The 72,089-nt window shown below is 46.6% G+C and overlaps 2 protein-coding genes across 2 annotated transcripts; one reads left to right on the forward strand and one right to left on the reverse strand.

The window, feature by feature from the left end:
* The first annotated feature begins 10,218 nt into the window (after positions 1-10,218).
* Positions 10,219-30,673, forward strand: fbxo22 (F-box protein 22). The gene is made up of 7 exons (XM_033015038.1): positions 10,219-10,526; positions 11,942-12,086; positions 13,693-13,777; positions 15,015-15,128; positions 17,460-17,627; positions 25,257-25,422; positions 29,975-30,673. Exons 1-7 carry the CDS (start codon positions 10,309-10,311, stop codon positions 30,390-30,392), a joined length of 1,314 nt encoding a protein of 437 aa, XP_032870929.1. The 5' UTR covers positions 10,219-10,308; the 3' UTR covers positions 30,393-30,673.
* A 5,945-nt stretch (positions 30,674-36,618) lies between these two features.
* nrg4 (neuregulin 4) lies at positions 36,619-51,877 on the reverse strand. The gene is made up of 5 exons (XM_033015041.1): positions 51,809-51,877; positions 49,485-49,529; positions 44,371-44,458; positions 41,117-41,272; positions 36,619-37,623 (listed from the first exon to the last, which is right to left on the reverse strand). The coding sequence occupies exons 2-5, from the start codon at positions 49,495-49,497 to the stop codon at positions 37,539-37,541; spliced, it is 342 nt and encodes a 113-aa protein (XP_032870932.1). The 5' UTR covers positions 49,498-49,529; positions 51,809-51,877; the 3' UTR covers positions 36,619-37,538.
* Between the last annotated feature and the right edge of the window lie 20,212 nt (positions 51,878-72,089).

Consider the following 72,089-nt stretch of genomic DNA (forward strand, 5'->3'; position numbering starts at 1 on the left):
TGCCAACTGTTCCACTTCACGCTTGATTTGACTTCCTTGTATCTCCCTCTTTCTTCAAAAAAAAAAGCCCATCTCCCTGAAACTCTCGCCTTTTCCCTCCCCAAAACGGCAGAGAGAGAGAGTCCAACAAAAAAAATCAAAAGCAAGAGAGGGGTAAAAAAAAAGATCTCTTACTTTCATCCCGAAATGGGATTGGTCGAGTTTTTTTCTTTAGGGTTGTACAGATTGGGATCGGTTTCCATAGCGACTCTCAACATTTTTTGGCAGGCCACACGTCACATACTGATCAAATGTTTATGTATCAAACCCACGACGTGCGTGGTCTTGGAGGTTTTTTTTAAGGTTGAAAAAAACACACACACACACACAAAGTATAAAACACTAGGGGGAGCAGGATTCTGTGGAGAGTGGAGAGAAGTGATTATATCTAACATGTGAAATTCACATGAGATTCACACTTGAAAAATAACCCCCTTAAAACCACCTCCCCTCCGTCGTAGAAATGTAATTTCACATTCCTCCTCTCCAGAGATGTTGCCTGTCCCGCTGAGTTACTGCAGCGTTTTGTGTCTAAATTTTAAAACGGTTCCTTCCTTCACAATTTGTTTGTGAAGATTGTTGCAATTTTTAGCTCAGCTAAAACCTGGGAGACTGATAAACAGCAACATGTTTTCATTTGGCTCAGATTCTTCACCCCCCCCCCCCTCCTCACACCCTGCACCATCCCCCCTTCCTAAAACTCCCTGAATAGCATTTTCTGGCCCGTTTCATTCCCTTTGTGGCCGGCTCTCTCCCGCACTGAGTTTGTGCGTTCCTCGCCAGAGGGAATTGTTTACGCTTTGGAAGTCATGAATGGAGGCAGGCCGCGTGTGTTTTTCAAAGGGGGCCCCTTTTTAATCGTAGGCCGGCCTCCACCATTCAACCGCACTTGAGACTCGCGATTTGGAAAAGCGCTTACAGTAGATTTCTTTATTTCCTTCCATCGACCCCCTCCCCGACGTCTCTCTCTGGCCCATTGAGATGTAAAACAAACCGAATTCAGGAGTAAATCGCGCGCCACCATGACCGGTTTTGACAGCCGAGGTAGGGGTGGGAGGGAGAGAATATTTAATAAACTCTCTTCCCCTCTCCGCCGGTCATTTGTTGCGGGAAATGTGTTGTGTTTTTCTTGTTGACATAAGTTTTCAATCATTCTTGGAAGAAGGCGAGTTCACAGCCGGTTTGTCTCTAGACTTTCTAGATGGGGCAAAAGACTTAATAGGAATCTGAGGGGTAACGTCTTCACACACAGGGTGGTGGGTGTATGGAACAAGCTGCCAGAGGAGGTAGTTGAGGCTGGGGTTATGTGGCCCTTGTGGCTAAAGGGATCAGGGGGTATGAAGCGAAGGCAGGGATGGGATACTGAGTTGGATGATCAGCCATGGTCATATCGAATGGCGGTGCAGGCTCGAAGGGCCGAATGGCCTACTCCTGCACCTATTTTCTATGTTTTCTATGTTTCTATCCCAACCTTTGAGAAACAGTTAGACAGGTACATGGATAGGACAGGTTTGGAGGGATATGGACCAAACGAGGGCAGGCGGGTCTAGTATAGCTGGGAGGTAGACAAAAATGCTGGAGAAACTCAGCGGGTGCAGCAGCATCTATGGAGAGAAGAAAATGGGCACCGTTTCGGGCCGAACCCCTTCTTCAGACGAGTATAGCTGGGATATGTTCAAGAAGGAACTGCAGATGCTGGAAAATCGAAGGTAGACAAAAGTGCTGGAGAAACTCAGCGGGTGAGGCAGCATCTATGGAGCGAAGGAAATAGGCAACATTCCGGGCCGAAACCCTTTGTAGCTGGGGTATGTTGGCCGGTGTGGGCAAGTTGAGCTAAAGAGCCCGTTTCCACACTGTATAACTTACCACTGTGACTCCGAAGAAGGGTCTCAACCCGAAACGTCACCCATTCCTTCGCTCCATAGATGCTGCCTCACCCACTGAGTTTCTCCAGCATTTTTGTCCACCTACCACCGTGAGTCTATGACTTTTAAAATCTTTAACCAATTTCTCCTGTTTCAGCACTGCCACCAACAAATAATTATCCAACTTGAAATAAACAAATCAATTTTGAAAACACTCAGCAGGTCTAGTGTGAAGAGACACATAGAACTAGTGTGAATGGGTGATCGATGGTTGGCATGCACTTGGTGGGCCGAAGGGCCTGTTTCCATCCTGTATCTATGTAAGCTTTTAAAAATAGGTCAGGCAGCATCTGCGGAAAGAGCCAGAGTTAACATTTGGGATTGAAAACCCTTCATCGAAGCAATTGTCTAAGCTATTAAATTGAAATAATTAAGATGAATTAATGGAAATAAGATTAGTGTGAATTTGAAGTGTAGTTTTCAAGGATTAGAGGATTTCAATCAATCAATCAATCAATCAATCAATCAATCAATCAATCAATCAATCAATCAATCAATCAATCAATCAATCAACCTTTATTGTCATCTTGCAAAGCAACAGTTGTACAGTGCAAAATGAAAAGACGTTTCCCAGGGAATATCGGAGCATCGCACATGAAACTTAAAACATTTCACACATAATAACAGTAAAAACAATCCAGTCCCTGATGAAACAGTATAAATAGTTCAAAGCAGGTATAACAGCAACATTAAAATACAGTAAAAACAGTCATTAAAATGTCCAGGGCAGCTGATTTGAGTGGCCAGTGCCAGAGTTATTAAAATGTCAGTGCAAAGCCGCAGAATCAGGTGACTGTGAGTACAGAGTGACTGTTTAGCAGCCTCACAGCCTGTGGCAGGAAGCTGTTTAGCAGTCTTGTAGCCCGGGCTTTGATGCTGTGATATCTCTTGCCTGATGGCAGGAGATCATGGTGTATGTGGAGGGGGTGCAGTTTGTCCTCAGCTATTCTCAGAGCTATTTTCAGACAGCGGCTCTGGAACAGTTCTTGTACCGAGGGTAGGGAGACGCCAATGATCCTCTCTGCTCCCCTCACTACCCTCTGCAGAGCCTTCCTGTCGGAGCAGTTACAGGTGGAGTACCACGTGTTCATGCAGTACGTGAGTACAGACTCCACCGTGCCCCTGTAGAAAGTCCTGAGGATGTTGGTGGGGAGTGAGGCCTGTTTGAGTTTCCTCAGGAAGTGCAGGAGGGTTTGGGCTCAACTTGGATTGTTTTCTCTGGAACGCCGGAGGTTGAAGGGAGACCTTATAGAAGTAGATAAAACCATGAGAGACACAGATAGGGTAGACAATCAGAACCTTTTTCCCCCCAGCACGGAAATGTCAAAGACTAGAGGGCATAGTTTTGAGGTGAGAGGGACAAAGTTTAGAGGGGAAATTGAGGGGTGAAGTTCTTTACACAGAGGGTTGTGGGTATCTGGGTGGTGGTGGAGGGGATAAATGTGAAAATTGGGTTTAAGATGCTTTTAGACAGGTACATGGATATGCAGGGAATGGAGTGTTATGGATCATGGGCATGCAGATGAGATTAGTTTATCCAGGCATCATATTCAGCACAGACATTGTGGGCCAAAGGGTCTATGGAATGCTGTATCTTTACAATTTTTTAAATCAAATTAGAGGAACCACATCTCATATTTCGCTTGGGCAGTTTACAACCCAGCGTTATGAGTATCGGTTTCTCTAATTTCAAGTAACCCTTGCATTCCCCCTCTCTCTCCGCCCTTCCCCCACCCACCCGAGTCATCCTGCTAGTCCCACTGTTTGTACCCCTTTGTCATCACCTCCACAGACGACAATGGACCATTGTGGGCTCCTGGGCCATCGGTGCTGGGTCTGGTTTGTTCTGCATCTTTTCGTACCTCTAGTTTCCCTCTCCCCTGACTCTCAGTCCGAAGAAGGGTCTCGATCTGAAATATCACCTATTCCTTTTCTCCAGAGATACTGCCTGACCCGCTGAGTTACTCCAGCATTTTGGATCTCTCGTAAGAATCTTTGGTGTAAACCAGCATCCGCATATCCTTCCTACACACTGTATCTTTCTATGTTTTACAATATAAAATAAAGGATTAATCTGGCTATTTGAATTAAGAAGTATTGAAATAATATCTAGATTATTTATTTGTTGCTCAAGTTAAACACATATTTCCTGAAGTTGGAGGGCTGTTTATATAAAGGTGTTTCACCGGTATGGTTAGGGTATTTAATGATCTAACTAATGGGGAAGTAACTACTTGAGGGGAGGTGCGATTTACATAGAAACATAGAAAATAGGTGCAGGAGTAGGCCATTCGGCCCTTCGAGCCTGCACCACCATTCGATATGATCATGGCTGATCATCCAACTCAGTATCCCATCCCTGCCTTCTCTCCATACCCCCTGGTCCCTTTAGCCACAAGGGCCACATCTAACTCCCTCTTAAATATAGCCAATGAACTGGCCTCAACTACCTTCTGTGGCAGAGAATTCCACAGATTCACCACTCTCTTGTGTAAAAAATGATGTTCTCATCTCGGTCCTAAAAGACTTCCCTCTTATCCTTAAACTGTGATCCCTAGTTCTGGACTTCCCCAACATCGGGAATAATCTTCCTGCATCTAGCCTGTCCAACGGCATTGGGGGTTCAGTATTGATGTGGATAGAGAACTGGCTGGCAAACAGGAAGCAAAGAGTAGGAGTAAACGGGTCCTTTTCACAATGGCAGGCAGTGACTAGTGGGGTACCGCAAGGCTCAGTGCTGGGACCCCAGCTATTTACAATATATATTAATGATCTGGATGAGGGAATTGAAGGCAATATCTCCAGGTTTGCGGATGACACTAAGCTGGGGGGCAGTGTTAGCTGTGAGGAGGATGCTAGGAGACTGCAAGGTGACTTGGATAGGCTGGGTGAGTGGGCAAATGTTTGGCAGATGCAGTATAATGTGGATAAATGTGAGGTTATCCATTTTGGTGGCAAAAACAGGAAAGCAGACTATTATCTAAATGGTGGCCGACTAGGAAAAGGGGAGATGCAGAGAGACCTGGGTGTCATGGTACACCAGTCATTGAAAGTAGGCATGCAGGTGCAGCAGGCAGTGAAGAAAGCGAATGGTATGTTAGCTTTCATAGCAAAAGGATTTGAGTATAGGAGCAGGGAGGTTCTACTGCAGTTGTACAGGGTCTTGGTGAGACCACAACTGGAGTATTGCGTGCAGTTTTGGTCTCCAAATCTGAGGAAGGACATTATTGCCCTAGAGGGAGTGCAGAGAAGGTTCACCAGACTGATTCCTGGGATGTCAGGACTGTCTTATGAAGAAAGACTGGATAGACTTGGTTTATACTCTCTAGAATTTAGGAGATTGAGAGGGGATCTTATAGAAACTTATAGAATTCTTAAGGGGTTGGACAGGCTAGATGCAGGAAGATTGCTCCCAATGTTGGGGAAGTCCAGGACAAGGGGTCACAGCTTAAGGATAAGGGGGAAATCCTATAAACCGAGATGAGAAGAACTTTTTTCACACAGAGAGTGGTGAATCTCTGGAACTCTCTGCCACAGAGGGTAGTCGAGGCCAGTTCATTGGCTATATTTAAGAGGGAGTTAGATGTGGCCCTTGTGGCTAAGGGGATCAGAGGGTATGGAGAGAAGGCAGGTATGGGATACTGAGTTGGATGATCAGCCATGATCATATTGAATGGCGGTGCAGGCTCGAAGGGCCGAATGGCCTATTCCTGCACCTAATTTCTATGTTTCTATGTTTCTATGTTAACCCCTTAAGAATGTTGTAAGTATCTATAAGATCCCCCCTCAATTTTCTGAATTCTAGCGTGTACATGCAAGTTAAACACATATTTCCTGAAGTTGGTGGGCTGTCTATATACAGGTGTGTTTACCGGTATGGTTAGGGTATTTAATGATCTAACTAATGGGGAAGTAACTACTTGAGGGGTGGTGCGATTTAGATGGTGTGCCCATGATTATTCTTCACTGGTATAATTGACTCTTCAGAGGTGATCTGCCCTGGATTTAGATCAGTTCATCATGAATTTTCATTGTGGGACCAGCATTGGCCTGTAGCATCTTTTGCCGAGTTAATGTAAATAACTTCGAACTTATTTATAACTGTACGTCCTAAACTATTTGTGGAATTTTCCAGCGGGGGACCTTTTGGTAAACAAGCTGATGCTCAAATTGCAGTAAATTGAGCAGGGAAGAGGCCATTCGGGCCTTTGAACCCATTCCATCTTTCGGTGAGATTATGGCTGAACTGTGACCTAATTCTGTATACCCGCCTGTTCCCCAGTCCTTTCACACATTCATAGTCATACAGCATGGAAACAGACCCTTCAGCCCAATCCGTACATGCTGATCCAGATGTCCCATCCAATCTAGTCCCATTTCATAAATTCATAAGTGATAGGAGCAGAATTAGGCCATTCGGCCCATCAAGTCCATTTTGCCATTCAATCATGGCGGATCTATCTTTTCCCTCTTACACTGCCTTCTCCCCATAATGTACTAATCAAGAACCTATCCAAGGTACACAAAATTGCTGGAGAAACTCAGCGGGTGCAGCAGCATCTATGGAGCGAAGGAAATAGGCGACGTTTCGGGCCGAAACCCTTCTTCAGACTGATGGGGGGTGGGGGGGGGGAGAAGGAAGGAAAAGGGGAAGAGGAGGAGCCCGAGGGCGGGCGGATGGGAGGGTGGGAGGAGACAGCTAGAGGGTTGAGGAAGGGGAGGAGACAGCAAGGACTAGCAAAATTGGGAGAATTCAATGTTAATGCCATCCGGACGCAAGGTCCCCAGACGGAATATGAGGTGCTGTTCCTCCAATTTCCGCTGTTGCTCACTCTGGCAATGGAGGAGACCCTGGACAGAGAGGTCGGATTGGGAATGGGAGGGGGAGTTGAAGTGCTGAGCCACCGGGAGGTCAGGTTGGTTATTGCGGACTGAGCGGAGGTGTTCGAACCTATCCAACTGTGCCTTAGAAATATGCATTGACTTGCCCTCCACAGCCTTCTGTGGCAATGAATTCCACAGATTCACCAGCCTCAGACACTAAAGAAATTCCTCCTCATCTCCTTCCTAAAGGAACGTCCTTTATTCTGAGGCTATGACCTCTGGTCCTAGATTCTTCCACTGGTGGAAACATCCTCTCCACATCCACTCTATCCAGGCATTTCACTATTCTGTAAGTTTCACTGAGGTCACCCCTCATCCTTCTAAACTCCAGCGAGTACAGGCCCTGCCTGTACATGTACATGCTGTGAATCACTCATTAAATGTTAAGGGCCTGTCACGACCTAATTCACAACCTTTTTTACTCGTGGACATTTTTCATCAGACTAGAAAAAACGCCCCGACCTACTTGATGCCACGAGTACCTACGACTAGCATCACGGCCTGCTACGACCTACCTACGACCTCATGGCGACCAAGCTGCGAGTATGAGTCAAGGGCAAACTCGGCAGAGGTCGTGAAAGTGGGACAGGCCCTTTAATCTAATAATTCCTGGGTTCAGTCACTTTTCGGTAAGTAATGCCAGGAAATAACAATGGGGCAAAAGTAAAATAGGTACTTTACCTTGGGGAGTTAGTAATTCACTCTCTCTAGCCTTTTAAATAAGATCAAGGCTCATTCATAAGGTCTAGGTAGCCAATAAAATGGATGAGGAACAGCCCAAAGTGCAGTATTGACTGAACGGTTAATCTAGTATGAATTTTAATTTTTCATTTGCATATTAGCAGTCACGATTTCAAATGATGTGATGGTAATTAGATCAATTTAAATGTATTACGAGTGGAAATTATATACGAGAACAATTTTCTCAACAGGAACCGTGTGGCTGATTTTTTCTAATTAGTTCTCCAGGGTTCATTTTAATCGCTACTTTCTGCAGATTGATGAGGACGGAGATTAGACATGAAATAATTGTGTATGAACTTTTCGTAAGAAATCATTGCGTGGGCAAGGTTATCTAAAAATTCGTCATATCCATATGTAATAACAAGGATAAAACCTATCCATCTGACGAAGGGTCTCGACCTGAAACGTCACCTATTCCTCTTCTCCAGAGATGATGTCTGACCCACTGAGTTATGCCCCTGTCCCACTTAGGAAACCTGAACGGAAACCTCTGGAGACTTTGCGCCCCACCCAAGGTTTCCGTGCGGTTCCCGGAGGTTGCAGGTGGTTGCCGGAGGTTGCAGGTAGGGAGACTGACAAAAACCTCCGGGAACAGCACGGAAACCTTGGGTGGGGCGCAAAGTCTCCAGAGGTTTCCGTTCAGGTTTCCTAAGTGGGACAGGGGCTTTACTCCAGCTTTTTGTGTCTATCTTCGGTTTAGACCAGCATCTGCAGTTCCTTCCTAAACTATAACTTATCCATGTTCTCCAGAGATGCTGCCTGACCCGCTGAGTTACTCCAGCTTTGTGTCTTTTTTTAGTTTTGTAAACCAGAATCTGCAGTTCCTTGTATCTGTCTTCGGAGGCAGTGATAGACATGGAACCCTTTGCAGTACAACTACTTCTGCTGATTCATGTGTAGCTGATCTCTTCTCAACCAGGCTCAAACAGGCACAAAGTGCTGGAGTAACTCAGCGGGTCAGGCAGCATCTCTGGAGAAAAGGAATAGGTGATGTTTCGGGTTGAGAGCCTTCTTCAGACAGAGTCGGGGGAGTGAGAAACTAAAGACATTGATATGAGTTTAGATCCTGAGCGTTGATGGGCTGTTTTTCACTGGGGACCAGAATATTGGGGCATATCCTGATCTTGCTGATTTTTCAGTTATTCCAGCACTTTTGTGTTTAACTCAAGAATTTCATTGACCCTCGTGCATATGACAATTAGATTCTCTTCACTTATTGACCAGTCCCAAAACTGTACGCTGACTCCACTTCCCAAATCCCAGGTCTACCAAGGAGGACAAGAGGTGCATGTTGATGGAAGCCATCCCAAGCCCATGAGGTCTAAAGCAAGGACAGGAGGAGCTGGTAGTTGGAAGCCACCAAGTCTAGAAGGTCTAACATCAAGGACAAATGGTACAGATGGATGGATGGATGGATGCACCCCAGGCCCATGAGGTCAAAAGCAAGGTCAGATGGTGCAGGGGGAGGGAAGCCATCCCAGGCCGAAGGGGTCTAACTACAAGGACATGTGGAGGGTAGCCACCCCGAGTCGGTCTAACACCAAGATCAAGACGTCACAGGTGGAGGAAAGCCACTCCAAGCCTGGTAATGGAGGGAAGCTCAAGCCCATGAAGTCTAACATCAAGTCCATGAGGTCTAAAACCTAGGACATGACACAAAGACTAAGAGGTCTAACAGCGTGCCCATGAGGTCAAATACCAAGCCCAGGAGATCTAACACCAAGCCAGGAGGTCTAACAGTCAACCCAGGAAGTCCAACAGCGTGCCCATGAGGTCTAAAACCAACCTCTGGAAGTTTCACATCAGGTCCAGGAGGTTTAACATCATGAGGTCTAACACCAAGTCCATGAAATCTAACACTGAAGAAGGGTCTCGACTCGAAACGTCACCTGTTCCTTCTATCCAGAGACGCTGCCTGTCCCGCTGAGTTACTCTAGCTTTTTGTGTCTATCTTCGACTATGCCCATGAGGTCTAACATCAACCTCTGGCTGTTTAACACCATGTCCATGAGGTCTAAGCCCAAGAGGTCTATGATTGGGGATGATCAGCCATGATCACATTGAATGGCGGTGCTGGCTTGAAGGGCCCAATGGCCTACTCCTGCACCTACTGTCTATTGTCTATGAGGTCCAAGCCCATGAGGTCCATGCCCATGAGGTCCAAGCCCAAGAGGTCTAAGCCCATGAGGTCCAAGCCCATGAGGTCCAAGCCCATGAGGTCTAAGCCCATGAGGTCTAACACCAAAGATCTATTAGCTCCTCTAGTATCTTTGTCTAACACCATGTCCATGAGGTCCAAGCCCATGAGGTCTAAGCCCATGAGGTCTAAGCCCATGAGGTCTAACACCAAAGATCCTATAGCTCCTCTAGTATATTTGTCTAACACCATGTCCATGAGATCCAAGCCCATGAGGTCCAAGCCCATGAGGTCCAAGCCCACGAGGTCCAAGCCCGCGAGGTCCAAGCCCGCGAGGTCCAAGCCCGCGAGGTCCAAGCCCGCGAGGTCCAAGCCCGCGAGGACCAAGCCCGCGAGGTCCAAGCCCGCGAGGTCCAAGCCCGCGAGGTCCAAGCCCGCGAGGTCCAAGCCCGCGAGGTCCAAGCCCGCGAGGTCCAAGCCCGCGAGGTCCAAGCCCATGAGGTCCAAGTCCATGTCCAGGAGGTGGAGGGAGGAGCCAACACGTGGGGATCCACAACATCAGGCGCCCCGCAGCTGCACATGCGCACACGTACCACCGCTGCCACTTCCGCCCCGCTGGTGACGCACCGCGCGGCCCGGGAACCATCTGACTTCCGCCCGCCGCCCGGAAGTGGAGCTTCCCGGGCCATGGACGTCGCCGAGCTGCGGAGCGGCGGCTCAGTGCTGAGCACCGTGGCCGAGGTGGTGGAGCAGATCCTCTTCTGCCTGCCCACCAAGTCGCTGCAGAGAAGCGCCAGGTAACTCCAGGGGCTCCGGGCGCTTCTGGCGCTTCTGGCCCGGCTCCCCGACACAGGCCTCATCCCTTAGCAACCGCTCCTCCAAATCCCCCTGGCAACTGGTCTCCATCCCCTAGCAACCGGTCCCTCATCCCTTAGCAACCGCTCCTCCAAATCCCCCTGGCAACTGGTCCCCCATCCCCTTAGCAACCAGTCCCCCAAATCCCCCCATCACCCTGACAACCGCTCCCTTTCCTCTAACAACCGCTCCCCCAAATCCCCCTGGCAACTGCTCCCCATCCCTTAGCAACCGGTCCCCATCCCCCTAGCGACCGCTTGCCCCCATCTCCCTGGCAACCACTCCCCCAATACCCTGGCAACTGCTCCCCCAAATCCCCCCATCTCCCTGACAACCGGTCTCCATCCCCTAGCAACCGGTCTCCCCCATCCCTTAGCAACCGCTCCCCCAAATCCCCCTGGCAACTGCTCCCCCTCATCCCTTAGCAACCGCTCCCCCTCCCCTTAGCAACCAGTCCCCATCCCCTAGCAACCACTCCCCCAAATCCCCCTAGCAACCGGTCCCCCATTTCCTAGCAACCGGTCCCCCATTCCCTAGCAACCGGTCCCCCATCATCCTGGCAACTGCTCACCCATTCCCTAGCAACCGGTCCCCCATTCCCTAGCAACCGGTGTCCCATCATCCTGGCAACTGCTCCCCCATCCCCTGGCAACCGGTCCCCCATCCCCTAGCAACCGGTCCCCCATCCCCTAGCAACCGGTCCCCATCCTCTAGCAACTGGTCCCCCCCCCATCCATTAGCAACTGCTTCTATCCCCCTTGCAACCAGTGCCCATCCCCTAGCAACCGCTCCCCCAAATCCCCCTAGCAACCGCTCCCCCAAATCCCCCTAGCAACCGGTCCCCCATTTCCTAGCAACCGGTCCCCCATCATCCTGGCAACTGCTCCCCCATCCCCTAGCAACCAGTCCCCATCCCCTAGCAACCGCTCCCCCAAATCCCCCTAGCAACCGGTCCCCCATTCCCTAGCAACTGGTCCCCCATCCCCTAGCAACCGGTCCCCCATCCCCTAGCAACCGGTCCCCATCCCCTAGCAACCGGTCCCCCCCCCATCCATTAGCAACTGCTTCTATCCCCCTTGCAACCAGTCTCCATTCCCTTAGCAACCAATGTTCCCATCCCACTGGCACACAGTCCCCCCCCCACCCCCTGTCAACAGATCCATCGTTCCCCAGCAACCAGTGCCCCCGTCCCCCCCCACCCATACCCTTGAAAACCACCCCCCCTCCTCCCATCCCTGAGTAACTGGTCACCATGCCCCTCACATACAATCCGTCATTACCCAACAAGCAGTCCTCCCCACCTGCTAGTAAACCACGCCATCACATCTTGTTCTGTGTTTGCCGCATTGTGTCTCAGTGTGTGCAGGCTGTGGAGTGACTGTGCGCGAAGGGTCTTGAGGAGGCACCGAAGACTGTCGTGGATCACGACCAAAGGCCATGCCTACGCAGACGGGGAACATGGACAACACTTTCTGGTGAATAAAATGATCGAGGAACTGGAGGTAAATGTTGCAACAAAAAAAACTGATGGTGCTGGGAATCGGAAATTAAGAGAGAAAACACCGAAAACACTCAGCGGGTTGGGCTGAAGTAGAGGAAAGGGAAACAGAGTTAATGTTTCTGGTCGCACATCTTTTGTCAGAATATGGAAAGTGAAACAAGTTAACTCAAGTTGCGGAGTGAATATTCGGGGCAGAGGAAAAAGGTGATCATTGAGGCCAGGATTTGTCCAGGAGGTCTGGATGTTTATATATAACATAATCTGTTTAATAGATTAACCAGACAGTTTGGTGAAAGTTAAAAAGATAACAAATTAAAACACATGTTGAAGCAATTAATTGTCAATTAGATCTGTCCCTGAATCTAAAAGCAGAACGGTCAATTGGCCAGTGTGTGTGGAGAGCAAAACCCTGAGTTAATATTGCAGATGGATAATAGACAATAGACAATAGGTGCGGGAGTAGGCCATTTGGCCCTTCGAGCCAGCACCGCCATTCAATGTGATCAAGGCTGATCATCCCCAATCAGTATCCCGTTCCTGCTTTCTCCCCATATCCCCTGACTCTGCTATTTTTAAGAGCCCTATCTAGCTCTCGCTTGAAAGCATCAGAATCTTGCATCAGAACTGGCCAGATCTGATTTAAAGAGAAATCTGATTTCTGCAGGGATCCTGATTGACCTGCTGAGTTACTCCAGCACTTTGTGTCTTTCCTTGGTAAAGCAGTATCTGCAGTTCTGCACCCTGGCCTCACGATATCAGCAACATTCCATTCTTTATTCTCCATTTTCTCTTTAATTCTCTCAGTTTAGTTTTAGTTTAGAGATGTAACGAGGAAACAGGCCCTTCGGCCCACTGAGTCCACACCGACCAGCAATCCCCGTACACTAGCACTATCCTACACACGAGGGACAATTTACATTTTTCTTAATACCAAATCCATTTAACCTACAAGTCTGTACATCTTTGGAATGTGGGAGGAAACTGGAGCATCCGTGGAAAACCCACATGGTCACAATGAGAAGGTACAATCTCCGAACCGACAGCATCCGTAGTCAGGATTCAACCCAGGTCTCTGGCGCTGTAAGGCAGCAACTCTCCCTGCTGCCCCAACCACAACTGTTAACTCTGTTTCTCATTCACAGTTGCTGCTTGACTTTGTGTTGTTAACATTTGTTTTTATTGGAGATGTCCAGCATCTGTAGTTTTTTTTTTTGATTTTCTTTTTTTTAAATTCTTTATAAAAAAATTAGAAGTAAGTACAGTAATGTGGCACTAAGGTGCCTAAAATATATTGGCATGTTACATTTTATATACAGCTTCATTTTTAAAAAATTTTATAATAAAAGAGAGAAAGAGGGAATAGATAATAAAAAAATAGAAAAGCGCGTGATGTATGGTGTGTGAATAGAAAAAGGGAGGAAAGAGAGAGAGGAAAAGAAAGGGAAAGAGTAGAAAGTAGGAGATTATAGGAGAGGTATTTATATTCTTGACCATCCTTCATCCAGTCCTGAAACAGTTGGTTTTTACGATTTTTAAAATTTTTCAATGTAAAAAATAATATTCTGGTTTGAGACCAATTCTGTAAACATTATCTTTCTTTTGCACAGGAGGTATATGTACTGCCCGAGACAGTACTCTACATGGCTGGCACTGATACTTTCTGCGTACAGAGTTCCAGTAGATGGAGGAAAGGTAGAAACATTTTTTTTTAATATCAACAGGACATCGCTATGAGGAGTTTATTGTCTTTCTGCCTGGGAAAATAAGCTTGAATACAGTTAAGCAGTACCAGTAGATGTTCATTTTACATTATGTGTGGATTTGATATAAATATCTTTTGAGTTCAGTGATTTTAGTTTCAGATACAGCGTGGAAACAGGCCCTTCAGCCCACTGAGTCCATGTTGACCATTGGTCACCTGTTCACACTAGCTCTATGTTACCTCAATTTCACATCCTCTCCCTACACACGAGGAGCGATTTACAGAGACCAATTAACCTACAAACCTGCATGTCTTTGGGATGTGGGAGGAAACTGAGCACCCAGAGGAAACCCACGAGGTTACAGCGAGAACGTGAAAACTCCATGCGGACAGCAACCCAAGGTCAGGACCGACCCCGGGTCTCTGGTGCTGTGAGGCAGCAGCTCTTCCAGCTTTGCCACCTTTCATTTCGTTATAAGTTACTTCTGTATTGTGAAGTACACAGCTGGGATGTGTATGTTTTCAATGTACTTTAATTCTTGAGTCAATGTTCGCTTTCGATTCGGACTTTACTACAAAACATATGACTGTTACAGAAATTCTTTCATATTTAACCACATTTTCAGTTAGCGGCAGGAAGATATAGCCATTGATTCTGAAATAACTTGGACTTGTTTAATGCTTGTTACGGTCCTGTTAAGACATGTGTTTTAATGGGAGTTTTTACACAGAGTGCCTGGAATGTGCTGCCAGGGATGGTTGTGGAGGCAGATACAATAGTGGCATTTAGGAGGCTTTTTGGTCGGCACATGGACACATGAAGGGAATGGAGGGATATGGATTATATGAAGGTAGATAAGAATTGGTCTAGGCATCATGCTTGGCACAGATATTGTGGACCTTGAGCCTGTTTTTGTGCTATGCTGTTATATCCCGGTGCTGTGTTCAGCTAGGCAGCAGTTTTGAGATCATTTTACAACTCTCCCCTCTTAAATTAAGATTTATTAAATTAAAATTGGTTTAGATTGAAACCATTTTCATGACGTTATATCTTTATTGTTGCTTATTTGATGAAAGTTTGTTTGCGGCAGCAGCCCAATATAAAACAGTCTAGCGGCCAATTGCTTTGTTGCCATGCCACATGGTTATATATCATTTACTTATATGGATGTATATGTTTGGCCATTGTTAATCATTTTCTTTCTTTTTGTGATTTGACTTCCACAGAGCGAAGAGATGAGTCTGCAATGAAAAGTAAAGATGCAGAAGTGGCCACAAAGTTTGAGAAACTTCTGCCAATGAATTGTAAATTATTAGGAATCAGTTGCCCTGGGATTGTCTGTAAGTGGCTTCTCTTAGGAGTTCCTTGCAGCTTATGCAGTTGTTTGTAATATTAAATTGTGTTTAGGTTTAGGTTCTGTCATTGTCACATGTACCGAGGTACAGTGAAAAACATTTTTCATGCTATCCAGTCAAGTCAGATAATAGACACTAAATACTGGGGTAACTCAGCGGGGGGACAGGCAGCATCTCTGGAGAGAAGGAATGGGTGCCGTTTCGGGTTGAGACCCTTCTTCAGACAGTCAGATAATAAATACTCTCCTTAGCTAGAGTACGGTCCTGACCTCCCATCTACCTCATTGAAAACTTTTGAATTCTATTTAATCAGAATGTATTGGACCTCAACGTTATGAATACAATACGGTTTTATTCCTCACATAAAGTGCAAGTGAAATGAATTTGAAATGAATAGTTTATAGATTACCATAACTCTGGATGTAATGGGAAAATAAAATTTTGAACTCTTGCGTAAATGTTGTTTGATTAATGAGGAATTAATTTTAAATCTGAGCAACAAACTTTTGTTAACCGAAGTTTAAGAGGTATGGTGTATATGTGGATCCATCATTTTAGGACACACTTGGATCATGATGTTAATGAATAGTGTAAAAGCCAATATGACCTCAGACTCTTCATATATTCCGGATGTGCATAGAAAGGTCACCTGTTCATTTGAAAGGTACCGAGTTCTCAATGTTTCTTATTACAATCACACTTAATGCAATGACAAATTCTTTGTATAAATGTCACAGTTTAATGTATGGACACAAAAAGTTGGAGTAACTCAGCGGGTCAGACACTATCTCTGGAGAAAAGGAATAGGTGACATTTCGGGTTGAGACCCTACTGCAGACTCCTACACTCATGTGACGACTTGACAGGTTGTTCTTAACAGTTGTCTAACTGGCTCAGTTACTATACTTGTGGAGGCATCGCAACAAAAGTCCCCAGTTTTTGCATTTCATGGCAAATATTCCCCACCATTATCCCCCCCCCCCCTCTGCTCTCCCCACAACACCTGCAACATGCAACATCTGTCAAACAAAAAAGGAAGATATCACTTCGGCCTTTTCACCCTAACATTTTGCTAAACAAGACCATAAATGTAATGATTTGCATTCAGAAAGACCTTGTACTTTGGAACCTAATTCACTTGATTCTCGGATCCATAAAACTGTGACTGAACAAAATGGAGGCAGGCTTATTCAGTTGTTGAGATTGTTTAGAAATCCCATCGTACATGGTTTGATTCCTTGTGCAATCTTTGTGTTTTCAGCCTGGATGTGAATTTCCCAAAGCTATTCTTAAGGAGAAAATTACTTGTGGAAAAAGAGGCCTCTGTGGTCTCAAAATGCTGCCAGGGCCCTAATGTTTTGAAAAGAGATTGCAGTTAGAATAGAGAGGTGTATATATCTTCAGAGAGTACCTGATTGTATTCCTGGGATTGGTAACATTTAACTTTACAGTCTGTTTCTCTGACACGCTATCTTTCAGTAAATATAACCCGTCAGATCTGCCCTGCAATCTGAGGGGTTACATTTACTATCTTTTTGTCAAGTCGTTCAATTGAGTAACATTTCCCAAAAGAAGGAAAAAGTGAAGCAGTAATAAACCATCTTGTAGCATTTCTCCTAAGATATCTTCGAAAATTAACTTTTCAATCATGAAATTTGAGATGGAGTATTCTTGTATTTACCATATCACATCAAATTTTACAAACACAATCACTTATGCAACTGTTAAGAACAACTTGTTATGCCATTATATTAAACTGTGGCATTTATGTAAAATAATTGTTTTTGTGTAAAGTATGCATATAATTAGAAATATTTTATTAAGTTCCAGGAACGTGAAGGAATTTTGCAGAATTTGAGTTATTTCAGCGGATCGGTTGTTCCCATTAGTTATGAGAACTTCATTAAATATCGGTAACATTTTGCTAATAAATTCTTCACTTTTTTGTTGCTCAGTTCTTCTTCTTGCGTATGGCGTGCACAGCCTAAAGTTGTCGGACAACTTGTTCTATTTGATCTTAATTGATTGTGCACGCCAGGTTGATTGCATTAGTCGAAACAGGGCGGACCACATGAAGGTTGCAATCTCCCACCCCCGCTGCTCAGTTGATTAATACTTTAGCTAGGTCGAAATTTAGCAGAGGGCTTCAAACCCCACTGTAAAGAACAATCTTTTGCCCAGAATTTCTATATCATTGTAGCCCATGTTATTGAAAGGGTTTTCATTCTAAACCTTTTTAAGTAATTTTGTTTATATCAAATCGATATTTGTTGTTGTGTGATATCAAACCTATTGCTGGGGTATCTTGCCTTTCAGATACTCCTATGGGCAATGGCAAGCAGAGACCTCTCGAGGTGGAAGATGGAATTGCAGGATTTGCTCTGCTCCTGCCCAAAATTGAAGGGGTGACGATTAGATGCTTTCACCTGTCAAACAAAGATTTGAAGAATAACACTTTCGATCAAAGAAAACTCCAAGCAGCAGGTAAAGTACTCCTTCCCTTCATCCGTGCTAATTGAGACAATATGAAACTGTGTTGAAGAATCAGGAGTAAATTCCAAGCACAAAATAACTATGCAGTTTTCGAAACCAGGAACTGCTGATGTTGGTTTACACAAAAGGACTCAAAGTTGGTCTGGGTCAAGCAGCATTTCTGGAGAACATGGATATGTGATGTTGCAGTTTGTCACCCTTCTTCAGACAATGCATTTCTAGAAGATAGACACAAAAAGCTGGAGTAACTCAGCGGGACAGTCTCTCCAGTGATGCTGCCTGTGCCGCTGAGCTACTCCAGCTTTTTGTGTCTATCTTCGGTTTAAATCAGCATCTGCAGTTCCTTCTTACACAGTGCGTTTCTAGAGTCTGATGAAGGGTCCCAACCCGAAACGTTATCTGTCAATTCCCTCCACAGATGCCGGCTGACCAGCTGAGTTCCTCCAGCACTTTGTGTTTTGCACAATTCCAGCATCTGCAGTTTCTTGTGTCGCCATCAACATTCCTTTTATTTTCCAAGGATTGCTGTTGTTTAGCTACTGAGACTGAAGTTCACCAGGGAATTGTTAAATGAATCAAATTAGTGAGAGAGAAAACTCAATTATTGAAAGTGCTGGGGTCGTTTTCCAGGGATTACTTGTACCTCGGTCAAGAGACTTGAGCACCAAAATCTAATATGCAGGGTGTGGATTAGAAAGTGGAATAACTTAGAACCAGCTTGAATGGGTGATCGGTGGTTGTTTTCAACTCAGTGGGCTGAAGGGCCTGTTTCCACACTGTATCTTTTCTTTGAGATACAGCGTGGGAACAAGCCCATTGGCCCACCGCGTCCGCGCTGACCAGCGATCATGCGTGCAATAGTTCTAGTCCTGTACATTACACAATTTACTGTAGCCAATTAACCTGCAAACCGGAAACCGGAGCACCCAGAGAAAACTCAAGGGGTCACAGGAAGAACGTACAAACAGATAGTACCCTTGGTCAAAAGATTGAACCTGGGTCTCTCTCTCACTGTGTCACTGTGCTGCCCTTTTTTTCAATGTTTTAATAAACGTACTGTGATATTTGTACTGCTGTCACATTTTAAGTACAGTGTACTGAGGCTTGTTTGCTCCCATGGTGGGTGGTTAGAAGGGAAAAGACTAACAGTGGAATGTGTAGGAAGGAACTGCAGATGCTGGTTTAAACCAAAGATAGGGCAAGGGGTCACAGCTTAAGGATAAGGGGGAAATCCTTTAGGACCGAGATGAGAAGAAACTTTTTCACACAGAGAGTGGTGAATCTCTGGAACTCTCTGCCACAGAGGGTAGTTGAGGCCAGTTCATTGGCTATATTTAAGAGGGAGTTAGATGTGGCCCTTGTGGCTAAAGGGATCAGGGGGTATGGAGAGAAGGCAGGTACGGGATACTGAGTTGGATGATCAGCCATGATCATATTGAATGGCGGTGCAGGCTCGAAGGGCCGAATGGCCTACTCCTGCACCTATTTTCTATGTATCTATGTATCTATAGACACAAAAAGCTGGAGTAACGCAGTGGGTGAGGCAGCGTCTCTGGTGAAAAGGAATAGGTGACGTTTCGGGTTGAGACCCTTCTTCAGACAGAGAGTCAGGGGAAAGGGAAACTAGACGGAGATGTAGATATAGAACAAATGAATGAAAGATATGCAAAAAGGAACGACGATCAAGGAAAGGTGGAGCCCACAATGGGCCATTGTTGGCTGTGGGGTCGGTGATAATGAGTCATACAGACAGTGAAACTCAACGGGACGACAGTGAAACTAGTACAACGACTATGGTGGGGGAGAGGCGATGCAAGGGTTACTGGAAGTTAGAGAAGTCAATATTCATACTGCTGGGTTGTAAGCAAACGAAACTGTGGAATATTGGGCTGCTTGGATGCACTGAGACTGCTGTAACTCATCTATTTCCTGGCGACGTGCTCTATGAAGCTCTCCGCAGGAACAGATATAGCACTGGTATTTCCAAATATTTAAGATGTTAAAGTTTAAACACAGGAGCAACACATCTTGAAACGGAAATTGGCCTCAGTAACGGATATAAAAGTGCGGGGAAATAAATTTGTTCTTTATATCTGCAAATATACACACTGTGCAGCTGTGCATTGTACTCTCCTTTGGAAACTTGGTCCCATTGACAGGGTATGGCAAACAGCCACTGCTATTTAAGTGTTTTTATGCAGATAATTGAAGAATAATTTTCTACTCCGCAACTTGCTGACCTTGCATCCACAGTCAGGCAGTGTGGAAGCATCTATACATTTTGACTGGATTCTTAACTGTGTGCAATTTGTTTGCAATCCATAATAATACTGAAATGAAGGAAGGAAATAAATCTAGACACACCAATTATTACCTCGATGTAAACTCTTTAAATAGCAACCTATCCTCCAACTTCCTGCCTTTTGGACTCAATACATTTCAGATACTCAGCATCTTAGGCAGTAATTTCAGATTTCCAGCAGTCTGTCTATATTTTCATTGGGGAATTTAGGTAATAATTGTGCATTTATGTCTGCCGTATTATCCTGAAGCATCATACGTTTAATTGTTTCAGTTTATTCTACCCGTTCATGTATCTGCCCTTTTCTGTTCTTCCTCTTCCTTGTTCCCCACCCATCAGCTTGCTTGAGCTCCAATTATTCTCAGTTGTGGCAAAAGATTCTCCATCTGATATTTTAGCTCTGTCTTTTCCCTCGCTCTCCACCGGCTCCTGAAAAACTGAGGATTTCCTGCATTTTCTGCTTCATTTCTGATTCCCGATTAGCAGGACTTTGTTTTAGTATTCTTCTGTTACCACTTCCTCAAAAACTACCGACTATCTCTTTGGATGTGCAATCTGTTGCTGTACCTTCGTGTTTAGAAGCGATATTGGTTTTGGATTGTAATTAGTTTTGCCTCTTGACTTCCAAAAGCCTTTCCACCTTCCTGGATGAATGCAGTTGCAACAACACTGAAAACTATCCGGTTCAAAGCAATCTGCTTGATTGGCATTCACTCCTTCATGGTGCTTTGTATCTACAGCACCCACCCTCTACAAAATGCACTGCAGATACTCTGGTTCCAACTCCCAGAAGCTGCACTCTCTACTTAGATGGACAATGGCAGCAGGGGCCATTTATCACTTTCACCCCTGCTCGTCTGACCTACCACAATTTTCACATCATCTGTCTTGTTAAGGGGCTGTCCCACTTGGGCGACCTAATTGACGTGTTTAGACCGCGTGGGTTTGGTCCGGGTGCTCCAGTTTCCTCCCACACTCCAAAGATGTTCAGGTTTGTATAACCAACCTGATCTCCCAGTGGCTCGGCACTTCAACTCCCCCTCCCATCCCGAAAACGACCTTTCTGTCCTGGGCCTCCTCCATGGCCAGAGTGAGTCCCACCGTAAATTGGGGGAGCAGCATCTCATATTTCGCTTGGGTAGTTTACACCCCAGCGGTATGAACATTGACTCTTCAATTTCAGATAGTCCTTGCTTTCCCCCTCTTTCCCCTCCCCTTCCCAGCTCTCCCACAGCCCACTGTCTCCGCCTGTTCCTTTCTTCTTCCCGCCCCCATCACTCCCACATCAGTCTGAAGAAGGGTCTCGACCCGAAACGTCACCTTTTCCTTCGCTCCATCACCCGCTGCGTTTCTCCAGCATTTTTATCTCCCTTCGATTTTTCCAGCATCTGCGGTTCCTTCTTAAACAGGTTTGTAGGTTAATTGGCTTCTGTAAATTATAAATTGTCCCAAGTGTGTGTAGGGTAGAGCTAGTGTACGGGGTGATCGCTGGTCAGCATGGACGTGGTAGACCGAAGGGCCTTTGTTCATGCTGTATCTCTAGAGCCTAAAGTCAGTGGTGTAAGGATGTCCCACCTGAGCAGAGAATAAGCAGGTTGAGGTTATACTCTCTGTTTAGTGATTAAGGCTGATATGGCCTTCTCCACCAAAAGTACACCTCCTCGCTGACCCTCAGGCTAACCCGATCTAAGTCTTGAGGCATTTGCCACTAGACCTGAGATGGAAGGTTAACTAATTTTCCAAATGAATCATTGGGAGAGCTGAAATTGTATTTTTTAACCATACAGATTTATGCATAAAAGAATGTAAGGATGCACTCACTAACTTTATACCAAATATGTTTAATAATCACTCCTTCCCATCCATTTGCAAAATGTAACCACTTATAACCCTGAAGAGCTAATTACAGCAAATCAACCATGATATCCCTGTTGTGAAAATTGTTGCTGTATCTGATTTCCATTCATAATACATTTAAATGGATCTAATTATATTTGTCTCTCCGAGAATGATAACCAGCAGTCTGCAAATACAGAACAAAATTTCACAAAAACTTTGGGTAATACGTGCTTGAGAGGCTTGCTGCTTTTTGTCAGACGTACTTTGGGGAAACTCCAATTTATTAACAAGGTCTTTTGCCTTTGCTTCTGGGCATTGTGCAATCTGGGTCAAGACCTTTATGGGGCCAGCACTGCTAAATCCAGTCTAGATGGGCAGGTTAAAAATGTCTTGTTTCAGCTTTCCTGACAGCTGTTAAATGCATCGTGGAAATATTTGGACAGTTTTAAATGAATCCCCGGGGACTGCTCTATCGGAGTTCCATCTGGTCTATAACTGACTTAGCTATCTTGCTTTGCAATGCAGAGCCACTAAAGTATTTTGACAAGGGAAGTAAAGTTCGGCTGCTTTTCTGAACGTTTTGTGAGTTGTTGAAAAGAAGCCAGCGTCTGGTGTGGGCGGAAGAATGTGTGACCAAAATACACACATGTGCGCACATCCATGCCCCTGATTGAAGGCTTACACACTCTCATTTTGTTACTACCATCGGGGTGAGAGAACAGGAGCTTAATCCCTTCGATGGTGGAGAAGTCGACCATGCAATATCCACCACCTTCTGAAGCCACCTTTGTTCTTGAGCGTTTAAATTACCAAAACAGGCCCTGATACAAATGGTCAAGTGTGCTTGCTGTCCACTGTACAGCTATAGAAATTCAATAGATTATTTGATGACATTCGGAATCTCCTCAAACCTCTTGAGGAAGTTGAGGCATTGGTAAACTTCCTTTGTAATTGCAACTTTCATGTTGGTTGGTAGCCTAAACTGGCTGCTGTGAATTGCACTTAGTGTATGTGGGTGGTTGAAGAATCATGAGTTAATTGACGTGAGAGAGAGAGAGAGAGAGAATAGGTTGATGGGAAATGGAGGTGGGAGAATGGAACAGCCCTGAAAGCTGACATAGATTTGATGGGTAGAATAGTCCGATCCTGTGTCGTAAGGAAATATGAGGAGGGTGGAAAGAGAAATGTTTGCTAGTTGGGAAAACACAAGAGACTGCAGTGGCTGGAATCTTGAATCAAATAACAAGGTGCTGGAGGAACTCAGCAGTCAGGCAGTAACTGGGGAGGGAATGGTCAGGTCGGGACCCTTCCACAGAGAGGTGACCCTCAACATCGACTGTCCTTTCCCTCCCCAGATGCTGCCTGACCCGCCGAGTCCCTCCAGAAGGTTTTGTTTCCCGGTTAGCTTGCTAATTAATTCTGCACTATTGTGACACTGTATTATCTGATCTCTTGCCACTGGATGGTGCTGCAGGAAAGCTTGCTTTACAGTATCCTGTACCACACTTGATTAGACTGCAAACTATGTTTCAACAGATTGACAGTGAAATTGGGACTGGAAGTGTGCAAAGTAACACTGGAGGTTACTTCAGAGTGGAAGGTTGCTACAGTGCGGCTCACAATCAGAATGTAGTTACCACTGCAAATTATAATCATCTGCGATTGATCCCGGATTTTCTCTTTGTAATAAAATTGGATCATTTAGAGCCACAAGAAAATTGCTCAGTAGTTTTCTCCTCTGTTCCCTGCTGGGGGGAAAAGAAGAATTGCATTTCTATAGTACCACATCTCTCAAGCTTTTCTATACTGTTGCATCTCTCATTCCTCTGCATACAGTGAACTTCTTTGAAGTGCGTGCTCTGTTATGTAATGTGGCAGTCGTCACGCATTCCCTGAGAAACATAATTCATAAAGAATAAGACAGGCATGTGACAATTGCTGTCTAGAGCAGGCAGTGAATAATGGAGGAAGGATGGTCTGAAACAAAACGCTTGAAATTCCCAGCAATTTGGGGTGGAGTGAGAACGGGGCCGATGTTAACATGAAACATTAACTCTCTCCCTCCACACGTGCTGTTCAACCTGCTCAGTTTTTCCAACGTTCCATTAGACAATAGACAATAGGTGCAGGAGTAGGCCATTTGGCCCTTCGAGCCTGCACTGCCATTCAATGTGATCATGGCTGATCATCCCAAATCAGTACCCCGTTCCTGCCTTCGCCCCATATCCCCTGACTCCGCTATTTTCAAGAGCCCTATCCAGCTCTCTCTTGAAAGCATCCAGAGAACCTGCCTCCACCGCCCTCTGAGGCAGAGAATTCCACAGACTCGCCACTCTCTGTGAGAAAAAGTTTCCTCGTCTCCGTTCCTCGTCTGGTTTCAGGTTACAGAAAGGCCGAGACGGAGTGGATGTGGCGAGGATGTTTCCATGAGTGGAAGAGTCTAGGACAAGAGGCCTCAGAATAAACGGATGTACCTTTAGAAAGGAGTTGAGGAGGAAATTCTTTAGACAGAGGGTGGTGAATCTGTGGATTTCACTGCCACAGACGGTGGTGGAGGCCAAGCATTGGGTATTTTTAAAGTGGTGATTGATAGGTTCTTGATTAGTAAGGGCATCAAAGGGAATAGGATGGGGCTGAGGGAGAAAAATAGATCAGCCATGATGGAATAGCTGAGTAGACTCGATGGGCTGAATGGCCTATGGTCATTCTGCTCCTATGCCTTATGGTCCGCTGCCCATTGGATTTGCATTTAAAATCGGATAGACGTCTTTGAACAAAGACTGAACGTATTGCTTTTTGTTTGATGCAGAATAAAAGAGAAATTAGTGCCCCATTAATATGGTTTTTTAATCTGAAATCTGTTGGCCTGATTTGGGTGGAAACTAGGTATTCAACATCATTGTCAATGGAGTCCTCCAGGTGTCTTTTACATTATGATGGGTAGAAATACACGGTATCTGTAAAAGGTCAACTAGACGGATGTGCAGGAAGGAACTGCAGATGCTGGATTAAACTGAAGATAGACACACACAAAGCTGGAGTAACTCAGTGGGACAGGCAGCATCTTTGGAGAGAATGCAGAAAGCTTTACTGTAATCCAAGCATTCCTTCTCTCCAGAGATGCTGCCTGTCCCGCTGAGTTACTGCAGCTTTTGGTGCCTAACAACTAGATTGGTGTCGAGCTGGCAATTGCATTGCATGCGCTGTTATATGTGTAGCAGCATCTTACTGTCTACAAATCTAGAACGCCTTACTGTCTGCAAAGCAGTGGTCCTGACTAGCATCACCGGAAAACTGATTACCCACGCTACCAAACCTTATGAATGCCCTGAACCGCACGGCAAGATTAAGAGTTTTAGGTGTTTCGGCCCGAAACGTCGCCTATTTCCTTCGCTCCATAGATGCTGCTGCACCTGCTGAGTTTCCCCAGCAATTTTGTGTACCTAAGAGTTTTATTGTTTGATTTCTACCTCTCCTAGGTCTTCTTGATAACCCAGACCTACGCACAGTCCTCCTGTTTGGATACAATACTTACAAGCCTCCGGCAGTTGACTTCATTCAGCGACTCACCAAGCCTATCAACGGGAGGAACACCATCGTAGTAGGAGGTTATGGTGACCGAGTCTTTTCACCCAGTTCTGAAAGGTGGGTTTAATGTTAACGGCAAGGCTTTTGTCTGTGCATGTAGCTTATTAGCATTGAGAAGAAAATGTTTCTCTTCAGTCTTCATGCGATTCATCCATTTCCTGAAAATGAACAGTCTGTGCAACAGGATGATTCCTTTTAGTTTTTTTAGATTTAGCGACACAGGCCCATCGAGTCCACACCAACCAGCGATCCCCGCACTCTAACACTATCCCACACACTAGGGACAATTATTTTACCAAGCCAATTAGCCTACAAACCTGTACGCCTTTGGAGTGTGGGAGTAAACCGAAGGTCCTGGAGCTAACCCATGCAGGGCACCGGAAGAACGTACAAACTCCGTAAAGACAGCGCCCGGAGTCAGGATCAAACCTAGGGTACTGGCGCTGTAAGGAATCAACTCTACCGCTGCGCCACCGTGCAGCCTTCTTGGGGGTAGTTAGGCTCCACTCCCGATGCCCTTGGAACCCATGGGAGAACTTTGGGAAATTGCTCCTTAAAGTGCTGATGTGACTTGCAGCCCTGAAGAGCAGCAAACCCTTGTGATTGGCCTCGGATCCATTTTGAGCTCATTGTTCTGGGCTAAGTGTGCCCATTAATCTCAGCATCACTCAGCCAGAGAGAGGTTAAAATCATTACAAAGGGTGGTGCAGCGTTGGAGTTGCCACCTTAGAACGCTGGAGACTCGGGTTCAACCTGCTCCCTCATTAATCAGATCATGGCTGGTCTTATTGTAACTACAATTCCACATCACTTTCTGCCCAATGGAATCCTTTAACTCCCTGGTTTATTACCTCTGTCTCACAAATATTCAAAGATTTTGCTTCCTCCAACTGTTAAGCAAGAGATTTTGGGAGAAAAAATTAAGCCATCTCTCTTTTAAAAAGTAGCTTCCTAGTTCTACTTTCTCCCACAAGAGGAAATATCAGCTTTGTATCTACTCGATGAAGGCTCCTCAAGACTTCCTAAGTTTCAATCACGACCCCTTTCACTTTTTGAAAACGATATCATTCCAATGGACATAAGCCTAGCCTGTCCAATCGTTCTTCATTAGACAACTCAAACCTTCCAGCTTTTGATCTAGTAAATGCTCCTCGAATTGCTTCCAGCATCGCAATCACAAAGGTTTTTTTCACCTGCTTGGTGTGCAGTATCTGGTGTTGTGTACGACAATGTGACCGCTTACCTGTGGAGGTTCACAACAGCGCCATAGTGAATGACCTGTTAATCTGTTCCCTGGGATGTTAATCAGGCCATTAGACGAAACTCCTTGGCCAGTTGGGGTGGTAAAGTTGCTGCTTTACAGTTCCAAAGTCTCGGGTTCGATCCCGACTGTACGTAGTTTATATATTCTCCCCATGACCTGCGTGGGTTTTCTCCAGGAGCTCCAGTTTTCTCCCACTCTCCAAAGACGTACAGGTTTGTAGGCTAACTTGCTTGATATAATTGAACATTGTCCCTCGTGTGTTTCGGATAGTGCGGGTATCATTGGTTGGTGCGGGCTCCATTGGCCGAGGGGCCAGTTTTCGCACTGTATCCCTGAACTAAAAACTAAACTGAACCGTCACGTTGAATCCACGGGGAATGTAGAAGTAAGGAACCGCAGATGCTGGTTTGCGGGGGGGGAAAAAAGACACAAAGTGCTGGAGTAACCCAGCCAGTCAGGCAATGCCTCTGGAGCACATGAATAGGTGACGTCTCGGGTCAGGATGCTTTGACAGTGTCAATAATATGAAGGTCCCTGGTTTGGAAACAACCAAAGGGAGAGTTAATCTGGGGGGAGCAAGTGAAGCCAGTAGCAAGATGCCCCCCAGCCTGGAAGTGCAGCTTGTCCTCCAGAGATGCTGCCAGATCCGCTGATTCACTCCAGCAGTTTGTGTTTTTTTTTCAGTAAACAGCAACGTTTTATTTAGTCCCACTGTTTAGTGCGTTTTTGTGTGTTTATTCAACTGCCTGTTCTGAGCTCAGTGGTGTGTTTTTAGTGTTACTTATTTTTTAATTTATCGTGTAATAATAATAATTTTACGTTTATTATGTTGATAAAGTGACAATGCATGCAATGTCATCATTATCAGTGTAGCCTTTAAAAGGTTTGACTCTATAGAGATCTGTATCTTAAAGCTGTAAAGAGACTCCTTTCATAATGAGATGTTCCCATGTTCATAGGTACTGCTCCCATTTTGTGGGAAATGCTGTCATCGTGTTTTTAAACATCAATTGCTTGTTAGAACTTGCTCAAAAATGAGTCATTGGACCTTGCACTAAATGGAATGGTAACATCCAGTTAATGAACAAACCTTAACTGTACAAGGCAGCAGAGTTCTTGGTTTCAAATGAAACATTTTTTTGTAAGTGGGATTACTTTCTTGACAATAAGCAGCCGAATATGTAGATAAGAGATGTCCTCGGCATCATGTTTGGCACAGACATTGTGGGCTGACGAGCCTGTTCTTGTGCTGCACTGTTCTATATTCCATATCTAGTATTCTTTCTAATTATGTATTTCACAGCCATACATACTTATGGTTATCAAAAATAGGGACAAAGTGCTGGAGTAAATCAACACATCAGGCAGGCATCGCCTCTGGAGAACCCTCGTTAGACCTCATTTGGACCATGCAGTTGCAGCATGGGACCCATACACAAATAAAAACATTTCTTCCATCGAACGTGTCCAAAGACAGGCAGCTCGATTTGTTACTAACACCTATGAGAGAGAAGCGAGTGTCACCAAACTTCTGAATTCTCTGGGGTGGAACCCTCTCCAAGACAGACGTGAAGCTCACCGTTTGACCTGTTTTTACAAAATGTTAAATGGTCAGCTCGACATAGACTACAAGACCTACACCAAACCCAAACCAATTAGGAGCAGACGAGGGCATTCGATCCAATTTGTGATCCCAGCTACAAAGACAGATGTGTACAGCAATTCGTTCTTCCCCCGCACAATTAAAGCGTGGAATAATCTCCACCAAACTATAGTTACCCAACCAGATGCAACTAAATTTAAAGTAGCTCTTTCTTCCCAATAACCCTTTCTGGCTTAATCCCTCCCATCACCACCTCCAGTTTAAATTCCATTTGGAATATTTTGGAGGACCAAGAAACCAAGAACCAAGAACGTGGGTGGGTGGCACGTTGGGGTTGTGCCCTTTTTCAGTAGCGGTTCTGTTCTCCAAATTGTTAGTTGATGAAGAAAGTCATTTTCCAAGTTTGTTTCCGATTCTTTCCTGTCTGGGATCAGCTATTCGCTTTCTTCCAGTGTCTCAATTTTCCCGAAGCAGAGAAGTTTTGTTATAAAGGATTCCCCTCGACCACTTGCTTAGTGAGGTGACCTAGATTCAGCAGGTAGCTCGGACTAGAGAAGTGGTCCGAGTAGCTAGATAGCGATTGGAAATTGCTGGTCAAGGTGAGAGATGTTGATGGGGAGTGGGATCTCATTCTGAGGAGAAACCATGGTCTTCAGAAAACCCCTTAGATGCCATGCATTCAGATGAGGAAGACTTCCTTCTATTCCCCCAAACCATGAGCTTCACCTCTCTACAGAGCATCTCTTATTTCCAAAGCAGGCTATATTTCTAACATAAGGTTGCAACCTTTATTGCTATCGAAGATAGACACAAAAAGCTGGAGAGGCAGGACAAGCAGCATCTCTGGATGCTTTTCAGGTCGAGACTCTTCTTCAGACTGAGCGTCAGGGTAGAAGGAGTTACAGAGATAAGGAAGTGTAAGAGATGAAAGATGCAGATCAAGGAAAATGTAAAATAGACTGTTGTTAGCTGGGAGAAGGTGTCAACAGAGCAGACAGATATACAAGGTAGACAAAAATGCTGGAGAAACTCAGCGGGTGAGGCAGCATCTATGGAGCGAAGGAAATAGGCGACGTTTCGGGTGTGCGGATTCGATGTGCGGAGATCGCTGGTCGGCGTAGACCCGGTGGGCCAAAGGGCCTGTTTCTGCACTGTATGTCTAAACTAGTGTTAGAGGTAGATAAAAGATGCTGGAGAAACTCAGCGGGTGAGGCGGCATCTATGGAGCGAAGGAATTCGTCTCGACCCGAAACGTCGCCTATTTCCTTCGCTCCATAGATGCTGCCTCACCCGCTGAGTTTCTCCAGCATTTTTGTCTACCTTCGATTTTCCAGCATCTGCAGTTCCTCCTTAGACAGAGATACAATGTAATCAGAAGGACAGTCAGACTTGTCGGAGAAGTAGGAAGGGGGGGGGTTAACGGGGAAGGGCTATTACTTCCACATGTTATTGTCGTTGATTGGGCCTCTGCAACGAGCCTTTCATCTCTCCGATAGACTTTGATTCCAACAGCGGTCTCTGATGTGAAAGACAACAGCCTCTTGATTGCAAGGGACTGTTCCTCTTTAGAAATGCTTTGGCTTGGACACAGCGCAGTGCAATCAGGAACTCACCGCAGAACCATTTCCCATCTCTGCTCATAAAGTAATGAGCATCTTGTCAATTATTTAGCAACCGCTCTCTCTGGATCAAGTGTCGATGACTTATATTCTACTTTTATCCCCCCCCCAACTCCTTTCTAGTATTGATGCCCGTCACATGTACGGCACAGTGGGTCTGTCGTTCAGTGGCAAGCCAATCCAAGCAGCATCTATTCTCCTTGACGAAGATGTGGTGACGCCGGAGAGCGTCGAAACTGCGATGAAACGCCTCAAGGCGGCCAACATTCCCGAGCACAATACGGTGGGCTTCATGTGCGCCTGCATCGGCCGGGGTCAGAACTACTATTCCATGATGGAGAACGTGGAAGCAGACGCCTTCAGGAAGCAATTCCCAAACATTCCCCTCTTCGGCTTTTTTGGTAACGGAGAAATTGGCTGCGATCGTATCGTGACTGACAACTTCTCACTGAGGGAATGCAGCTCCTCTCTGGAATACGATGAGTTAATTCATAGTTACACTACAGTCATGGTGCTTCTTCACCTCGGGCCACTTAAATAATTGATGCCTTCACGAAGGATTGGTGATTGCCCAAGAACACAAGCAAATTCATGGTCACTCTTTATCCCTCAAATATTCCCGTGGCAGTGACTTCCATAGCTCAGACCAAGAACATCTCCAAAGTTGGCCTCTCGTGTAATCGTTTAGTAATCTCTAAAAAAAATCTGTTAAAACATTGAGTTCCTCAACTCGACTTTCTCAATTCAATCAATTGTACAGTTTTTGGTGATTTTTGTTTGTCATCGTTATTACAATAAATGTTAGGCTAATCATGGTTAAATGATCCAATGGTTGCTTTATGACCTCTGAATGAAAGCAATGCAAAGGAGCTGTGGGACGTGGGATAGGAAAGACATTTTAACGTTGGACAATGACGATCAGTTGAGTCTTGGCTGTAATGCCAAGTTGCCCTGGTCTGTTTGGCATCGATAATGTCCCTGTCCCACTTAGGAAACCTGAACGGAAACCTCTGGAGACTTTGCGCCCCACCCAAGGTTTCCGTGCGGTTCCCGGAGGTTGCAGGTGGTTGCCGGAGGTTGCAGGTAGTGGAAGCAGGTAGGGAGACTGACAAAAACCTAAGTGGGACAGGGGCATAAGGCTTCAGACAACGGAAACTGGGCACGGTAGTGAAATACGTTAGAACCATGGTTTAATACTGACCATGGATGCTCAGTGCATGCAGTTTGCACATTCTGTGCCCTGACTCCATAGAACCATACAGAGTGGAAACAGGCCCTTCGGCCCAACTTGCCCTGCCACGTCTATACTAGTCTGCCTGCATTTGGCCCATGTCCCTCTAAACACCAGGAGAGCAGCTGAAGGTTCTCCTCAAGGGTCCAAGGCTGTGGCAGAGGCTGCAGTCTTGCCCTGAGGTAGACACAAAATGCTGGAGAAACTCAGCGGGTGAGGCAGCATCTATGGAGAGATCATGGCTGATCATCCACAATCAGTAATCCGTGCCTGCCTTCTCCCCATATCCCTTGATTCCGCTAGCCCCTAGAGCTCTATCTAACTCTCTTTTAAATTCATCCAGTGAATTGGCCTCTACTGACTTCCGTGGCAGAGACTTCCACAAATTCATGATGTTTCAGGATGGGAGCCATCTTCAAGAGAGAGTTAGATTTAGCTCTTGGGGCAAAGGGAATCAAGGGATATATGGGGAGAAAAGCTGGAACGGGGTACTGATTTTGGGTGATCAACCATAGAAACATAGAAAATAGGTGCAGGAGTAGGCCATTCGGCCCTTCGAGCCTGCACCGCCATTCAATATGATCATGGCTGATCATCCAACTCAGTATCCTGTACCTGCCTTCTCTCCATTCCCCCTGATCCCTTTAGCCACAAGGGCCACATCTAACTCCCTCTTAAATATAGCCAATGAACTGGCCTCAACTACCTTCTGCGGGAGAGAATTCCAGAGATTCACCACTCTCTGTGTGAATAAAGTTTTCCTCATCTCGGTCCTAAAAGATTTCCCCTTTATCCTTAAACTGTGACCCATTGTTCTGGACTTCCCCAACATCGGGAACAATCTTCCTGCATCTAGCCTGTCCAACCCCTTAAGAATTTTGTAAGTTTCTATAAGATCCCCCCTCAATCTTCTAAATTCTAGCGAGTACAAACCGAGTCTATCCAGTCTTTCTTCATATGAAAGTCCTGACATCCCAGGAATCAGTCTGGTACCATATGAACCATGATCATATTGAATGGCGGTGCTGGCTCGAAGGGCTGAATGGCGTACTCCACCTGTTTTCTATGTTTCAGACTGATGTCTGTCTACACCCATGTATGTGGTCAGAGTGCATCAGTGTGTGCTTGGCATGTGTGTGTCCATGCAGGTATGTGCTATGACGGGTTGCCCATCATCTTGGAAACATAGGCACAAAATGCTGGACTAACTCAGCGGGACAGGCAGCATCTCTGGAGAAAAGGAATGGGTGACGTTTCGGGTCGAGACCCATCATGCCCTCAGTCTGAAGATGGGCCTCGACCGGAAACGTCACCCATTCCCTCGCTCCAGAGATGCTGCCTGTCCCACTGAGTCACCCCAGCATTTTGTGTCCCATCTTCGATGTAAACCAGCATCTGCAGTTCCTTCCTACACACCTTGGAAACATTCATCCCTCTCCCTCCCAAGACCGCACAGTGCATGCAGAGCACTCTGTGTTAAAAGGAATCGCAAAGGAGAATCTTGCACGCCACAGAACTGGAGAGGAACCGACTGTTTGCCCTGCCATCCCTTGTACAATCTGGTCCTTGTGCGAGCAGGTGGAGGTGTGCTGTGATGGGTTAACTGCTGCGTTTGTGCAGGTGTGACCACTTGGTTGTTGCACGAGGGATCAGTTATCTGAATTGGAAGAACTTTTGTTCCTGTAATTAAAGTTTCTAATTATATTAATTAACTTTCTTTTATAACAGTGAAAGATCTAAACTAAATGCATGCAAACTGACAATTTATCACTGCCTTTTCTCGCTGTATAAAATTGCATACTGGTGTCAGCGCAAGAATATGATTATTTCCCCAAAATAAGAAAATAGATTCACTTCTCCGTGGATTGTCACCTTGTCGTGGTGGAGAAGCTTGTGTGGTCCTGAGATCCTGAGCGATGCCGTCTGGTGCGATGCTCCTGGTAGGGCCACCCATGGCAGTAAGGTCGAGGGGGAGTTCTGGTCTCTGACAAATAGCCAATCCAACCAAGACCTCAACGGTGGAACAGGCGGAGGACGATGGCTGACCTTAGTGGAGCGTCACAACGGCTGGGAAGGCGGATGAAGGCTGCGGCAGAAAAGGGTCTCCGGTCGTCTTGGACTCCATGCCACTGGATCCTGACCCAGATCTGTCAAGGACCGTGGGGTGGCTGTCTGTGCACCAGTCTCCCCACGTATTCTTGGAGGCTTTTGTCCACTGGAATTTAGAAGGATGATGGGGATTCTTATAGAAACATATAAAATTATAAAAGGACTGGACAAGCTAGATGCAGGAAAAATGTTCCCAATGTTGGGCGAGTCCAGAACCAGGGGCCACAGTCTTAGAATAAAGGTGAGGTCATTTAAGACTGAGGTGAGAAAAAACTTTTTCAGTTGTGAATTTATGGAATTCCCTGCCACAGAGGGCAGTGGAGGCCAAGTCACTGGATGGATTTAAGAGAGTTAGATAGAGCTTTAGGTGCTAGTGGAGTCAAGGGATATGGGGAGAAGGCAGGCATGGGTTATTGATTGGGGATGATCACAATGAATGGCGGTGCTGGCTCGAAGGGCCGAATGGCCTCCTGCACCTATTTTCTAAGTTTCTATGTTAAACAAAGTCACGCACATATAGGGAATAGCACCCTGGAGACACCCATGTTCAGCCATGACCGAAGGGGGCCTAACAAGAAGATTCACATACACTGATTGAATTAGTGATAAACCCCGAGGAAAGAATTGCAGACACTGGTTTAAATCGACAAAGAAGGGTCCTGACCCGAAACGTCACCTATTCCTTTTGGATCCTCCAGAGATGTTGTCTGACCTGCTGGGTTACTCCAGCTTTTTTGTGTCTATCTTTCGTGATAAATCCTGCAGTTTGCAAGTGTGAAGGAATAGTTTACGTAAAGGTCGGTCGAGTTTGCTGGAGAATTTGCTCCTTTCACAGGCTGATTATTTACAGTGGGAACTAGGCTGTGCAATAGGAAGTCTGGATTTTATCAACAGAGTATGTATGAGCAGGGAAGTCATGCTTTATATAGAGCATTAGCTCAGCATCAACTGGGATATTGTTGAATTCTAATGGCCATTTTATAGGCAAGATGTAAAGGCGTTAAAGAGGGTCCAGAAATGATTTACAAAAGAAAAGACTAGACTTCGATTTGATGGACATTTATCACATGCTGGAAGATGTGGATGTAGTGGATAATGGGAGACTTGAGCTAAACACAGAGCTGAGGGAATCAGTGGGGTCAGGCAGCTGCTGTGGAGAGTGTGGACCGGACATGCCTTTTCGAGTCTAGACACAAAATGGGCTAACTCAGTGGGACAGGCAGCATCTCTGGAGAGAAGGAATGAATGGGTGACGTCTCGGGTCGAGACCCTTCTTCAGACCCTGAATCGTCACCCATTCCTTCTCTCCAGAGTTGCTGCCTGTCCCGCTGAGTCTCTCCAGCATTTTGTGTCTGTCTTTGGTTTCAACCAGCATCTGCAGTTCCTTCCTACGCCTTTTCCCTACACCCTACTTCAGACTGATTGGTGTCGGGGGGAGATGGGGGGGGGGGGGGGGGGGGGGGGAGAAAGAGGTGGAGGAAGCTGGAAAAGAGGGAGGTTGGGATAAAGCTTGGCAAGTGATAGGTGGATACAGATGAGGGAGGGGTTTGTGGAAACAAGAACCTCCAAGAAGGGTTTTGGCCCGAAACGTTGCCTATTTCCTTCGCTCCATAGATGCTGCTGCACCCGCTGAGTTTCTCCAGCATTTTTGTGTACCTTCGATTTTCCAGCATCTGCAGTTCCTTCTTGAACACCTCCCGATGCTGGTTTGCAATCGGCCACCCTTCTGTCTCCTTTTAGATTTGGCTCTTTGGGCGAATGGAATCAAGGGATATGGGGAGAAAGTAGGAACGGGGTACTGATTTTGGATGATCAGCCATGATCATATTGAATGGCGGTGCTGGCTCGATGGGCCGAATGGCCTACTCCTGCACCTATTTCGTATGTTTTCAAGTCTAGCCTTTGGCACTTACTCCACATATCTATCCTTTAACCCTCTCCCTCAGAAGAATACATGGAGTTCCGGAGTAGCTCAGTGTCATCCCAGGATGACATTGTTTTAGGGAACGTTTCAGGTCGGGACCCTTCCTCAGACTGATTTAATCTGAAGAAGGCCCCCAACCCAAAACGTCACCCATCCACGTTCTCCGCAGATGCTGCCTGACCAGCTGAGTTACTCCAGCACTCGGTGTGTTCTTGTGTAAACATGCACAGTTATAGAGATACAGCAGGGAAACAGGTCTGCAGGATCTATCACTCACCTGGACGTTACGGGCAATTTATCCCGGCCATTTAATTTACCACCGCACGTCTTTGGCCTGGGGAAGAAACTGGAACACCTGGAGGAAATCCACGCGGTCACAGGGAGAACATGGAAACGCCACACAGACAGCAACTTGCAAAGATATTCAAAGAGGAAACCGACACTATACGGTATGATTTTATATACTACAGATGCACCAAACTACTTCGAATGTTTGATTTTTTTTGCAAAACATACTGTTCCTTTATTTCGGAAAACGAGTATTATGGAATTAAAATATATTCGCAAGCATCTGGAAGCGTTGATGGTGGAGTTGCAGTCATCAAAATGATACTACGTGCTGGAGTCGAGTCCTGAAAAGTCACGGGTTCCATGTTCTCCAGAGATGCTGCCTGACCCGCAGCAGGTGACTCCGGCAATGTGTGTCCTTTTGAAGTGTAATGATGCAAGCAAGCTTGGGTGCAAAATGCTGGAGTAACTCAGCGGGACAGTCAGCATCTCTGGATGGATGGAATGGGTGACGTTTCAGGTCGAGACCCTTCTTCTGACTGAGAGTGGCAGTGCTAAACATGCTCAATTACTTCCAAGCAGTAATCCATACAATTTAGATGGGGGGGGAATCTGGTTGAATAGTCCACCATACTCACCCTTTCAGGCCCCAGTGTTACTTTGAGGTATGTATGTAGGAAGGAACGGCAGATGCTGGTTTACACCAAAGATAGACACAACACAAGGGGTCACAGTTTAGGGATAAGGGGGAAATCTTTTAGGACCGAGATGAGGAAAACATTTTTCACACAGAGTGGTAAATCTCTGGAATTCTCTGCCATAGAAGGTAGTTGAGGCCAGTTCATTGGCTATATTTAAGAGGGAGTTAGATGTGTCCCTTGTGGCTAAAGGGATCAGGGGGTATGGAGAGAAGGCTGGTACAGGATACCGAGTTGGATGATCAGCCATGATCATATTGAATGGCGGTGCAAGCTCGAAGGGCCGAATGGCCTACTCCTGAATCTATTTTCTATGTTTCTAAAATGCTGGAGTAACTCCGCGGGGCAGGCAGCATCTATGGAGAGATGGAATGGGTAACATTTAGGGCTGAGACCCTTTTTCAGGCTGAGAGTCTGGGGAGGGAAGTCACAAAGAGATAAGGAAGGGTAAGGTGTGAAAACACATCAAAGGAGATGGGGAATCAAGGAAAATGTAGAATAGATCATTGTTAGCGAGGAGAAGGAGATAATGAAGCATACAGAGATAAAATTTAATCGGGGACAGTCAGACTGGTCGGAGAACTAGGAAGGGGGAGGGATGGAGGGAGAGGAAAAGAAAGGGTTCCCTTAACGTAGCCCGGATTCTGTGGGTAACGAAGGAGCAGAGCTGCAAGGAACCAAAGGTGGACACAAAATGCTGGAGTAACTCAGCGGGTCAGGGAGCATCTCTGGAGAAAATGGATAGGTAACATGTTGGGTCCAGACCCTTCTTCAGACTGATTGTAGTAGGGAGTCTACCAAAGATAGTGCCTTTTACAGACAAAAAAACAAACTACTAGAGGGACTGTATCAGTCTGACGAGGGGTCAGATCGAGAACGTCGTTTGTCCATTTTCCTCCACAGATGCTACCCGGCCCGCTGAGTTTTTATTTTTCAGCTCAAAATTCCAGCGTGTGCAGTCTCTCGTATCTCCTATTGCAGCCTTGGCATTCAGTCCATCCTTGAAGCGTTCTTGCGTTTGTTCTTGTACCACGGCTTTGGAGATGAGCTATTTTCAGTCGAACGTCCCAGGTGGACTTAAAAAATGATTGCTGAATGGATGAATCTGAGGATAGACAAAAATGCTGGAGAAACTCAGCGGGTGCAGCAGCATCTATGGAGCGAAGGAAATAGGCAACGTTTCGGGCCGAAACCCTTCTTCAGACTAGCTTCAATCTGAGGATCTGTGCTTTAAACGGAAAGGTCCAGGGAGGAGATTCCCTCTGATCCACAGGGAGCGTTGGTTGACTGGGTGACTGGAGCTGTGTGTGTGAGTGCGTATGCGCGTTTTAATGCCGTGTGTATTCAGACTGCAGCTCGTCCTTTAGTAATCTCGGCCATGAGTTTATTGTTTATTTGGCTCGACGGCCCCTGTCGTGCTTCCACGGAGGTGAATGTCTACCCGATGTCGATGCTTCTGTGTCGGGCCACGACGTGGTACAAACTCCGGCTCTGCTCCTTCCTCCTCTTCTGCCTCTGCTTCCTGAAACACAGCACAAACGCCCAGAGTAACCAGAGAGCCACACTCATTATTCCTGCACAATGGATAGTTTTAACCATATAACAATTACAGCACGGAAACAGACCATCTCGGCCCTTCTAGTCCGTGCCGAACACTTACTCTCACCTAGTCCCATCTACCTGCACTCAGACTATAACCCTCCATTCCTTTCCCATCCATACACCTATCCAATTTATTTTTAAATGATAAAATCAAACCTGCCTTCACCACTTCCACTGGAAGCTCATTCCACACAGCTACCACTCTCTGAGTAAAGAAGTTCCCCCTCATGTTACCCCTAAACTTCTGTCCCTTAATTTTCAAATCATGTCTTGTTTGAATCTTCCCTACTCTCAATGGAAAAAGATTATCCACGTCAACTCTGTCTATCTCTCTCATCATTTTAAAGACCTCTATCAAGTCCCCCCTTAAACTTCTGCGCTCCAAAGAATAAAGACCTAACTTGTTCAACCTTTCTCTGTAACTTAGTTGCTGAAACCCAGGCAACATTCTAGTAAAGGCAGAGAGCGATAGATTCTTGACTAGTATGGGTGTCAGGGGTTATGGGGAGAAGGCAGGACAATGGGGTTGGAAGGATGAGTTAGATCAGCCATGATTGAATGGCGGAGTAAACTTGATGGGCCGAATGGCCTAATTCTGTTCCTATCTCCTATACATGGGGGGTTGGGTGGAATGGAGGGGAGGGGAGGGGAGACTCGGTTCAGGAACCCCACCTTAGTTCTCCGACCATTTTCACTGTCCTGATTAATTTTACTGCTTGTAGGTCTCCTTGTCACCTCGTTGGCCCACCGAGTCCATGCCGACCATCGATCACCTGTTCTCGCTAGTTCTGTTATTCAACTTTCTCATCTACTCCCTACACATTTGGGGCAATTTACAGAGGCCAAATAACCCAAGAACCTGCACGTCTTTGGATGTGGGAGGAAATCGGAGACCTCGCCCGTCGCAGGGAGAACGTGCAAACTCCACACAGACAGCACCCAAAGTCGGCATCGCTGGCGAAGTGAGGCAGCAGCTCTCCGACCTGTGGCACTGTAATGGAGAGACCAGAACTGCACACAATTGTCCAAAGTATTGTGAGCTTGCTGTGTACAACCTCCATCAGACACCTGTACTGCTCCCTATATTACAACAGTGATTACACCATAGTGTGGAAAAGGCCCTTCAGCCCAACTTGCCCATGCCGACCAACATGCCCCATCTTCCTGGCTTTGGCCCATATCCGCGTGAACCTCCCCGATTCATGTACCTGTCTAAATGCTTCAAAAGTACCAGCCTCAACTACCTCCTCCGACAGCTCGTTCCATACACCCGCCACCCTTTGTGTAAAAATGTTACCCCTCAGGTTCCTATTAAATCTTTCGCCCCTCACCTTAAACCCATGTCCTCTCATTCTCCATTCCTCTGGGCGAAAGACACTGTGCGTTTTGCCTTAGCTATTCCTCTCATGATTTTGTATACCTCTATAAGATCATCCTTCATCCTCCTGCGTTCCAAGGAATAAAGTCGCAGTCTGCTCAACCGCAGGCCCTTGAGTCTTGGCCACATCCTCGTAAATCAACATCACTGTGTTTTATTTTGATAAGCCAGCCTTTATCTGGAGATCTTGAAAGGCACATTAGGAATGTACATCCTGTCATACACCCAGATGAACAGATTACGAAGGGCAAAATACCAGCCAAAGTTGTAATTTTGTGTCCAGTGATCTAGCAAGATGTGTCTGTCCCATATCTGCATGATCTAACATGGACAACTGGAGCTATATGTGTAGGTGGACGAGAGTTGGTAACACCTTTATCACCTCAGCAAATGTTTCTTGCCTTTGGAAGATTTGGAAGATCATTAAAGATCAAGGCAGATTATCTTGTCTCATTTCTTGCATTTCTCTGATTTAGACTGAGGCCATTTAAGTTCATAAGTCACAGGAGCAGAATTAGACCATTCGGCCCATTGAGTCTACTCCGCCATTCAAACATGGCTGATCTACCTCTCCATACTCAACCCCATTCTCCAGCTTTCTCCCCATAACCTTTGATGCCCTTACTAATCAAGAACCTGTCAATCTCCGCTTTTCAAAATACGCACTGACTTGGACTTCACAGCCATCTGTGGCAATGAATTCCACAGGTTCACCACCCTCTGACTAAAGAGATTCCTCCTCGTCTCCTTTCCAAAGGCACAGAACCTGCCTCCACCGCCCTCTGAGGCAGAGAATTCCACAGACCTTTAACCCGATTCCGTTAACCCGATTTCTCCATCAGACACCTGCACCAATTTAGTTAACATGCCAGCATGTCTAATGTATGTAAGGGGATCTGGGCAGCACCTGGAGGAGACACCTGGGCAGGTACATAGATGGGAAAGGTTTAGAGGGATATGAGCCAAACACAAGCAAATGGGACCAGCTTAGATGGGGCGTCTTGGTTGGTATGGATGAGTTAAGGGCCTGTCCCACTGTACGAGCTAATTCAAGAGTTCTCCCGGGTTTCCCCTGATTCGAACTCGGAGAATTACGGTAATGGCCACTTGTAGGTACTCGGGGCTCTCGTGGACATTTTTCAACATGTTGAAAAATCTTCACGAGTCTTCATGAGCTGACTGCGTTTCCCGACTACCTGCCGTTAGCGTTACGAGCCGCTAAGAGACGTCCCCGAGCTCCGACGTACCCGCTACGTTCATTCTCCGTGCTTACCACGAGTTTGATATTTTTTTAAACTCGGGAGAGCTCTTGAATTACCTCGTACAGTGGGACAGGCCCTTTAAGCTGAAGTGCCTGTTTCCACGTTGTTTAACTGAGGCTGACAGATTCTTCATTAGAACGGGTGTCGGGTTATGTGGAGGAGGCAGGAGAATGGGATTTGGAGGCAGTGATCAGCCATGGCGGAGTAGACTCGATGGGCCGAATGGCCTAATTCTACTATAACTTGTGAATGGCGGAGTAGACTCGATGGGCCGAATGGCCTAATTCTGCTCCTTGAACTGATGAACTCTATGACGTGGTCATGCAGAAAACACTTAACGTAGACCATAGAAACATAGAAACATAGAAAATAGGTGCAGGAGTAGGCCATTCGGCCCTTCGAGCCTGCACCGCCATTCAATGTGATCATGGCTGATCATCCAACTCAGTATCCCATCCCTGCCTTCTCTCCATACCCCCTGATCCCTTTAGCCACAAGGGCCACATCTAACTCCCTCTTAAATATAGCCAATGAACTGGCCTCAACTAACTTCTATGGCAGAGAATTCCACAGATTCACCACTCTCTGTGTAAATCACACACAGATCGTTGGACATGAGAGAAAGCTGCACTACCTGCTGCACCACTTGCAAGCAGAACAACGTGGGGCCTACGTTGTCCCTCTTTCCCCTCCTCCCCGGCCCCCTCCCTGGCTTGTCCTCCCCCCCCCCCCTGGAGAAGTCAGATGGACCGCTGTAATTCAAGTGGGCTCACCGGCAGTAGCAGTAGGTTCGGCCTGTGATCGCAAGTAACACGACGAGCAGGGTCACCACAATGAGAATGACCAGCAACGAGCTGACGGTCCTCTCCGGCTGCTGGCTGGGCAGCAAGAACTCCTGGCATCGGTTGCCTTTGAAACTGTTGTCACACCTGTACGAGATAAGAGGGTCACCTGGTCACACAAGAGGGAGATTGGGCTCGGATAGCTGGCAATAGTCAGAAATATCCCACACAGTAAAGTTTGCAGATCCACCTCTCTGCAGTTTGATCCCACCATTCAATATACTCCTACCAAGAGAATGGTAGGAGGACAAAAAAGATCCATCAGAGTGCTGCAACCCTCTTCCATCTTAGAGATACACAGTGGAAACAGGCCCTTCGGCCCACCGAGTCCATACTGTCCTTTGATATGTTATCCCACTTTCGCATCCACTCCCTACACACTAGGGGGACATTTGCAAAGCCAATGAATGCACAAACCTGCACGTCCTTGGAGTGTGGGAGAACGGGCGAACTCTGCACAGACAGCACCCTCTCTTAAGGTCATAAGTAATAGGTCAAATTAGGCCATTAGGCCCATCAAGTCTACGCCATTCAATCATGGCTGATCTATCTTCATCCTAACCCCATTCTCCTGCCTTCTCCCCATAACCTCCGACACCTGTACTAATCAAGAATCTATCTCTGCCTTAAAAATATCCACTGATTTGCCACAATACACTTGTACACTCTGGAGTTTAGAAGGATGAGAGGATATCTCATTGAAACATATAAGATTGTTAAGGGTTTGGACACGCTAGAGGCAGGAAACATGTTCCCGATGTTGGGGCAGTCCAGAACCAGGGGCCACACAGTTTAAGAATAAGGAGTAAGCCATTTAGAACGGAGACGAGGAAACACTTTTTCTCACAGAGAGTGGTGAGTCTGTGGAATTCTCTGCCTCAGAGGGCGGTGGAGGCAGGTTCTCTGGATGTTTTCAAGAGAGAGCTAGATAGGGCTCTTAAAAATAGCATAGTTAGGGGATATGGGGAGAAGGCAGGAACGGGGTACTGATTGGGGATGATCAGCCATGATCACATTGAATGGTGGTGCTGGCTCGAAGGGCCGAATGGCCTACTCCTGCACCTATTGTTTATTGTCTATTGTCTAATACTCCACAGCTTTCTGTGGCAAAGAATTCCACAGATTCACCATCCTCTGACAAAAAATAAATTTCTCCTCCTCTCCTTCCTAAAGGAACGTCCTTTAATTCTAAGTCTATGACCTCTAGTCCTAGACTTTCCCACAAGTGGAAACATCCTCTCCACATCCACTATTCTGTATGTTGCAATTAGGTACTATTCTCCTCTTTCTCCTAAACTCCAGCGAGTGAATGCCCAGTGCCGACAAATGCTCATCATAGGTTAACCCACTCATTCCTCAAAGAACGGTGGAGGTAAAGCCTTTGAATATTTTAGAGGCGGTTAGATTATTTCTCGATAAACAAGGAGGCAAACGATCGTAGGAATATGGAGTTTAAGAAGGAACTGCAGATGCTGGAAAATCGAAGGTAGACAAAAATGCTGGAGAAACTCAGTGGGTGCGGCAGCATCTATGGAGCGAAGGAAATAGGCAACGTTTCGGGACGAAACCCAAAGGAAATAGGCAACGTTTCGGGTCGAAACCCGAAGGGTTTCGGGACGAAACGTTGCCTATTTCCTTCGCTCCTTAGATGCTGCTGCACCCGCTGAGTTTCTCCAGCACTTTTGTCTACCGTAGGAATATGGAGTTTGGGTTGCAATAAAAGAGAGAGAAGCAGGGAACTGCAGATGTGGGAATCTTGAGCGAAATACGGGGTGCTGGAGGAGGCCAGCGGGTCAGGCAGCATCTGTGGAGGGAAAAGACAGACGATGTCTCGGGTCGGGATCCGTCTTCAGACTCTAGGTTACAGTGAGATCAGCTGTGATCTTATTGACCAAGGACTCAGCCTGAGGGCAGACTGGCCAACTCCTGCTCGTGATTCATATGTTTCCATAACCTGAATGAGACAGTAAAGACTCACCAGGAGGCCATTCAGCCCTTTGAACCTATTCCATCCTATAGTTAGATAACAGCTGATGTTTGCCTCGACATCTGTCTCCTTACTTCGGTTCAATTACAATTGAAATCTTGACCCAAAGCACAATCTAACCAGTAGAAACCAGGAACTGCAGATGCTGGTTAATACACAAAAGGACCCAAAGTGCTGGAGTGACTCAGCGGGTCAGGCAGCATCTCTAGAGAATGTGGATAGGTGACGTTTTGGATTGAGAACCTTCTTCAGACTGATTGAAGGGGAGAGGTATGGGGGTGGGGGGGGCATGACAAAACGTTGCATTGTGTCTAACAATCTCAGTGTTGAGTTTTAATCGCTAACCCCAATCCTACCCCTCACCCCTGAGTTTCAGCTTTCTGGAAAGTATGCATTTGAGAGGATAGGACACGAGTTGCATGTAATGCACCCCACAGCTGAAACATAGAAACATAGAAGATAGATGCAGGAGTAGGCCATTCAGCCCTTCGAGCCAGCACCACCATTCAATATGATCATGGCTGATCATCCAGAATCAGTACCCCGTTCCCACTTTCTCTCCATATCCCTTTGGAATCCCATAGTCTGTGGAATTCTCCGCCTCAGAGTGCGGTGGTGGCCGGTTCTCTGGATGCTTTCGAGAGAAAGCTAGATAGGGCTTTTAAAAATAGTGGAGTCTGGGGATATGGGGAGAAGGCAGGAACGGGGAACTGATTGGGGATGATCAGCCACGATCACATTGAATGGCGGTGCTGGCTCGAAGGGCCGAATGGCCTACTCCTGCACCTATTGTCCCTTGATTCCGTTAGCCCTAAGAGCTAAATCTGGTTGAATAGCTCAGCATAGAATTTCTCCCCCAGTCAAAAACTGTCTGGAGTAAAACCAGGTGTACCCTCAATATGTGAATGAAGGAACTGCAGATGCTGGTTTACACTGAAGATTAGACAGAAAATGCTGGCGTGCTCAATACTTCCAGTACTCAAGAACCTATAGTCAGTACACTGTGTGTGTCACTGACTCTTCCATTCTCTGTATCTGAAGCAGTCAATATGATGAGATGGTGGGAGAGGATTTCATGGAGCATAAATAGTGATCACGGAGAAAACCCACGCGCTCACGGGGAGAACGTGCAAACACCGTACAGACAGCACCCGTGCCGCTGCCCTTGGTTCGTTAAGACTGCAAGAATGTGACTTACCAGCAGAATGGAGTGGATATTAGAATGTAGCAGGTGCCTCCATTAAAGCAGTAGGAATCGTAGCTATCTGGACAGAGTTCTCCATGTGCTATGAGGATTCAGAAAGAAGATCTGAAATTATGGATTGGCATACAAACTGGTCCAAAAACAAACTATGCCACAAAGTACGTATTTTAGCTTTGGTTTGCACTGGCATTTTCAATACATGCATGTATTTCTATTGCATCTGCTTTGTAAGTGTGGCACAGAGACACAGCTTGTAGAGCTGCTGCCTCACAGCTGCAGTAACCCGGGTTCGGTGCTGTCTGTGTGGAGTTTGCACGTCCCCCCTGTGACCGCCTCGGTTTTCTCTGGTTTGCTCTGGTTTCCTCCCACATCCCTAAAAAGTGCGGCTCTTGGGTTAAATGGTATCTGTAGTTTTCTGAGTCATTCGTAACTGTCACTGTATGTCATGTTGTTACTTGTGGGCGGAGCACCAAGGCAAATTCCTTGTATGTGAATACTTGGCCAATAAACTTACTTACTTACTTAGATGGACACAAAAAGCTGGAGTAACTCAGCGGGACAGGCAGCATCTCTGGAGAAAAGGAATAGGCGACTTTCCGGGCAGAGACCCTTCTTCAGACTGAGAGTCAGGGGGAAAGGGAAACAAGAGATATTGAACCAAGAGTGAGTTAGATGTGGCCCTTGTGGCTAAAGGGATCAGGGGGTATGGAGAGAAGGCAGGTACAGGATACTGAGTTGGATGATCAGCCATGATCATATTGAATGGCGGTGCAGGCTCGAAGGGCCGAATGGCCTACTCCTGCACCTATTTTCTATGTTTCTATGTTTCTATGTAAATGAATGAAAGATATGCAAAAAAGTAAAGATGATCAAGGAAACAGGCCATTGTGGGGGCTAGGTGAAAATGAGTTACAGACAATGAGACAAATATGAAATATTTTGTCAATCAAATATGACAAATATGTCAAATATGAACTCCTTCCTGATACTGGGCTGGGCTTCTCGGATCTGTTTCCCTGAGTGGAGGTGTGCGATGACTCGGAATTGGGAACTGCTTACGCAATGAAGTTATGTGTGGTAGATATCGGATTGCCAAAGAGCCCATTCGAGACAAGCTGGAAATGGTTAGAGTAATGGAGTGTTATCGTAAGTGGGTGACACAGATCATGTTGATCACATAAGGCCCAAAGTGATGGAGGAACTCAGCTGGTCAGGCAGCATCTCTGGAGAACATGGGTAGGTGATATCTTGGGTCGGGACCCTTCTACGGACTGATTGCAGGGGTGGTGGGGGGAGGAAGGACAGTTCACAGAGTGCAGGGGCAGGTCAAAGTTTGGCAGGTCATAGGTGAAAACAGATGGGGGGGGTGGTGTTTGATCCTGACTACGGCTGCTGTCTGCACAGAGATTGTACGTTCTCCCCGTGACCTGCGTGGGTTTTCTCCGAGATCTTCGGTTTCCTCCCACACTCCAAAGACGAGCAGGTTTTGTAGGTTAATTGGCTTGGTTATAAATGTAAACTTAAAAATTGGTCCCGGTGTGTGTAAGGTAGTGTTAAGGTGCGGGGATCGCTGGTCGGTGCAGACTCGGTGGGCCGAAGGGCCTGTTCCCGCGCTGGATCTCTAAAACTAATACTGAAGTGCACTAAATCCGTTTGCCTAGCTTCAGAGCCTTGGGGTTCAATTTTCAATCCTTGAAGGCTTCGGAGGTTGTGCGTCCCCGATCTGCACAGAGCAAGATCCCACGAGAAGCAGACACAGTGAACCATGGATAGCTGGCTGTAGAAGGTACATTGTCCAGCTCCCTGCAGGACCCCGTTCCCTCCTTTGTTAAGCACCCCATGTTTTACCCATTGCATCAACGAGTTGACAGGTCTTGATTTAATGTTTCACCTTAACCCAGAGGCTGTGGCAATGCAACACGACAGTCGTTGCATGCTCACAACCCACGCCCTTTTGACATTAGAATCCTATAAATTATATATTCTGGCATTTGCTTGCATCATCAAATTCTTATGAATCAAGTATGTACGTATTTCTCTGTGGGGCCACATTTCCCTTCCAGTTTTAAGTAGTTTCGTTTAGAGATACAGCGCGGAAACAGGCCCTTCAGCCCACCAAGTCCACGATCCCCGCACATTAACACTATCCTACACACACCAGGGACAATTTTTCAAAAACATTTATACCAAGCCAATTAGCCTACACACTTGTATGTCTTTGGACTGTGGGGGGGAAACCGGAGCACCTGGAGAAAACCCACGAGGTCACGGGGAGAACGTACAAACTCCTTACTAACAGCACCCGTAGTCGGGATCGAACCCGGGTCTTTGGCGCTGTGAGGCAGCAACTCTGTGCCGCCCAATGTAACCAGTAGGGGTTACTGCTTGGAGGGTAGGTATAAGGTACAGAAGGACCATGGAAGCCAGGTCAATGAATTTAGAGATAGATAGATTCGTGATTAGTTAAGGTGTCAGCGGTTATGGGGCGAAGGCAGGAGAATGGGCTTGAGAGGAGAAGATCGATCAGCCATGATTGAATGGCAGAGTAGACTTGATGGGCCGAATGGCCTAAGTCTGCTCCTATCACTTATGAACATGAACTGGTAGAGCTGCTGCCTCTCAGCTCCAGTTACCTATGTTTAACTTTGACTTAGTCTGCTGTCAGCGTGGAGTTTGCATGTTCTTATTGAGACACGCGTGGGTTTACTCCTGGTGCTCGGGTTTCCTACCACATCCCAAAGGTGGGTGGGTTGGAGGGTTAATTGATAGTTTAGCTTAGTTTAGTTCAGAGATCCAGTGGGGAAACAGGCCCTTCGGCCCACTGGGTCCGCGCCGACCAGCGATCCCCGCACACTAACACTATCCCACCCACACTAGGGACAATTATTACATTTACACCAAGCCAATTAACCTACAAACCTGCACGTCTTTGGAGTGTGGGAGGAAACCGAAGATCTCGGAGAAAACCCACGCGGGCCATGGGGAGAGCGTACAAACTCCGTACAGACAGCACCCGTAGATAGGATCGAACCCGGGTCTACGGCACTGCATTCGCTGTAAGGCAGCAACTCTCCCGCCCAATTATACTATTATAGCTTCAATACTATATCCTGCACTCCGCGTATTTTCTCTTCTGCAATACCTGCTGTACTTATTTCTGGTATGATGTGCCTGGATAGGATCCAAAACCAAGGTTCTCACTGTATCCTGATGCATGTTTCACTAATAACCCTTTACCCACACGATTTCCATAAGGGATTTGGGTAACATGCCTCAAAGGTTAGCATGGAAATGTCAAATTCATGGTGTATGAGGTAACATGTTGGTGTGAACAGAAGATTGGCTGGCTTATAGGAATGAGAGAACAGACGTAACAGGTCTGTTTATATGTTCACGTTCATAAGTCGTAGGAGCAGATTTAGGCCATTCGGCCCATTGCATCCACCCCACCACATGGCTGGTCTATCATTCCCTCTCAACCCCAATCTCCTGCCTTTTCCTCATATCCCTTGACACCCGTACTAATCACAAGTGTTAATCGCTGCCTTAAAATAGCCCTCCACAGCCTTCGGTGGCAATGAACTCCATAGATTCACCACCCTCTGACTAAAGAAATTCCTCCTCGTCTCCTCTCTAAAGATACATCCTTTTATTCTGAGTGCCCTCTGGTCCTAGATTCTCCCACTAGTGGAAACATCTTCTCCACATCCACTCTATCCAGGCCTTTCACTATTCGGTAAGTTTCAATGAGGTCGCCCCCCCCCCCCCCCCTCATCCTTCTAAACTCCAGCGAGTACAAGCCCAGTGCCTTCAAATGCTCATCATATGTTAACCTAATCAATCCTAGAATCATTCTCGTAAACCTCCTCTGGACTCTCTTCAGCGCCAGCACATCCTTCCACAGATACGGGGCCCAAAACTGCTCACAATACTCCAAATACCAGGGTGGACCAGGAGGAACAGCACCTCATATTCCGTCTGGGGACCTTGCGTCCTTATGGCATTAACATTGAATTCTCCCAATTTTGCTAGCCCTTGCTGTCTCCTCCCCTTCCTTAACCCTCTAGCTGTCTCCTCCCACCCTCCCATCCGCCCGCCCTCGGGCTCCTCCCCTTTTCCTTCTTTCTCCCACCCCCCATCAGTCTGAAGAAGGGTTTCGGCCCGAAACGTCGCCTATTTCCTTCACTCCATAGATGCTGCTGCACCCGCTGAGTTTCCCCAGCAATTTTGTGTACCTCCAAATACCAGTCTGACCATCACCTTATAAAGCCTCAGCATCACAAACGAGTGGCAAGACAGTGCATCACAGTGATGTGGCAGTGACCTGGTTCATAGAAACATAGAAATAGAAAATAGGTGCAGGAGGAGGCCATTCGGCCCTTCGAACCAGCACCGCCATTCAGTGTGATCATGGCTGATCTTCCCCTATCAATAACCCGTGTCTGCCTTCCCCCCATATCCCTTGACTCCACCAGCCCCTAGAGCTCTATCTAACTCTCTCTTAAATCCATCCAGTGACTTGGCCTCTGTGGCAGGGAATTCCATAAATTCACAACGCTGTGTGTGAAAAAGTTTTTTCTCACCTCAGTCTTAAATGACCTCCCCTTTATTCTAAGACTGTGGCTCCTCTGGTTCTGGACTCGTCCAACATTGGGAACATTTTTCCTGCATCTAGCTTGTCTAGTCCTTTTTATAATTTTATATGTTTCTATAAGATCCCCCTCATCCTTCTAAACTCCAGTGAATACAAGCCTAGTCTTTTCAATCTTTCCTCAGATGACAGTCCCGCCATCCCAGGGATCAATCTCGTGAACCTACGCTGCACTGCCTCAATCACAAGGATGTCTTTCCTCAAATTAGGAGAGCGAAACTGTACACAATACTCCAGATGTGGTCTCACCACAGCCCTATACAACTGCAGAAGAACCTCTTTACTCCTATACTGATATATATAGGAGACCAAAACTGTTCAAGAGAAGGAACGGATGACGCTTTGGGTTGAGACCCTTCTTCAGACCCCTCTTGACCCAAAACATCACCCATTCCTCTCCAGAGATGCGGCTTGGCCCGCCCAGTTACTCCAGCATTTTGTGTCTAACATTCCCTACCTGGTGTTTCCATATCACTGCAGTCCTTTCGAACCGGGATCTGACCTAAAAGGAATAAAAGTGTAATTTTAGTAGGTTTTCAGGAATGGGGGTTGTTGGCTTTTGCCATGTTGGGCGCATTATAGGAGCAGGTGGAGGTTCTACTGCAGTTGTACAGGGTCTTGGTAGGACCACACCTGGAGTATTGCGTACAGTTTTGGTCTCCTAATCTGAGGAAAGACATTCTTGACATAGAGGGAGTACAGAGAAGGTTCACCAGACTGATTCCTGTGATGTCAGGACTTTCATATGAAGAAAGACTGGATAGACTTGGCTTGTACTCGCTAGAATTTAGAAAATTGAGGGGGGATCTTATAGAAACTTACAAAATTCTTAAGGGGTTGGACAGGCTAGTTGCAGGAAGATTGTTCCTGATGTTGGGGAAGTTCAGGACAAGGGGTCACAGTTTAAGGATAAGGGGGAAATCCTTTAGGACCGAGATGAGAAAAACATTTTTCACACAGAGAGTGGTGAATCTCTGGAACTCTCTGCCACAGAAGGTAGTTCAGGCCAATTCTTTGGCTATATTTAAGAGGGAGTTAGATGTGGCCCTTGTGGCTAAAGGGATCATGGGGTATGGAGAGAAGGCAGGTACAGGATACTGAGTTGGATGATCAGCCATGATCATACTGAATGGCGGTGCAGGCTCGAAGGGCCGAATGGCCTACTCCTGCAACTATTTTCTATGTTTCTATGTTTCTATTAAATCAGCTGGTGACTGAAAGATGTTGATTTACAAAAAGTCTTCAGCCATGGCGGAGTGGACTCGATGGGCCGAATGGCCTAAATTGTACTCCTATAACTTGTGAAACTGTGGACCAGGTGTGCAGAGGGACATCGTTTCGCGGGACGACCGGAATGGAGGCAACGGCTACAGTGAACCTTTCCCTTGCCCCTCCTCTCCTCCAGCTCTCTCCCCAACCCCCCAACATAATTAGTCTGAAGAAGGGTTTTTGGGCAAAACGGTGCCTATTTCCTTCGCTCCATAGATGCTGCTGCACCCGCTGAGTTTCTCCAGCACTTTTGTCTACCTTCGATTTTCCAGCATCTGCAGTTCCTTCTTAAACCCCAACAGAATCAGTCTGAAGAAGGGTCTTGACCCAAAGCATCGGCTAGCCATGTTCTCCAGAGATGCTGCCTGACCCGCTGAGTTACTCAAGCACTTTGGGTCCTTTTTTAACACAAAGCCTGACCGGTGAGGTTTTTGCTCTCCGAAGAACATAAGGGACTGCTGTTGAAGAAGGGTCTCGACCCATTCCTTCTCTCCAGAGATGCTGCCTGTCCCGCTGAGTTACTCCAGCATTCTGCGTCCATCTCCCCTATATCCACCTATCACTCGCCAGACTTTGCCCCACTCCCACTTCCAGCTTTCTTCCCCTTTCTCCCCCTTTGGGGGAGGCACGGTGGCGCAGCGGTAGAGTTGCTGCCTCACAGCACCAGAGACCCGGTTCAATCCTGACAAAGGGTGCTGCCTGTACAGAGTTTGTACGTTTTCCCTGTGACCGCGTGGGTTTTCTCCGGGTGCTCCGGTCACCTCCCACATTCCAAAGACGTGCCGTTCTGTAGGTTAATTGTGTTCTGTAAATTGTAAATAGTCCCTGGTGTGTAAGGTAGTGATAGTGCTAGTTTGCGGTGTGGGCCGAAGGGCCTGTTTCCACGCTGTATCTCTAAAGTCTAAAATCTATTGTAATCTTCTTCAGACTGATTTAATTTGGGTCCCGATCGGAAACATCGCCATCCATTCTCTCCACAGATGCTGCCTGACCCTTTGAGTTCCTCCAGCACTTTGTGCTTTGCTCGTGATTCCAGTATCTGCAGTCTCTGATCTCTCCTTCTGGCTTACCAATATAGGCAACGTAAAACCCCCTCTCCCCACCCCCCTAGCAAAGACACAGGAGGTCTCGACTTACCTGTAGTGCAGCCTGCTTCCTGCAATGGCCTCTCTGGGATCCTTTGAAGTCAGCTTGTGGCACAATTCCTTCTCGGACCTGTCATCATTGCTGGAGAAGTGCGTATGGAAGTTGAGCTCTGGGCTGCTGAAATACTTTCTCCACACCTTTAATGGAAGAATCTCAGGTTCCAAGCAGGACGAGCGGACCCCCAAACTAGGGGGGTGGTCTCAGTGTTGTTTGGGGTCCCTAAGTGCACCACCTTCTTCTACAGAACCTCCTCGCTGTATATCTCACAGGCGACAGACCTCACAGCCCACAACACTTCCTCATTCGAGCACTGCCCAGTTTGGCCGACGGCCCAGACACATCAGATCAATCAAATCAATGTCCTACCTTTCTCCCGTGAGCAGCGCTGTGATCCACAAGGCGGTGGCGGGGGGACTTCTCCTTGTGTACGACGTGCACAGCCTAAAGTTGTAGGACAACTTGTTCCATTTGATTGTGCACGCCGGGTTGATTGCATTCGTCGAAACAGGGCGGACCACGTGAAAGTTGCAATCTCTTCCCCCCCCCCCCCGCGGGGGGAACGAGGTCTGATGAACTGTAAAATTAACCCCGTAAACTCAGCACGATCGGAATGTTTACCCTGGGCTGAAATGTTTTGGAAGATTTCAGTTTACAACGTGGTGAAAGGTCTCCTGATTGGGACATGTGTAACTAGTTTCTACAAGCAACAAAGCAGCCTGTTTCAGACAAGTTCGTGCAGTAACTTCAGTTCAACAAACTTGTTTGACTCACCCCACACACCTTCCTGCCGTGTCCCTCAAATACAGTATCTCTCTCTTTTCACAAAATGCTCCTAATACGTTTAAAATTACATCCATGGTTGCCGGATTTTCCATTGAAACAGCTGCTGGGAGCAACAGTGTGTAGACCCCCTCACACAGTATAAACCCCCCCCCCCCCCCCCCCCCCCCCATCACAAATGCATCCAGCCACAATAATCCCCACGCACACACACACACACATACATGGGCAGCACAGTGGCGCAGCGGTAGAGTTGCTGCCTTAAGGGCCAGTCCCACTTCCACAACCTAATTCACAACCTTTTTTACTCGTGGACATTTTTCGTCATGTTGAAAAAACTCCCCGACCTACCTGATGCCACGAGTACCTACGACCAGCATCGCGACCTACCTACGACCTCGTGACGACCATGCTGCGAGTATGAGTTAAGGGCAAACTCGGCAGAGGTCGTGGCAGTGGGGCAGGTCCTTTACAGCACCAGAGACCAGGGTTAGATCCTGACTACGGTTGAATAGAAATTACAGCTGTGTTTATACGTAGTTCCCCCATTTCTGGGCATTATGGTGTAATTTCTACATGGTGAAACCAAAATGTATAAAAATGGCCTTTATTAAAATCTGACAATGTGCACTTTAACCACATGTGATTTTTTTCTATTACAAATATCAAATTGTGGAGTACAGAGGCAAATAAATAAATGATGGATATTTGTCCCAAACATTTGTCCCAAACATTATCCTCTGATTCTCAATTCCCCCACTCTGGGCAACAGACTCTGTGCATCGATCTACCCGATCTATTCCTCTCATGATCTTTTACACAACCCCCTTCGTCCCAGCCTACTCAACTTCACCCTGTGGCTCAGGCTCTCGAGTCCTGGCAACATCCTCGTAAAATTTATTTCCATATTTTTACTCGCTAACTGCCTTTGACTTTAGTTCCAGGGGATATGTTCACAGTCTTAGAATAAGCGGGAGGCCATTTAAGACTGAGGTGAGAAAAAAAGCTTTTTCACCCAGAGAGTGGTGAATTTGTGGAATTCCCTGCCACAGAGGGCAGTGGAGGCCAAATCACTGGATGGATTTAAGAGAGAGTTAGATAGAGCTCTAGGGGCTAGTGGAATCAAGAGATATGGGGAGAAGGCAGGTGCGGGTTATTGATTGGGGACGATCAGCCATGATCACAATGAATGGCGGTGCTGGCTTGAAGGGCCGAATGGCCTCCTCCTGCACCTATTGTCTATGTTTCTATGTATTGAATTACAGACAGGCAAAGGGACACCTTGTGGGGGAAAGACATTCTTTGTTTCTGTGAGGCTAAAGAGGCAGTGGATAAGTCAAGCTGAATAGTCCTATTTCCACTGAGAAATGATTTGCCTTTTTAAAAAGAAAATATGTATAACATGCATCTTGGGTGGAGATTATATTTGTGGTTTATGCAGTGTTTAAGTTCGTAATCGGCTTTATTTCAATTGTTTGACTGTGACGTGAAAATGTAACACGCACTTGTCTGAAGAAAATATCAAAGAAAAGTACAAAAAAGGACTTAATTACACGAGCAAAGGTAGACAAAAATGCTGGAGAAACTCAGGGGGAAAAGCAATGCTGTTTATAATCCCAAGTGTGGAATGCATTTTGAACAGTGGTTTTCAAAAGTATATTATCCAGGTAATTTGCATTTTGTGATTTATTTTTCCCAATGATTCAATGATACTTTATTGTTACGTTTGTTTGGGCGGCACGGTGGCGCAGCGGTAGAACTACCGCCTCACGGCGCCAGAGACCCGGGTTCCATCCTGATTACAAACAGAGTTTGTACATTCTCTCTGTGACATGTGTGGGTTTTCTCTGAGATCTTCGGTTTCCTCCCACACTCCAAATGCGTACTGGTTTGTAGGTTAAGTGGCTTGGTATAATTGTAAATTGTCCCTAGTGTGTGTCGGATAGTGTTAAGGCCCTGTCCCACTGTACGAGATAATTCAAGAGCTCTCCCGAGTTTAAAAAAAAATCAAACTCGTGGCAAGCACGTACATCGGAGCTCGGGACGTCTCTTAGCAGCTCGCAACGCTAACGGCAGGTACTTGGGAAACGCGGTAAGCTCGTGAAGTTTTTTTCAACATGTTGAAAAATGTCCACGATAGCCCCGAGTACCTACAAGCGGCTATTACCGTAATTCTCCGAGTTCGAATCAGGGGAAACTCGGGAGAACTCTTGAATTAGCTCGTACAGTGGGACAGGGCCTTTAACGTGTGGGGATCGCTGGTCGGCGTGGACTTTTTCCGTGCTGTATCTCTAAATTAAACAAACCTAAATTTATGTAGGAACAGTGAAATGTTTTATTTTGCATACAACCTGTAAAATCATGTCGCAGACCTCACCTCGGCAGTACACAAGTGTCGCCACTTTTCTGGCCCTGCTTCTGAAGCTCTGGACCCGACTCCGGGAAAGGCCGCACCAATCCAAGTTGTTAGGCCGCGAGGGAGGGAGAAATGCAACTCGGAGCAAAGCCGAATTCCACCGAGGTAAGTGACTGAAAAACAGTTTCCCCCAATTCCCGCCCCAACCCCTTACACTAAAACACACTTTAGACATGATAAACACTAAAATAAATGTGGAAAGGACGAACAGCTGCTGGCGAGGCTGCCAGCTCATGGCGCTACCCATCGGAAAGCAGTGCTGATTAAACAATTGTATTGACTGGAAGAGGTGACACGAGAGGCCACGTGGACTTTTTTGATATTATCAGTAATCAGAAGATCAAATATGCAAAGTATTTTTTTGGGCCAACTTGTCATGCAGGTGATGTGGGTGGAATATTGTAAAATAACAAAATATTGCGAGTGGGAGTTTGTGGTGTAGAGAGGATGATTGTAAATGAAGATTAGTGTGGGGGAAATATTGTCAACATAGTTGATCCTGTTGGGAGGAGTTCAATGTGAGTATTAGTATGGGTGGGGTGAGTCTGGGGTACTGTTATTGCTAGGTTTGTGGGAGGATTGCTATGGATGTAGTTTGTTTGAGAGGTTACTGTATATAAGGTTAAAGATGGAGGATTAGTTTAGTTTTTCGTTTAGTTTCGAGATGCAGCGCGGAAAGAAGACCTCCAGCCTTCCGAGTCCGTGCCGAACAACATACTAACACTACCCTACACACACTGGGGACAATTTACAATTATACCGAGCTAATGAACCTACAAACATTTACGTCTTTGGAGCGTGGCAGGAAACCGAAGATCTCGGAGAAAACCCACACGGTCACGGGGAGAACGCACAAACTAGGTATAGACAGCACCCGTGGTCGGGATCGAACCCGCGTCTCTGGCGCTGTAAAGGGCCTGTTCCACTTTCACGACCTAATTCACGACCTCTGCCGAGTTTGGCCTTGACTCATACTCGCAGCATGGTCGTAGGTAGGTCGTAGCAGGCCGTGATAAATCTCTCCCTGCACGGGAGACCCGACCTTTTCTTTGTCGGGTCTCCGTTGTCGTTGGGGCTGCAACGAGGAGCGGCCTCCAACAGGAAGACCGGGGGCTCTGGTGCCGACTACTCACCTCACCGTCGCGGAGCTGGCCGAGTCCAGAGCGGGTGGAGTGGTGGTGGAGCGCTGCTGCGGCCCGACCTCCGGAGTTTCGGAGGCTGCAACTGCGGGTCTGGCGGACGGCGGCACTGGGAGCCCGCGGGTCCCTGGAGGGAGACCGCTTTTCAGGGCTCCCGCAACGGCGACTTCTCCCGCCCGAGTTGCGGGGTTGAAGAGCTCCTGGAGCGGGGCCTTACAGCACCGCCCCGCGCGGCTTGGAATGGCCACGGGACTCTGCGAGCGCACGCCGGGGGCTCTAACACCAAGAACCCGGTGTGCGACCTTGCATCACCCGGCGTGGCTTTAATGGCCGCGGGACAATTCGCCATCGCCCGCCGGGGGCTTTGACTTTGACTTTGACTCTGACATCGGGGGGGAGAGTGCAGTGGAGAGATGGCCTTTTTTGGCCTTCCATCACAGCAATGTGATGGATGTTTATGTAAATTATGTTGTGTCTTGGGTCTATTTGTTTGTAATGTATGGCTGCAGAAACGTCATTTCGTTTGGACCTCAAGGGGTCCAAATGACAAATAAATTGTATCGTATCGTATGCTAGTCGTAGGTACTCGTGGCATCAAGTAGTTTTTTTCAACGATGAAAAATGTCCACGAGTGAAAAAGGTCATGAATTAGGTCATGAAAGTGGGACTGGCCCTTAAGGCAGCAACTCTACCGCTGCACCACCGTGCCAAGTGGCTGTTTTATTTTTTCCTACTTCATATATAAGCATTTAAAAAAGTGCAAAGGCAATACAATATTTATTGTCTAAATTATGCAGCGTTGCACCAGTGACTTCAGTAACTAATTTTAGATTCATTCCCAGACATATCCTTCAAAAGAATTATCACCTCAATAAAACTCAATCACCGCACTGCATTTTCTTGCAATAACTCCTGTTCAATAACCTGGATTTCTCCTCTCACTTCCTCACAATCTTTATCTGTGAGTACAGATATTATGGAAAGGCACTTGTTATTCATCCCTGTTACAGGGACAGGTGAATTAGTGTGTGTTTGTGTGTGTGCGTGTGCGCCTACAAGATATTTGCATATATGCCTAGCTTTCTTTGAGGTAGTCAAAAATGCTGGAGAAACTCAGTGGGTGCAGCAGCATCTATGGAGCGAAGGAAATAGGCAACGTTTCGTCCCGAAACCCTTCGGGTTTCGACCCGATACGTTACCTATTTCCTTTGGGTTTCGGCCCTGAAACGTTGCCTATTTCCTTCGCTCCATAGATGCTGCTGCACCCGCTGAGTTTCTCCAGCATTTTTGTCTACCTTCGATTTTCCAGCATCTGCAGTTCCTTCTTAAACACTAGCTTTCTTTGAGTCTTTATGTGTATACGTGTGTGAGACATGTGTGTGCATATGAGTGTGCATATGTATGTGTGTGTGCACACGTGTGTGTGTGTATATGCATCTGCGCCTACAGATATTTGCATATATGCCTAGCTTTCTATGAGTCTTTGTGTGTATATGTGTGTGTGTGAGACATGTGTGTATGTGTGTGTATATGAGTGTGCTTATGTATGTGTGTGTGCACGCGTGTGTGTGTGTATATGCATGTGTGCCTACAGATATTTGCATATGTGCCTAGCTTTCTATGAGTCTTTGTGTGTATATGTGTGTGTGTGCTTGCGGGCATGTGTGCTTGTTTGTTTGCATGTATTGTCTTTCCGCTGACTGGATAGCACGCAACAAAAGCTTTCCACCGTACCTCGGTCCACGTGACAAACTAAATTAAACTAACTAAACTAAACTAACCTGGATAGAAGGATCGAGACACTTCTTCAGTCCGAAGAAGAGTCTCGACCTGAAACGCCACAGATTCCTTCGATCCATAGATGCTGCCTGCCCCGCTGAGTTACTCCAGCATTTTGGTATCTAACACTCAAGAAACACCACACCATCCTGGATAAAGTATTTGGCTCAATTAGTAGTCCACCTACTGCCCTCAATGTTCATTTCCTTCACTACCAGTGCATAGTGGCTGCAGTATAAACCATCTGTACAATATAGCGCAGCTAGTCACTGCTAGACACAAGGATCTCTTTGACCAAGAAGAACAATTGTCAGGAAAACTACTGCACACACGGGGCCAGATTTACGTTTAGGCTTCATAGGCTTAAGCCTAGGGCCTCTCTTCATCTAAATCCGGCCCTGCGCACACAGGTCCACCTTTAAGTCGCACCACTTCCTGATATGGACCTTTGTTGCTGGTCCTTCCCCATGGTAGGGTAGAAATCATGAAACATGCTCACGACCAGAGTGGGCGGCAGAGTGGCGCAGCGGGTAGACCTGCTGCCTCGCAGGGTTCAATCCTGACCTTGGGTGCAGCATCTGTGTGGAGTTTGCACGTTCTGCCTGGGACCACGTGGGCTTCCTCAGGGTGCTCCGGTGTTCTCCCAAGTTGCAAAGAAGTGGGGGTTTGCAGGTTAATTGGCCCTCTGTTAATTGCTCTAGTGTGTAGGGAGTGGATGTGGGGCAACCGGATATGGAACCGGTATGATTGTCTGATTGATGGTCAGTGTGGACCTGCTGGGCCGAAGGGCCTGTTTCCATGCTGTGTATCCCTAAACTAAACCAAACCAGTAGAGTGGGATCACCATGACAAGAAGGTTTAGAGAAGATGACTCACCACCTCCACAAGGGCAGAAAATGTTGTCTTTGCCACAAATGTCCTTTCAAAGGGCAGTCACGGTGGCGCAGCGGTAGAGTTGCTGCCTTACAGCGAATACAGTGCCGGAGACCCGGGTTCGATCCCGACTACGGGTGCTGTCTGTACGGAGTTTGCACGTTCTCCCCGTGATCTACGTGGGTTTTCTCCGAGATCTTCCGGTTTCCTCCCACACTCCAAAGACGTGCATGTATGTGGCTTGGTGTAAATGTAAAAATTGTCCCTAGTGTGTGTAGGATAGTGTTAATGTGCGGGGATCGCTGGTCGGCGCGGACCCAGTGGGCTGAAGGGCCTGTTTCCGCGCTGTATCTCTAAACTAAACTAAACTAGACAAAGAATAAATAAAAATATATTTATTTATGTTTATTGAAGACAAGACTCAGGTGAGAGCAAACCGAAGCTAAGCCAATGGGACGCAACAATCTGTCAGGATTGCTTTGGGTCAGGTGTCTATTTGAGTTTGGGATGGGCTGGACTTGGTGGGTCTACTATTTTAGTATTTTAGTATTTAGTATTTTAGTAATTTCAAATATTTTCATGGCTTCTCTGTGCACTCCTCCGAAAATCGCTTCTGACTTTGTGAGAGTTTCCCCATATCTGTAAGAGTATGTTTTAAGCTTTTACAGTCAGGTTTAGTTTAGTTTAGTTTAGAAATGCAGCGCGGAAACAGGCCCTTCGTCCCACCGAGTCCGTGACGACCAGTGATCCCCGTACACTAGCGCTAGCATCAGCGACAATTTACAATTTTTACCGAAGCCAATTACCTGCACGTCTTTGGAGTGTGGGAGGAAACTGGAGCACCTGGAGAAAACCCACGCGGTCACGGGGAGAACGTACAAACTCAGCACAGACACCCAAAGTGGCTGGGATCGAACCCGGGTCTCAGAGGCAGCAACTCTACCGCTGTTCCACTGTGCTGCCCTTGGGCAAAAAACCCTGGGACCAGGTTGGAGTATGGGTTGACCATAGTTGGTGGAGGTTTTAATTTTATATTCAGGCAGATCATACCGAACACCTTTCTTGGAGATATAAAGTGTTTATTTGTTTTGTTTTTTTAATCCGATTCTGGGCTGGGTGAGGTGGGCGGGGGGTGGTGGGGGGGGGGGGGGGGGGGGGGGGGGCGGGGGACCACGAGAGGCAGGTATATCCCCACTTTCCTTTTTTCTTTTTTTTTCTTTTATCTCTACTTACTTTTCAGCCACACTACTTTGGTAGTCTAGGGGTCTTTTCTATGTGCTTTTTCGAGCTATCTTCTCACTTTCGCCCACTCTCGTTCTCTCCTTCTTCCCTTCTTTCATTTTCAGGTTATAGGGTTAAAAATGGAGCTGTACAATAATTGTATCATTTTAGATGCCGAATGTTTTATCTTTGTACAATTGATTCTGCAACGTGAGCCCCCTGGAGAGGAACAGACTACAAAAAGTAGTAAACACTGCCCAGTCCATCATCGACTCTGACCTTCCTTCCATCGAGGGGATTTATCGCAGTCGCTGCCTCAAAAAGGCTGGCAGTATCATCAAAGACCCACACCATCCTGGCCACACACTCATCTCCCTGCTACCTTCAGGTAGAAGGTACAGGAGCCTGAAGACTGCAACAACCAGGTTCAGGAATAGCTACTTCCCCACAGCCATCAGGCTATTAAACCTGGCTCGGACAAAACTCTGATTATTAATAACCCATTTTACTTCGGAGTCACGTGAGTGACTACGTGAAGAACCCGCTCAGCGCGCATGCGCGGCATTAACGACTATTAATAACCACTTTCTGTTATTTGCACTTTATCAGTTTATTTATTCATGTGTGTATATATTTATACAATACAATACAATACAATACCTTTTATTTGTCATTTGAACCTCACATGAGGTTCAAACGAAATTTAGTTTCTGCAGCCATACAAGAAAAGAACCAAGACACACACCAACACAATTCACACAAACATCCATCACTGTGAATCTCCTCCTCACTGTGATGGAAGGCAAAGTCTTTATATAATGGTATATGGACACACTGATCTGTTTTGTAGTCAATGCCTACTATGTTCTGTTGTGCTGAAGCAAAGCAAGAATTTCATTGTCCTATCAGGGACACATGACAATAAACTCACTTGAACTTGACCTTGAACTTGCTTCTAATAAAAATAATTTAAAAACCCCCCAAAAAAACAGGAGATACAAAGTGACCTGACCAATGGATTTTATGCTAAGTCGGCCGAATGACCTGCTCCTGCACCTATTGTCTATTGTCTAACAGTAGTGGATGAGAAAGTGGGATAACATAGAACTAGTCTGAATGGCCAGCAAGGACCCGATGGGCCGAAGGGCCTGTCTCCGTGCTATATCTCTGAATGAACATCACAGTCCAGCGGTATCGATATGGTTTTCTCATTATCGTGTCATCATCCAGCCACCAGAGGGAACTGATGCCACTAGAACTACAACATTACTTAAAGAAACTCATTTATCTCACCAATAATTACTCTCGAGTAACGAGTGCCTGATTTATGCACGAGCGAGCATTTGGGATACCGGTGGGAGGGATTTGCCACAGGCATCTTCTGTCGTGTGGGGACTCAGTTTGTGTCAATATCTAGGGTCTGCAGGGACTGCAGATGCTGGTTTACAGAGAGAGGCACAAAGCGCTGGAGTAACTCAGGCAGAATCTCTGGAGAGCACGGATTTTCAGGCCAGGACTCTCCTAAGGGTCCCGACCCAGACCGTCACCTCTCCATGTTCTCCAGGGATGCTGCCTGGCCTGCTGAGTTACTCCAGCATTTTGTGTCGATCTACAAACCCTTGCAGCACCGGAGCCCCGGGTTCGATCCCGACTAAGGGTGCTGTCTGTACTGAGTTTGCACGTTCTCCCCCCGTGACGTGCCTGGGTTTTCTCCGAGATCTTCGGTTTCCTCCCAAACTCCAATTTTGTAGGTTAAGTGGCTTGGTATCGGTGTAACTTGTCTCCAGTTTGTGTAGGATAATAATGGATGGGATTTATATAGCGCCTTTCTAATACTCAAGGCACTTTACATCGCATTATTCATTCACTCCTCAGTCACACTCGGTGGTGGTAAGCTACTTCTGTAGCCACAGCTGCCCTGGGGCAGACTGACGGAAGCGTGGCTGCCAATCTGCGCCTACGGCCCCTCCGACCACCACCAATCACTCACACACATTCACACACATTCACACACAGGCAAAGGTGGGTGAAGTGTCTTGCCCAAGGACACAATGACAGTATGCACTCCAAGCGGGATTCGAACCGGCTACCTTCCGGTTGCCAGCCGAACACTTAGCCCATTGTGCCATCTGTCGTCCCAGTGTTAATGTGCTGGGATCGCTAGTCAGTGTGGACTCGGTGGGCCGAAGGGCCTGTTTCCAAGCTGTATCTCTAAACTAAACTAAACTATAGTGCACAGCACAGGAGCAAGTCTTTCAGCCAATCGATTCTGTGCCAACTGTGATGCCAATCTAAATCTAATTCCATCTTTAGTCAGAGGGTGGTGAATCTGTGGGATTCATTGCCACATACGGCTGTGGAGACCAAGTCATTGTGTATTTTTAAAGCGGATATTGCTAGGTTCTTGATTAGTAAGGCTGTCAAAGGTTACGGGGAGAGGGCAGGAGAATGGGGTTGAGAGGGAAAAATAGATCAGCCATGACCAAAATGGTGTAGCTAGATAGGGCTCTTAAAAATAGCAGAGTCGGGGGATATGGGGAGAAGGCAGGAACGGGGTACTGATTGGGGATGATCAGCCATGATCACATTGAATGGCGGTGCTGGCGTGAAGGGCCGAATGGCCTGCTCCTGCACCTATTGTCTATTGTCTATTGACCCGAAACGTCACCCATTCCTTCTATATTGTAGACGTTGCCTGTCCCGCTGAATTACTCCAGCATTTTGTGCCTATTTCCCAGCATACTTTGGTCCATTTTGTAATCCTAAACTCCATTTATCACAGCAAGAACCTTTCTCGTTCCTCTTCGAAACGTTCTTGATCCATTCCCCTCCCACGAGCATTAATTAGGCACCAAGCTCCCTGCAAGACTTCCTGTCGAATTGTTCAACCCTGTTTGTCACAACCTAAACCCTTCATCCACAATTCCCTGCTGTAATTCTCCCTATGCAAATAAGTCCCTTAATTGAATAGACTATTTGCATAAATGGCTAATTTGCATACAAATGCGTTTGGTCGGGCTCTGACTTGGAATTTTTTTGTGTGACTCTTGTGCTCATCAAATGACAGATGACAACGCTGGGACATGCAACACTCGCTATTTCGGGCAGCCACCATCCATATTAAGCACTCCAAGGTCAGGAGGGACATTAACGTCGCCTCCACTCTCTCTCATCGCCTCGACCCAGGCCCATTAGAAGGGGTTTGATATATATTTCTACAGCACCTGCAACGACCTCAAGACTTTCCAAAGAGCTTTACTGCCAAGGAAGTCTAGACAGGGTTATATTGTTGGAAATGCAACATCGCGGATATATAAATAGCAATGAGATCATGATCAAATAATCACATGGTCTTTTTAAGTATTTATTGCTTTCAGGTATTATCTATATTGTATTTTATGTATTTCTTCTTTCTGAATGCGTGGGTTTGTTGGTTAGGGGGCTTCTGGACATCGGAATTTCCCTGAGGGATCAATAACGCATTTATTATTATTATTTACTATTATTACCACAAGTTCAAGTTCAAGTTCAAGTTATTGTCATGTGTCCCTGTATAGGACAATTAAATTCTTGCTTTGCTTCAGCACAACAGAACATAGTAGGCATTTACTACAAAACAGATCAGTGTGTCCATATACCATGATATAAATATATACACACATGAATAAATAAACTGAAAAATAACAAATAATGGGTTATTAATAATCAGAGTTTTGTCCGAGCCAGGTTTAATAGCTGTGGGGAAGTAGCTATTCCTGAACCTGGTTGTTGCAGTCTTCAGGCTCCTGAAGGTAGCAGTGTGTGGCCAGGATGGTGTGGGCCTTTGATGATACTGCCAGCCTTTTTGAGGCAGCGACTGCGATAAATCCCCTCGATGGAAGGAAGGTCAGAGCCGATGATGGACTGGGCAGTGTTTACTACTTTTTGTAGTCTTTTCCTCTCCAGAACACTCAAATTGCCGAACCAAGCCACGATGCAACCGGTCAGCATGCTCTCTACTGTGCCTCCTGAGAAATATTGGCCTAAATGTTAATGGGAGCTCCCCTGTTTTAGTTCAGGTAGGATTACGGGATCCGGAGAGGGTGCTGGTTTAACATAAGTTATAGGGAAGATAGACACAAAAAGCTGGAGTAACGCAGCGGGACAGGCAGCTTCTCTCGTCTGAACTAGTCTGAAGAAGGGTCTCGACCCCATCCCTTCTCTCCAGAGATGCTGCCTGCCTGTCCCGCTGAGTTACTCCAGCTTTTTCTGTCTAAGTTCGGTTTAAACCAGCATCTGCAGTTCCATCCTACGCATAAATGATAGGATCAGAACTAGGCCATTCGGCCCATCAAGTCTACTCCACCATTCAATCATGGCTGATCTATCTTTCCCTCTTAACCCCATTCTCCTGCTTTCTCCCCTCAACCCCTGACACCCTAACTAATCGAGAATCTATCTTTCTCTGCCGAAGTCGAGCATGCCGAGTCTCGTGAAAGAAAAAAAAAGACAAAGTGATATATTGGAACTGAAACATTAATTGCTTTAGAACTTTGTTCCTGTTATATTCTTCAGGAATAGCCACTTAGGTAAGTGATGAAGAGTCCTGATGGCTGAGATGATTGGTAAACTAGATAAAGCATTGATCCATACAGAGCAGGAGGCTTTCACTCGCTGTTCAATCGCCTTAAACACATACCAATGGCTTGGCCTCCACAGCCGTTTGTGGCAATGAATTCCTCAGGTTCACCACCCTCTGGCTAACGAAATTCCTCCTCGTCTCTGGGTTAGGCAGCATGTCTGGAGAACATGGACAGGTGATGTTTCAGGACGGGACCTACAACCAAAGTTTTGGCCTGTTGGTGTTACTTCAGCACTTAATGTCTTTCAAAGTTTAAAGGAGATGTGCGGGGTAGGTTTTTTACACAGAGAGTGTTGGGTGCCTGGAGTGTGGTTCTAAGGATGGTGGTGCAGGCAGATGCAATAGTGGTATCAGATAGGCACATTGATGGACATCATGAATACTGTGTCAATATGAATCATATTGCAGGCAGGTGAGATTAGTTTAACTTGGCATCGTATTTGGCACGAACATTGTGTGCCGAAGGGCCTGTTCCCGTGCTGTACTGCTCTATGCCGTATGCTTTGGGATTTAGGCTATAGCTCGGCCCACCATTCGCTAACACTATCCTACACACTAGGGACAATTTTACAACTTGCCGAAGTCAATGATCCTGTACGTCTTTGGAGTGTGTGAGGAAAGTTGAGTAGCTGGAAAAAAACCCGCGCGGTCACGGGGAGAGCGTGCAAACTCCATACAGACAGCACCGGTGGTCAGGATCGAACCCGGGTCTCCGGTGCTGTGAGGCAGTATAATGCCCCGTCCCACTTAGGAAACCTGAACGGAAACCTCTGGAGACTTTGCGCCCCACCCAAGGTTTCCGTGCGGTTCCCGGAGGTTTTTGTCAGTCTCCCTACCTGCTTCCACTACCTGCAACCTCCGGCAACCACCTGCAACCTCCGGGAACCGCACGGAAACCTTGGGTGGGGCGCAAAGTCTCCAGAGGTTTCCGTTCAGGTTTCCTAAGTGGGACAGGGGCATAACAACGCCACTGTGCCGCATTGGACACATATATATATCAATGCAAGTTGAATTCAGTGCACGAGATTTAATTGATACAGCATTCATTTTTGGACTTTCAGAGAGATCGTGGTGAGTGTGTGCAGCATCTGGTGATTTCTTTTATAAGGTTGGGTTGCAACACCTCAGAAGCTGGGTGTGAAGATTCAGCTACATGGAGCCATCTGCAGTGATAACACTTCTGTGAACAGAAAGGTGGCTAATAGGAGTAGACACTGACGACACTAATTAATAGGTGTTTTGTAAAGTGGGGAAATGCAATGCTCTCAAAAACAGAGTCTTAACACATTGAACAGCCAGGCAGTAGCTACGTAGATAGTGGGAACGATTATAGCCCGCACCTCCTCCAACCTTGTCTACTGTATCCGTTGGTACACAAAAATGCTGGAGAAACGTTGCCTATTTCCTTCGCTCCATAGATGCTGCTGCACCCGCTGAGTTTCTCCAGCATTTTTATCTACCTTCGATTTTCCAGCATCTGCAGTTCCTTCTTAAACAGTCAATCTTCCTATATCTGCTGGCTCTTGATTCCCTTACTCTGGGTAAAAGACTGTGCATTCACTCGGAAATTGGAGGAACAGCACCTCATATTCCGCTTGGGGAGTCTGCATCCTGCGGGCATGAACATTGAATTCTCCCAATTTTGTTAGCCCTTGCTGTCTCCTCCCCTTCCTCAGCCCTCGGGCTCCTCCTCCTCCTTTTTCCTTTCTTCTTCCCCCATCCCCCATCGGTCTGAAGAAGGGTTTCGGCCCGAAACGTTGCCTATTTCCTTCGCTCCATAGATGCTGCTGCACCCGCTGAGTTTCTCCAGCATTTTTGTGTACCTTCGATTTTCCAGCATCTGCAGTTCCTTCTTAAACACTACTGTATCCGTTGTTCAAGAAGTGGACTCTTATACATCGGCGAGACCAAACGTAGATTGGGCGATCGTCTCGCTGTACACCTTCACTCAGTCTACCTGGACCTACCTGATCTCTCGGCTGCTAAACACTTCCCATTCCAACACTGACCTTTCTGTCCAAGGCCTCCTCCATTGTCAGAGTGAGGCTAAACGCAAATTGGAGGAACAGCATTTCATATTTTGCTTGGGCAGGCAGCAAACGACCCAGTGTTATGAATATTGATTTCTCTCATTTCTTAGAAACATAGAAACATAGAAAATAGGTGCAGGAGTAGGCCATTCGGCCCTTCGAGCCTGCACCGCCATTCAATATGATCATGGCTGATCATCCAACTCAGTATCCCATCCCTGCCTTCTCTCCATACCCCCTGATCCCTTTAGCCACAAGGGCCACATCTAACTCCCTCTTAAATATAGCCAATGAACTGTGCCTCAACGACCTTCTGTGGCAGAGAATTCCACAGATTCACCACTCTCTGTGCAAAAAATGATTTTCTCATCTCGGTCCTAAAAGACTTCCCTCTTATCCTTAAACTGTGACCCCTAGTTCTGGACTTCCCCAACATCGGGAATAATCTTCCTGCATCTAGCCTGTCCAACCCCTTAAGAATTTTGTAAGTTTCTATAAGATCCCCCCTCAATCTTCTAAATTCTAGCGTGTACAAGCCGAGCCTATCCAGTCTTTCTTCATATGAAAGTCCTGACATCCCAGGAATCAGTCTGGTGAACCTTCTCTGTACTCCCTCTATGGCAAGAATGTCTTTCCTCAGATTCCTTCTTCTTGCGTATGGCGTGCACAGCCTAAAGTTGTCAGACAACATGTTCTATTTGATCTTATTTGAATGTGCACGCCGGGTTGATTGCATTCGTCGTAACAGGGCGGACCACGTGAAGGTTGCAATCTCCCACCCCTCTCTCACTTCAAGTAACCCCGGCATTCCCTCTCTCTCCATCCCTCCCCCACCCAAGTCGCACCAGCTTCTCCTTCTCAGCCAACAATGGCCTGTTTCCTTTATCATCGCAACTTTTTTGTATATCTTTGATTAATTTGTTCTATATCTCTCCACATCACCATCTCGTTTCCTTTCCCCCCCCCCGATTCCCAGTCTGAAGAAGGGTCTCGACCCGAAACGTCACCCATTCCTTCTCTCCAGAGATGCTGCCTGTCCCGCTGAGTTACTCCAGCATTTTGTGTCTATCTTCACAATAAATCTTGGATCATGTATTGTGTGTAGAATTTCTCGGATGAAGCAAAATATAACATCTATAAATAGAAGATGGGAAAAAAAACCCTGGCTTTGAATTATTTTTCACTTGGAAATAAATGTAAGGGTTTATCAATTGAAAATGATGGATGGGGGAGATGCAGATAAATTATTTCCCTGTCACCAGGGAATTAAGGATAAGGGATGATCGTCTTAAAATCTGACAGAGCTATATTACCCATAGGAAGGAAATCCAGAAGCATTTTTTTCCAATGGAAAGGGAAAGGAAACCTAGCACACTGGCCCAGAGACCCTGGTTCCTGTGTTGGTTGAGATTGCTGGGACGGAAGATGGCGTGGTTTTTCAGTTGGGGAGTCGGGGAAAGGGCGGAGAATGGGTTTGAGCAGCTGATCTAAGAATCGGACTCGAGAGGCTGACAGCGCTCTCTTGGTTACGAGCAGTTACTGAAGATAGACGCACAATGCTGGAGTAACTCAGCGGGACAGGCAGCATCTCTGGGCTGAAGGAATGGGTGACGTTTCGGGTCAAGACCCTTCTTCAGACGATTGTAATCATGTACAGACTATCTGCTGATTAGATAGCACGCAAAAAAAAAGCTTTTCAATAGACAACAGACAATAGGTGCAGGAGTAGGCCATTCGGCCCTTCGAGCCAGCACCACCATTCAATGTGATCATGGCTGATCATCCCCAATCAGTACCCCGTTCCGGCCTTCTTCCCATATCCCCTGACACTGCTATTTTCAAGAGCCCTATCTAGCTCTCTCTTGAAAGCATCCAGAGAACTGGCCTCCACTTGAGGCAGAGAAATCCACAGACTCACAACTCTCTGTGAGAAAAAGTGTTTCCTTATCTCCGTTCTAAATGGCTTACTCCTTATTCTTAAACTGTGGCCCCTGGTTCTGGACTCCCCCAACACCGGGAACATGTTGTTTAAGAAGGAACTGCAGATGCTGGAAAATCGAAGGTAGTCAAAAAAGCTGGAGAAACTCAGCGGGTGCAGCAGCATCTATGGAGCGAAGGAAATAGGCAACGTTTCGGGCCAAAACGTTGCCTATATCCTTCGCTCCATGGATGCTGCTGCACCCGCTGAGTTTCTCCAGCTTTTTTGTGTACCATCGGGAACATGTTTCCTGCCTCTAGCGTGTCCAAACCCTTAACAATCTTATATGTTTCAATGAGAGACCCTCTCATCCTTCTAAACTCCAGAGTGTACAAGCCCAGCTGCTCCATTCTCTCAGCATATGACAGCCCCGCCATCCCGGGAATTAACCTGGTGAACCTACGCTGCACTCCCTCAATAGCAAGAATGTCCTTCCTCAAATTAGGGGATGAAAACATTGTAGCAATGTGAGAATAAATGAAACTAAACTAAACTAAACTTGATGGAAACAAAATAGGATTCGTGTCGGTGTGCCTAGTGGGTGGCAGGGACTTGTAGATTTGTTGGAGGTGCGGCATGGAAACAGGCCCTTTGGCCCACTGAGTCCACGATGGCCAGCGATCACCTGTACACTGGTTCTATGATATCCCACTTTCTCATCCACTCCATGCGCACAAGAGGGGCAATTTACAGCCCAATTAACCTACAAATCCGCACGTCTTTGGGATGTGGGAGGAAACCGTTGGAGGGAACCCATGCGATTATGGGAAGAAAGTGCAAACTCCACAGAGACAGCACCCGAGGACAGGATCAAACTTGGGTCTCTATCAGCCGCGCTGCTATGCTTAACGGGTTGGACAGGCTAGATGCAGGAAGATTGTTCCCGATGTTGGGGAAGTCCAGAACAAGGGGTCACACAGTTTAAGGATAAGGGGGAAATCTTTTAGCACCGAGATGAGAAAAACATTTTTCACACAGAGAGTGGTGAATCTGTGGAATTCTCTGCCACAGAAAGTAGTTGAGGCCACAGTTCATTGACTATATTTAAGAGGGAGTTAGATGTGGCCCTTGTGGCTAAAGGGATCAGGGGGTATGGAGAGAAGGCAGGTACAGGATACTGAGTTGGATGATCAGCCATGATCATATTGAATGGCGGTGCAGGCTCGAAGGTCCGAATGGACCTATTTTCTATGTTTCTTTGTTTCTATGCTGCCCTTGGGCTACTGGGCCTGCTGGTGTGCTGTACGACTCTCTGGTTCGATGAAGTAGGGTAAGACAGAGATGGCTAACTCGAACACAATGGGACGAATGGTTTTGTTCTTTTCCTCAACCACCTATGATCCCGCAACATGACAGTTAGAATTGGACTGCTCAAGAAGCCCTTTTCTCGAGAGGAGTGATGATCTCGAGCTTGCTCTCCCATGAAAGCTTTTGAGATTGGAGACAGCAGCCAGAAGAAAGTGTCTTAAGTGAGATTGATAGGTTCTTCTGAGAGCGGGGTTTAAGAGCTACAATAAGAAGCAAGCAGGCTACTGTTACATATTCACTGTGACAGATAGGAAATGAATAGCTTGCTCCAGCTGTTAGGTTTCAGTTGATGGCTTACTGTATGGCATTGCTGCAAAGTTGTTCTGGTTACTGCCCGGCTCAACACGGCTTGGGGCAATGTCAGAGTGGGGCGGCTGCCCACAGCCCACAGCTCCAGTGACCTCTGATTCGATCCCCACCTCCGGACACTGTCCGAGTGCAGATTGCACCTTCTTCATGTGACTGCTTTGACCACACTTGCCTCCCACGAGCGGGTTGGCGGGTTAATCGGCCGATGTGAAGTGCCTGGAGTGTACAGGAGTCCGGGGAGAGTAGATGGAAATGCAGAGAGAGTAAAATGGGAGTCTTGTGGGATTGGTGTAAGTGTGTGCTTGATGCTTGATGATGACTTGCTGCTGTGAAGGTGCTGTTTCCTGTGTGACCTGACACTATGATTCTGACACATTGGAAACTTGTTACTGAATGAAAAGTCAAGAGATTTAACAACGTTTAATTGTCATAAGTATCAGTTATGAAGCAATTAAAATCAGCATACGTTGCGGCAGTAAGCGCAGTCCACATCGATAATGTTTAATAAACCTTGTGGGGATAAACAACGTTATAATAGGCGTTGTGGAACGCAATTAGGGCGCGATGTTCACGCTGAACACTGGTGGCCATGCACTACATCCTGACCTATCGCCAGCCATCGTGACTATGTCTTGCCACTGGATGCAGATAGGCCGGGACGAGAGAGTGAAGGGCCTGTCCCAGTTGGGCGTCATTTACGCGGCATCATTTACACGTCACGATGCACAACGCATGCGTCGTGACGCGCATGTGATGCACGCATGGTGCGCAGTACGCGTGCATGGAGCGCGGTGACTGTCGTGCGCGGCGCCCCAGGATTTAGGGACGTACAAAATCTTCGTGCGCCATCTGTGTGACGCGCAAATGACGCCCAAGTGGGGCAGGCCCTTGAGGTTGACGATTTGCGCAACTCTCCCTCACTTGAATCCACGTCAAGCGCACGTCATGACTTCAGCACCCGCACCGCCCAACTGGGCAAAGCAAGATCACCACAGGAGCGCGTGCAGCTGGGAAGAAGCGCGCCGCAGAAGCTCAGAGGAAGGCTCGAGCCACTTCAACTTCTACTGCAGCGCCCACCCAACTGTGTCCCATACGCGGGCCAACCTTCCGGGCACGGATCGGTCTGACAAATCACCTCCAGACCCACAAACAAAAAGAAGCACTGAAGTCATGGTCTTCCTCGTCTACGAAGGACAAACAACAATAAACAAATAATATATGACAAACCAAACAATTAGTAAACAATTACAATATTAGTGCAATAACAAACCCCAATGTCCTTCGTGCAACCAGAGTCCATGGTTGAAGTTATTGTTGTATTGTTACACCGTGTTCAAGAGCCTGGTTGTTGTTGGGAAGAAGCTATTGGCTTGGCAAATATAAAAATTGTCCCTAGTGTGTGTAGGGTAGTGTCAATGTGCAGGGATCGCTGGTCGGCGCGGACCCGGTGGGCTGAAGGGCCTGTTTCCGTGCTGTATCTCTAAAACTAAAATTAAATTGAAAACTTCTATAGATCCCTTCAGTGGTGGTGGGGAGGTCATTACCATTGCCTACGACTCGCTGTAATTTCCTGGGCATTCGGGTTTCCAAACCAGGCCATGAGGCTACCAGTCAGTATGCTCTCTACCATCTAGGAGCTTAAGTGGGTGGCACTGGTTGTGTCGAACTTCTTCACATCTTGCACAAGTGAATAAATACTGCAGATGCTGCAAATCTGAGAACAAATTATATTGTCCTTTTGAATATTTCATTCCCTAACAAAGAAAATATCAGAAAAAAGATAATGAACATGGACACATGCATTTATAAATTCAGCATACCCTGGGATGAAGTCATAGAGTCATAGAGTGATACAACATGGAAACAGGCCCTTCGGCCCAACTTGTCCACACCAGCCCACCTACACTAGTCCCACCTGCCTGCGTTTGGGCCATATCTCTCCAAACTTGTCTTATCCATGCACCTGTCTAACTGTTTCTTAAACGTTGGGATAGTCCCTGCCCCACCTACCTCCTCTGGCAGCTTGTTCCATACACCCAACACCCTTGGTGTGAAAAAGTTACCCCTCAGATACTCTTTTTTTCCCCCCCTTCACCTTAAACCTATGTCCTCTATCCTCAATTCACCTACTCTGGGCAAGAGACTTTGTGCATCTACCCGATCTATTCCTCTCATGATTTTATACACCTCTAA

Source organism: Amblyraja radiata, chromosome X, assembly GCF_010909765.2.
Source record: "Amblyraja radiata isolate CabotCenter1 chromosome X, sAmbRad1.1.pri, whole genome shotgun sequence".
Classification (NCBI taxonomy): Eukaryota; Metazoa; Chordata; class Chondrichthyes; order Rajiformes; family Rajidae; genus Amblyraja; species Amblyraja radiata.

Bases quoted from the DNA above. Each gene is read 5' to 3' on its own strand.
- fbxo22 (XM_033015038.1), top strand. From the start codon at position 10,309: ATGCGCACACGTACCACCGCTGCCACTTCCGCCCCGCTGGTGACGCAC. The intron at 13,778-15,014 runs GTAGAAACATTT...TGACTTCCACAG, and splicing joins TTCCAGTAGATGGAGGAAAG to AGCGAAGAGATGAGTCTGCA. The intron at 25,423-29,974 runs GTGGGTTTAATG...ACTCCTTTCTAG, and splicing joins TTTTCACCCAGTTCTGAAAG to TATTGATGCCCGTCACATGT.
- nrg4 (XM_033015041.1), bottom strand. The intron at 41,273-44,370 runs GTAAGTCACATT...TATCTCGTACAG, and splicing joins ATATCCACTCCATTCTGCTG to GTGTGACAACAGTTTCAAAG. The intron at 37,624-41,116 runs GTGAGCCCACTT...GCTGTGTTTCAG, and splicing joins CGAACCTACTGCTACTGCCG to GAAGCAGAGGCAGAAGAGGA.